The 71,270-nt window shown below is 46.2% G+C and overlaps 1 protein-coding gene across 4 annotated transcripts; it reads left to right on the forward strand.

Annotated features, from left to right (window-relative positions):
- The first annotated feature begins 13,519 nt into the window (after positions 1-13,519).
- LOC105466608 (dCMP deaminase) lies at positions 13,520-41,460 on the forward strand. Of its 4 annotated transcripts, none has more exons than XM_011715667.2 (6): positions 13,520-13,653; positions 15,280-15,394; positions 15,805-15,940; positions 36,928-37,044; positions 38,414-38,510; positions 40,096-41,460. In XM_011715667.2, the coding sequence occupies exons 1-6, from the start codon at positions 13,628-13,630 to the stop codon at positions 40,172-40,174; spliced, it is 570 nt and encodes a 189-aa protein (XP_011713969.1). In that variant the 5' UTR covers positions 13,520-13,627; the 3' UTR covers positions 40,175-41,460. The 4 variants fall into 4 exon arrangements, with proteins under 4 accessions (XP_011713969.1, XP_011713971.1, XP_011713972.1 ...); XM_011715669.2 differs by having other exon boundaries at positions 13,548-13,630; XM_011715670.3 differs by lacking the exon at positions 13,520-13,653 and adding an exon at positions 13,861-14,265.
- Positions 41,461-71,270: the final 29,810 nt, after the last annotated feature.

The following is a 71,270-nucleotide window of genomic DNA, read 5'->3' on the forward strand; positions in this document are numbered from 1 at the left end:
CAAGGCTTTTGAGGGAAACGATAGAATCCATTGCTCCCAAATAATTGTGTGCATGAGTTAAAGGCCCAGGACACAGACTTAGGAGAACTCCTTTGTATAGCAATTCACCCAGCAATTCAGTTTGACTTCTTCCTCTTCTTCCTTTTGATCATCCTAGTTTGTCCTATAACTCTTCTTTCCCTCGTGTTTCACTCTCATCTTTGAGTCATTATCTATGCTAGCTTCTTGTCCTGTAATTTATAAACTCTTCTCTTTTTTTGAGACAGTCTCACTCCATCACCCAGGCTGGAGTGCAGTGGTGTGATCACAGCTCACTGCAGCCTCAACCTTCCAGGCTCAGGTGATCTTCCCACCTCAGCCTCTCAGGCAGCTGGGATTACAGGCGCACACCACAACTCCCGGCTAATATTTCTGTCTTTTGTAGAGACAGGGTTTTGCCATGTTGTTCAGGCTGATCTTGAACTCCTGGGCTCAAGCAGGCCGCCTCTGCCTCCCAAAGTGCTGTGGTTTTTTGGTGTGTGTGTGTGTGTTTTGGGGTAGGATCTTGTTCTGTCACCCAGGTTGGAATTCAGTGACACCATTGTAGCTATCTACAGCCTTGAACTCCTGGATTCAAGTGATCCTCTGCATTAGCCTCTTGAGTAACTGGGACTACAGGCATGCACCATCATGCCCAGCAAGTTTTTATTTTATCTTACTTTATTTTATTTTGTTGAGATGGCATCGCACTATGTTGCCCAGGCTGGTCTTGAACTCCAGGCCTCAAGGAATCCTTCTGCCTCAGCCTCTCGAGTAACTGGGATTACAAATGTAAGCCACTGCACCTGCTTCTTCCTATGCTTATTAGCATACCTCTGTAATGCAGTCCTCAAGGCAACAGTAACTATGCTTAGGGCTTTGGTGGAACCATCCCTTTCCCCCTCAGTATGCGCCTCCCTTTGTGGGGACCCATTCATTCATCACCTTTTGGTGTGCTCTAAATGGTCTGTTCTTGTTCAGTGTCCAGAGCCTTCTGTCACTCCTGCTATGACAGGCACGAGGTAGCAACAGTGGGAAGCACAGGGCGGGGGAGCATCTGAGCTGGGGTCTCCATGCAGGTGTCTTGGCAGCACCTCAAACACCATCCTCCCCAAATAGAACTGTGGATTTCCTGTTGGCCATCACCTTCATAGCCCAGCCAGTTTTCCCTGTCTCAGAAAATGCTAACTCCACCACACCCAGCTGCTCAAGCCTGGACTCTGGGAGTCGCTCGTAATTCCTGACTCCTCCAATTTCTGTACCTGATTCTTTCGTTTTACCTATTAAAATGCGCCCATTGATCTCCCTCTCCACTGCCACCTAGTCCAAACCATCACACCTATCTTGTGGGACTCTGTAACAGCCCCTCGCCAGTACCTTCCACTCTGTCCTCCCTCCAGCAGCTAAGCTGCTTTTCACAAATGTGCATCAGATCATGCCACTCTGGTGTTTAAATGCCTGTGGTGGGTCCGTCCCGCATTCAGAAGAGCTCACTCTCGTTGCCATAGTCTGAGCACTACCCCTCTCCAACTCTGCGGTGTTTCTCCCCTTCTCATCCTCAGTTTCTGTCCTTCTGGCTACTTCTGTTCTGTTCCTGATGCCAATCAAACTCTCCGCACCCTTCGCGTCTTTACAAGGTGTTCCCTGGATAGATGGGAACTCTTCATTCTATTTCACAGCTCTTTTCACAAGCCATAAAAATGCATGAATTTGTTTTCTTGTCACCTATCTCTCTCCCTACTCCCAGCTGCACTAATCTCCTTTAGGGCAGAGACCCCGTCTGTCTTTCTTCATCAGTGTATACCATGGAATATTAGATGCTTAGCATGTATTTTTAGAGTGTGTAGTAGAATTATATTGTGGAATATTAATCTTTATATTTTTACTGCAGTCTGTAGCGCCCCCCAAACCCCCACACGAACATGCACCTTTGAAAAAATGCACACTGCCCTTTCATAGTGAAACCTGGCTCTCAACAATCCAGACTATCAGGGAGAGGCTGCTGGGGATGCAGATAGAAAGAAAAGTAGCTTTCAAGCTTTAGGAATCAAGATCCTGGCCTCAATGATAGATATGGAAGAATCCTCAAGAGTAAACTGACATTATCTTCTACCAAAAAAAAAAAAAAAAAGGAGGGGGTGGACCAGGAACTTTATGTTGAGGGCAGAGTTGAGAGCTGGAGGGTCAGTGAGTGAGCCGGGCTTGGTGAATACGTTTCCCACCCCTTCCACCATTCTGTGCGTAGAAGGGATCTGTGCTTTCTTCCTGGTGCGGTGCAGAAATGAGGGAGACTGCCCAGGACATAGCCAGTGTGGTGGGGTGGGGCGGGGCAGCAGCAGGGTACACAGGGCTGCCTGCTGCAGCCGCGCAGAGAAGGTCAGAGGAGACAGTGGCCAGCGGGGTGTGGAAGTGGCAGCCAGGCCCAAAGGGACCTCTAGTGGAATGAGGAAGACAGAGCCCCTGGAGGCCAACGGGACTCTCCAACTCAGTGGAGGCCGGCAGGGATGGATGCCCACAACGGGAGACAAGCAGGGGCCTTGTATCTGTGGGCAGATTGCAACCCAGGATGAAACTCCTTCCCTCCGAGGCTACAACGTTACCTTCAAACCTACACGTCAGAAGGGCATTTCCTTCCTTAGCAGAAGGAGGAGGGAGAGAAATGCTGAACTCACCGATCTCACACCTCAAGTGTCCACATTTTCTTTTCTTTTTTTTTTTTAACTTATAAAGAACAGAAATTTCTTTTCTGATGGTTCTAGAGACTGGAACATCCAAGAATAGGTTTGGTGTCTGGTGAGGGATGCTCTACACTTTCAAGATGATGACTTGATGCTACATATTTCAGAGGTGAGGAACGCTGTGTTCTCACGGGACAGCAGGGAAAAAGCCAAGGGACAAGTTCTCTCCATCAAGCCCTTTTATAGGGGCAATGAACCCCATTAGTGAGGGCTCTATCCTCCAGACCAAGTCTGCTTCTTTTGCTAAATAGCCTAAGAGCTCATTGTAGAAGCTGATCTACATTCTAGCAAAGTTAGGCGGGTGTGGTGGCTCATGCCTGTGGTCCCAGCACTTTGGGAGGCCAAGGTCGGTGGATCTCTGGAGCCTAGGAGTTCAAGACTAGCCTGGGCAACCTGGTGAAACCCTGTCTGTACTTAAAAAATACAAAAAATTAGCTGCGGATTGGGGATGCGGTCCCAGAAGCAATTCTTATTATATGTATTTCCCTATTGCTGATTGGATGTATGCCTGTGAGCTTTTAAATTTACGTTTCCATGAGTTTCTAATGGATTTCCTAAATGATAACAAGCTCTGTGAATTTGGGATCTGTGCCTTCCATCTGATTCAGAAATCTTCATAAAGTCCTAAATAGTCGTCGTCCTGGCACCACTGTACATACTCCTTAGTGCCAGATTGGTTCCCCCAGTGCTGTTTTCTTTCTTTCTTTGTCTTTGCTTGGCTCTTCCTAGAGAAGTACATATTAAATTTTTTCTCTTTTTTTTTTTTTGTTTTTTGTTTTTTTTGAGATGGAGTCTTGCTCTGTCGCCCAGGCTGGAGTGCAGTGGCGCAATCTCGGCTCACTGCAAGCTCCGCTGCCTCCCGGCTTCATGCCATTCTCCTGCTTCAGCCTCCCGAGAAGCTGGGACTACAGGTGCCCGCCACCACACCCAGCTAATTTGTTTGTATTTTTAGTAGAAACGGGGTTTCACCGTGTTTGCCAGGATGGTCTCGATCTCCTGACCTCGTGATCCGCCCACCTCGGCCTCCCAAAGTGCTGGGATTACAGGCGTGAACCACCGCGCCCGGCTAAATTTTCTTTTTCTAAAAACAATTTAAGAAAGCATTGCCATAGGGCGGACAGAGGAGGAGGTCCGATGTACTGGAAGCGGAGGTGCCACTGATGGTTCCCAGTTCAACCTGGGCCGCAGTCAGCTGCTTGGACTACCAAGGCCACCACGTACTGACCTGCAAACTGGGATTCTGGTTCCTCATCACAGGACTCAGCAAACTCGGCAACTAGCTGTTGCCTTGGCTGGCACAGGCTGCTGTGTTTGCACGGCCTCCCTGCCTGTGTTTGCATGGCCCTTGAGCAAAGGATGGTTTTCACATTGTTAAATGGTTGAAATGAAACCAAAAAAGGAACGATATTTTGAGGCATGTGAAAATTAGATGAGATTCACATTTCAGAGTCCATAAATAAAGTTTTATTGGCTATAGCCACTCTCATTTGTTTATGTCCTTCACAGCGCTTTACAACAGCAGAATTGAGTAGACGCACAGACACCGCAGAGGAGACCGTGTGATCCTCGAAGCCTAAAATCGTTACTCTCTGGTCCTTTACATGTAAAGTTTGTAAACCCCTTCCTGATCTGGGGGCCAAAAAATAAAAAAAAAAAGAGATAATGATTCCTACACCAGAAGGTTTTTGTGAGGATTGAATGAATACCAGTGATAAAATAAGAGACTGTACCTGGAATATGTGGGTGCTTGAGAAATGATTTCCTCCCACCAAGCTTAGCATCTGGTCCTTATCACATTCCCTAACCAGTTACATTTACAGCCAAGATGGCTTTGGAGCACAGCACAGAGCTTCTGCATGCCACACAGATGGACAGGATAACTGTACCTCACCATCTACTCAGAAATACCCCTCATGAATGAACCTCCTAGAAATCTGCAAGGATGAATTTAAACCTAAATGCTTCCCCATGAATCTGACAAACCTCTAATATCCGGTCTAGAAATCACACAGCTAAGTTTAATAATTTATACGTGTTTTACAGGTAGCAGCACAATAGTTAGGAAAGGCAAGTTGCTCATCAACTGTTCCCCCAGATCCAGGAGATGTAGATTGCAGTGAAAAGCGACTCTACCTTGCTTTCCAAGATTAATCTTAAAAAAAAAAAAAATTTGAATTTTCTAGAGATAGGGCCTCGCTGTGTTGCCCAGGCTGGTCTCGAACTCCTGGGCTCAAGCAATCGTCCCACTTCAGCCTCTGGAATACAGGCTCTGCAACAGCCCTTTAATTCTAAATCCTCTCTCCAAGTGACTCCCCTGCTTCAGATAATTTTATGTTCATATGGCCACTAGAGAGCACTTTGAGACTAACAAACTTTGCTCTGTGCGCCCAGGCCTCTGTTGCACCCTGGTCTCCTGAGGTGGAGGGGCTGTGCTCTGCTGCTGCGCCATCTAGCTACCAGCGGCGGCCTCCAAATGCCTATCAAGGCTGATGGATGCATTTTGTGAAGTTTAGTGACCTGTGGTAGTGATAATGAAGTATTCGGAAGCTCAGATAACATTTTATTCTGTCACTACGGTTTTCTGCCTTTAGTGACATCACCTAATTTGTACTGCTTTGCCGCGTGTTTCTCAGGCAAGCATTTCAGCCAGGGTCCCAGTTTCCTCACTGCTCCTACTCCCTTCTGTCAGATTGAATTTCTCTCAAAGAGAAAATATTGCTTGATATTGATTCCAGTGCACAAGATAATTTCAGGTTCTCACTCTACAGTTCATCCAGGTCCCTGTTTAAAATCTTGAAGAGGTTTTCCAAGGCTAAGAGGCACAGTTCAAAAGAACAGTTTTTAAATGTGTTTAAAAGACCCTTGGCTACATTTTCTGATGTTTCATCAGCAGTTCGCACTGATACACTTTCCATTGTTATTACAACTGAACCATATCATAGGGAGTTGTACCAGCAAGACCATCAAGTTTTCTAAAAAGCTATAAAGCGTTCATGTTTTCTGGCCTATTTCTTACTGTGCTCTTAAAAATGTTTAGTTTCTGCCGAGCCAAATGTGTACCTCCAAAGGCATACACAGTGAAAAACTCTTCAAGCATCTCAGTGACTGCTGTAATATCTGTATATACGGCCGGAGGATGATTCTGTTTGGATGGAGGAAGGGGCAGTTCTTTGTGGTGTGCACTGTGCATGAATCACACCGCCCTTTGGCGAGGCCCATCAGCACTGGGGTCTAGCTGTGGTTTTAGAAGGAGAATCCACTTCCCTGACCACTGCTTATGAGCACTCCCCAAAGCCACTCCATTCTGATATCATTGTTTGCATCAAGGAGAAATCAAAGGCATCAGTTCTAGTCCTGACTCCGATGGATGGAGGCATTTATAAGGATAGGTTTTCAGGGGATTTCTTTGATGTTTTAAAAAATCCAAAATAATTTCTCCCTCTTTTGAATGACACTTGACTTTCAGGTAAAGAATATGTCTGCATGTGAAATGTCAGTTCTGTCTAATAATAACCTGCTTAATGTGCCACTGAAATCTCTAATCGAATTTGCCACCATTTTTATAAAATGAAGTTCTTTTCCTCTGTCCTGGCGCCTGGCTCCTAGAAGCTGGTTAGAACAGTGTCGGACTGTTACAAACAAAACGGATGGCTTCATAAGGAAATTACACTCTACAATGCAAACTCGCTATGTCACCCTTTGCCGATACACGTCGTTTGTACTTTGCCATGAGAATAGCAAGGAAGTGAACAGGCTATCAACCAAGACTTTCAAGAAATACACTTCTCTAGGTTTCACAGGGAGCCATGAATATGAAAACTTAACGGAGTGGAAAGCAAGATAAGGAGTTTCCATGGGGGCATGTTCATTATTGAGTAGATATGGTTAGTTTTCAGCAGCCAGACTTAGTTTTTAGCTATCAGTCTCTAACCCAGACCAAGCCACCTTCTTCTGCAGTCCTGGAGGGTGTACCACATGCTCCCATTTCTTTATTTCATGTGATGCTTTTTTGTATGTGGGTAATAAGATAGTCAAACTTTATCTGAAAGGCAATGTTATCCCTGGAATTTCAACACGGGTCGAAGAGTACAAAGCAGAAAGATTATATATGTGTGCATGTATGCATGTTTCTTTGACTGAAATTCCATGGTTCTTGGGGGCTATGATTTTGTTAAGGACATATGAACATTTAATATTTAGTGGATGCAAATAAATGGCACTGACTCTGCCTTGTCTGGGCTTTGTTCTGGAAACCAATACAGATGGCGTCTTCTCCCGGAGCTAGTGCGGGGCTACGGTTAGGGCAACCTCTCATACTCAAGGCTGCGATGCTAGTAATTCTGCCCGAGCTTTCGCTCCACGTGCAGGCTCCCATTCCTTGCAGCGTGTATATCTCACACTCCTTCCAAAACAGAAACTGGGGTATAAACTGAATATTGTGCTAAGAGGAAGTAATAATGAAGGGAACAGGAATACCCCTGCCTTTATAACCTACCTCCTAGGTGGGAAGAAAGGGCTGTTTTAGGTAGAAGACACACACACACACACAATCATATTCTGCTTTGGGAAAGCTCTCTTTTATTGTTGTCTTACATTGTCACTTAACCCCTGAACGTTGGGTAACCTATTATGTAGTTTTATCTTCTCTCCAGCAAAGAGAGCTAGGGCGAAGACTGACTCGGCTTTCTTTATGCCCCTCGAAGGCTTGGCAGAGTGCCTTCCACAGAGAGCCTCAATAAACAGTTGCGTTTTGATTCATGGACTGCAAAGCTGGACATGAGCAGTGTGGCATGAGGAAATCTCACCAGAGCAGCCGTGTGAGTGGGAGAGAGCCAAGTCATCTTTCTGGGCCACTATTTCCTCATCTGTAAAAAGAAGGGGCTGGACTCAATGATTGCTAAGGTCACTTCCCAGCTCTGTAAATTCCATGCTTTTAAAAAATGCTCGGGCTGGGCGCAGTGGCTCAAGCCTGTAATCCCAGCACTTTGGGAGGCCGAGGCGGGCGGATCACGAGGTCAGGAGATCGAGACCATCCTGGCTGACACGGTGAAACCCCGTCTCTACTAAAAAATACAAAAAAAACTAGCCGGGCGAGGTGGCGGGCGCCTGTAGTCCCAGCTACTGGGGAGGCTGAGGCAGGAGAATGGCGTGAACCCGGGAGGCGGAGCCTGCAGTGAGCTGAGATCCGGCCACTGCACTCCAGCCTGGGCGGCAGAGCGAGACTCCGTCTCAGAAAAAAAAAAAAAATGCTCGGATCCCGAAAGAAGAACATCTTCTTGAGTTTGCAGACGAAAGAGCCCGGGGTGTATTTATGTTTGACCTCCTACCACATTCTGACTTTCTACTCTAATGAATCTGGGTTTATTCTTCACTGAAATGGCTCGGCTCCAGGAGCCCTTGGTGTGATTCTAACACTGTGTAGATATCGATTTTTCTTGCAGGTTAGTGGTTACTGTAACCACCAAACTATTAAATCTCTCTTGTTCTCTTAGGGATGATTTCACGAGGGCCGTTCCACTCCCTTTGGCTGATATTTAACTCAATCCAGGGCTAATTTGAAGATAGCATTACTAGGATCAAAGTAGCTTAAAATGCTTCATGGCTGAGAGCTCCCTACCTTGTATCATTTCAAGTTATCTATCAAACACTGCAGCAGACAGAGGTTTGTCAGAAATGGGGCCTTTGGAGAACTCTGGCTTTGGTACTGCCATGTGACTCTCCGTCAGCTCCTGAATCAGAGCTTTGAATTGCTTACTGTGAACAGCGTCAACAGTCATTCACATAGGATAGGCTTCCTCCCTTATTTTGTTTGCTCCTGACTGTAGAAGATGACTTCTTCCCTCATGGCATTAACAACAGATTGTTGTCGTCGTGGTAGGATCACAGGGGTTATCCTCAATATACACATACATGGTGTGCCACAATACTAAAATATTAATTTGATTCTCGCCTTCTCCTTTTAGAGCTTTACACCCAACGAGCTTTCCAGTTAGCTGAGGGAAGGCACAACACGTCAGGCAGGTTATGATGGCCATTAACTCCCAACTACAGTTTCACAGGGGCTTTCATTTACAATGGTTCTTAGGCATTCACCTTGCTATACCATAAAATACACACTGCAAAATGTGTGGTGATGCTGACATCAATAAAGAATTCTATATCCAGAACCATAGTACCTTGTTGATTACCCTTTAGGAGGTTCCTTGGTGACCCCAGAGTAGAGGGTGTAATTTAATGAAATCATTAACATTTCTACAAAGCCAACAATCTGATACATTCTCTTCAGGTAGGCACTTTCACAGAACTAGCGTAAGTGACTATTCCACATGAAGCATTATCTTTTCTTGTACAACATTGAAAGCTTACATGCTGCTTGACAAATTTGAATTTTAAAAAGTAAGAATGATTGGCACTTGGTAACTTACACAGAAATATAAAGTGGTACGAGAAAATTGCCCATTTCTTTTAGATTTACATTTTATATGTTTTTTTTTTCTTTTAAGAAGCAATAAGACATGTAATTTCCATCCACTTCAACCAGTTATGTATGAAAGAGGCTACAAGTTCAGCTCTGTAGAGGCAAAGGAAGTCATGGGGAGAGGCATCACGCCAGGAAAGAGGAGACCGCCTTCTCCTCCGCCTTCAGCTCTGCTGTACTAGAGATGGTCATTTTCAGGCCAAGCCCCAAATCCTAGGACTGAAATCCATGCCTCCTTAAAACGATACTGTTCACTCTTGGTTCCCTGACCCACCAGCCCCAGTGTCTCACTTATCAAATGTCTCTCCAGGTCTATGAATTGCAAGGAGAAAAAGGAGGTGGATAGGGAAGTAGAACCAGTGTTCATAGACAAAGACTTCTCTCTATGAGTTAGATGCTCCAAACAATTTGGCATAGAACAATGATTCTCTATTAACTCATTTTAGCCAACAAATATTTATTAATATAAAACAGCAAAACACCCTGCTCCGTGCATATGCCATGTTAACATTTCCTTATTGACCTTCATTGAAAAAAAAATTTTTTTTTTTTTTGAGATGGGGTCTCCCTCTGTCACTCAAGCTGGAGTGCAGTGGTGCAGTCATAGCTCACTACAGCCTCAACCTTCTCGGCTCGAGCAATCTTCCCTCCTCAGCCTCCTAAGCAGCTGGGACGACAGGCATGCACCACCATGCTTGGCTAATTTAAAACTTTTTTTTTTTTTTTTTTTTTTTTTTTTTTTGTAGAGACTGGGTCTTGCATAGCCCAGGCTGGTCTCAAATTCCTGGGCTCAAGCGATCCTCCCATCTTGGCCTCCCACTTTGCTGGGATTATAGGAGTGAGTTCATTACAATGAACCCGGCCCTTCATTGTAATTTTGAAGATGTATAATGACAAAGTAATTGGTGGCTTCAACTCATAACAACAATGCTATTTAGGGATCCTGATTTTTTTCTGATAGGAATGCTCTGTCATGTCAATTTGCAGAGTCTGTATGCCCTTCATGGAACACAAACAACTGACCTCATGCTCTAACATACATACGAAAATGTATATACAGGTTGAATATCCCTTCTCTAAAATGCTTAGGACCGGAAGTGTTTCAGGTTTCGGATTTTTTCAGATTTGGGAATATCTGCATACATATAATGAGATGTCTTGGGGATGGGACCCAAATGTAAACACAATATATATTTATGTTTAATATACACCTTATATGCATAGCCTGGAAGTAGTTTGACAGAATATTTTTAATAATTTTGTGCATCTATCACATGAGGTCAGGTGTGAATTTCCCATTTGTGGGAGTGTCAGCACTCAATAAGTTTCAGATCTTAGAGCATTCTGGATTTTGAATTTTCAGGTTAGGGATGCTCAACCTGTACTGTATTGATAAGACCACCTATTTATTTTTTTCTAGAATTTTCACTGTGACTTTTTTGTGGTTTAGCAGACTTACAGTCATCCCTTACTTAAGATTTACAGAGTTCTCTCTAGTTTGCACTTTAGCATGGAAATATAAACAATTATTTCTTTGAAAATCAGTCAAAGTGGCACTTTGCCTCTAAGTGCAGTTGTTGAGTTATGAAAAGAAGTTTTTGGTCCTGACTGACAATCACCAAATTACGAACAACAGGCAGTTTATAACAACATTTACTGTGTTCACTGGGCCAGCAATGAGGTTCGTTTTTTTCTGTATTTATTTGGGGAGAGGGGAATGTGAGGGCAATAACTGGCTTATAGTATCCATCATGGTATTTGCAGCACTTAGCACATAGTAGGGAATTAATAAAAAATGAATATTGTTGATTTTACAGAGACTCCAAGAATGGAAGTAGCTTCTCAAGGTTACTCAGGTTGTAAGAAGTGGGAGTAGGGTTCAAAGTCTGGTCTGACTCCAAGGCCTGTGCTCTTTCTCTCATGACAAACTTGATGGACAGATTGGTCACTTTCCTGACTCCTTGCCTCTGTTTCCCCAGTTACAAGTCACATCCTTACCTTGGCAGGCAGAGGAGGTGGAAGGAGGGGCAGGTAGTATCTTGGTAGGGCAGACATTTGCAAATGCCATCAACCCCTCTTCTGAGGTGGCCCTGGAAGAATCTTACCTTGACTTCTGTTTTTAATCGCGATCCTCCACCTAAGGCACACTGAAATATTAATATGTTCCAGGTTATGCTCTACACTAGACATAGATAACACGAAACCCCATAAACAAAAGGGCCAAGATAGTAGTCCTTAGGAATGTGTTGATTGTGTTCAACCTACGTGAGGCCCTCAAGGAAGGCCAATCTAGATAGGGCTGAACACATACCTAACCTCTGTATTTGTAGTAGGTGCAGAAAGATCCTCAATTTTAAACCCAAATACAAGATATCAGCAAGTGAGATTTAACACCTACAGTCACACTTGGAGTTACAAGGTGTTAATGAGAAAGACATAGGAAGGAGTATATTTTTCCCCCGTTGGCCACGTGGCTTCACTATTGGTGCAGAATATTTGAAACCTCAAGTTGTGAAACTCTGAACAAGGAGGGTTTCCTGTATTATGAATGATGTCATCTTTAAGACGAGGGACTTTCAGTGAAATGCAGGAACATTCAGGGTAATCTGTTTTCAGCAAGCAGGAGCTTGAATTTATGGCAGAGGGGAGTGTGTGAGTTGACCAAAATGGAGAATGATGAGAAGTAACTAAATTATGTATGACAGTCTTTACAGAGCAGAGGAAGGAAGAAAGCTTAATGATGTTGTGGTTGAAGGACCAGCAGCAATTGGTGATGTATGGGTTGTAGGCTGGTAAGAAGAGAAATGGATCTATGAAGACCCAAAGACTATAGATGAGTGTGCCAAAGACCAAGTAGTGGATTTGGGAGGGGGAGGGAAACCGGGGCTCAGGATATATGACACATTTTAGCAGCAACAAGACAGCCACGTAAAGTCAACTTGACATTAAAAATCATCATCTTAATCTATGTGGCTCTTTCAAGCCTGAGTCTTATCAGGGCAAAAAAAAAAAAAAAAAAAAAATCTATAGTTAACAATGAAGGATTTCTCCCTTTTGCTTTCCCGGCATCCACCAAGAGCAGTACATAATTTAATTATTGAATCTACAAGCTGGACCATGAGATGAAGAATGATGTGTCTGTTGTAGTGAGTAATTAGACAGAACCAACTGTTTACTCTCATCATTCTTCCTCCGTGAGGCTAAATTAATATAGTTAACAAGCTTTTGTATGGAACAGCAGTTCAAATCCGGGACGTGCAGATCAGAACTGATGATTATTACGGTAGCTGTTATTTATGGAGTGCTGACAGTACCCTCAAGTATGAGTGAAACAGAAAGGGGTTCTTCTGTCATTCTCTGTGCTAGAACCACTGTAAGGGGCTAGACGTCTGCGTAGGGTAACGAATTTCATGAAAATCAGATTTAGTTGCTTGGGGCATACGACTCCAGAAATGTCACTGATGGTCTTTCCCATTGCGCTGTTTTTCTGATTTGCCCTGTTTTGAAACAACTGCAACAAAATGTGCACAGTATCAGTGGGCAAGCATTACCAGGAGGTAACGTGCAGTTGGGGTGCATGTGTGGTGATACGGGTCGAGCAGGGGACGGCAGGCTTTAGCAAACACCTCAGGCCCTTCCGCACAGTTTGAGCAGAAACTGCAAGCCGGTCAGGCGCAGCTAAATGCAAATCCAGCTTCGAGGCACTGAGCCTCGAGGCACAGCACCCCCGCCGGACCCAGTTCCCTGCCCCATCCGGTGTGAAACTGACCCAGCCACCGGCCAAGGGTCCCCACGGGGGCGCTGCGAAACAGCGGGCTCACCCCTGAGACCCAAACCAGGTCTCCCCACCTCCCACCAGCTTCACGGCACTAGATTCTTGGGGTCGTCTTTTAATCACACAGAATCTCTATAGTCGTGACTCTAAGGAGCTGATGGAACACGGATGGTGGGGAAAACCTCACCACCACCACCACCACTAAACCGAGCAGCCCCGACGGTCGTGCAGTCAGGCCTGGATGCGCCCAACTCGCGGCCACCCTGCGCCACGCGTGACCCGGGCAGCGGGGCGACCTCGGGGCGGCCTGGCACCCGGGGAGTGGTTTGTGCTCGGGCTGTGAACACCGCCGGCCGGACCGCGGGCTGCATCACGGGGACTGCGAGGCGTACAGCGACGCCGAGCAGCGTGTTCGCGGCGTGCGACCCTCCCTCCCTCCCGTGAGAGCTCCGGGACCCTGGTCCCCGCCCGACAGCCGTTCTGCGAGCGCGCGGCGTCCGGGCCGCTGCCCTCTTCCGGCCCCGCGGCGGCCCCGCCTCCTCTCCCGACTTCCTTCCCTGAGCGCGGCGGCGGCGGCGGCGGGGACCAGCACCGGCCTGCGCGCGGAGCGGGCACCGGATGGTGGGCGGGGGGCAGCCGTGCGGGTACGCTGCCCGCGCGCCCCTAGCCACCGCCGCGTGGCACCGGCTGCCGGGCGGGGGCCTGGGCCGGGGCCGCGGACGCTGGGGGCGCCTCGGCCGCGCTCAGCCTTTAGATCGGAGAATGCGGGCGGGGTGGGAGCGCTCGGGGTCCCGGAAGTCACTCCAGGGTCGATTTCTCGGCGGGTGCGAGGGCGGCCCCCTCGGAGTGCCCCGGGGAGGTGGTGCTGGGCGTCTGTGGGAATGCCGGGTGTAGGCCCTGGATCAGAGCTGACGGGGTTGCGAGCGGCGTGGGGTGTGCCTGGGACGGTGACCGAATGTGTCTTCCTGAATCGTTGTCCTCAATCTCCAGTTCCCTCTGTTTCTACAGCTGGGCCTCAGTCCTCACAGGGCTCTAGTGGGCTTTCAGCCATGCCAGGGGAAGGCGCCCAGGGAATTAGCAGGACCCTTCCCTCTCCTCCCCCTCCCTCACCGCGCCATGTCTCCCCCTCCCTCCTATGTAGTAGGTACTTCTCTAGCACCCCACAGCGATGATGGATGCTGACCCTTACGCCAGGTGGGAAACCAGGCTGATCCAGCACCTGTCTTTTCCTGTTAGGGGGATTGCCAGGCTTCTCAGTGAGTGACCATGGTTCCCAGCACCGACTCTCCACTGCATCTAGTCGTAGGCACTGCCGCCCTGCACTGTAGCATGTGCCTAAGTAAAGTGTGGAGCCTGAAGCAGAAATTTTGGGAAATCCTCGCCTTCCTTTAGACCACATTCCTTGCCTTTCTTAAGATTTCTCCGTGTTGCCCACCCTGTTTTTGTGTTGTCTTCCTTCCTTGCCCTTGTTTCATTCCTTTTGAAAGCGACCACTCCCCTGAAGTTCTAGGACCCCCTTCCTGGGCTCTCCCTGTTGTAGACAGCCTGTGCTTGCCCCTTGTAAACTAAGTTCCAAAAACCTTGCTTTAGGAGTAGCACTTGACATTTTTCATAGTTTCTTCTCATGCAATTCATTACTCAGAGTTGATAACTTCTGTCCCATCTGGAGTAACAAAGGGAAAGGGAAGGGAAAAATTATCTGGTGAATATCAGAGTTGGGAAGGCTTCAGATGTTTTCTTTGAATCCATCTGGCGTGGATAATAATCCTGTGTGGTTTAGGATAAGTTACCTAAGTTCTCTGAGTCTCTGTAAGGTAGGATGGCATTGTCTACCTTAGCTAGGAGTAAGGCTCGACTGACATGATGTATATAAACTTTAACAATGTCTGGAATCTATAGATGATCCATAAATATTTCTTATTTCCACCCTCTTCCTGTGCTGACTCCGTTTTGTAAGGGAGACAGGTAAAGGACAGAACAATGTGTAGGCTGGCATAAAAAATCCTATGAGAAAGCAGTAAACAGATAAAATATTTGGGAATGTGAAGCTATAGGTGCCAAATTCAAACTTCTGAAATAGGAAATTTCTTAAGTTTTTACTTAGACCAGAGACTGTTTAGGGCCCATGTGTTGTGATTTGTGATTGATAAATGTAGCTCAAGTTGCCCATGTTTAGACATCTAAAGGTTCAGTGTGGTTGGGTTGAACTGGAAAACAGATTTACTAAAATGCTTCCTCTCAACTTCTGCTTTGTCACGCTTTTCTTCTAGACCCAACATGAGTGAAGTTTCCTGCAAGAAACGGGATGACTATTTGGAATGGCCTGAGTATTTTATGGCTGTGGCCTTCTTATCAGCACAGAGAAGCAAAGATCCAAATTCCCAGGTAAATGAATTTCCCAGGAGAATGCTTAGATACTCCCAGGCAGAGAGATTCCTGCACATGAGCAGAAAGGGGAGATTCAGTGGACACTTGTCAACTTGAAAGTGCAGGGTCGGTCTGCCTTTTGTGCTGCATTTCTACAAGCTTACTTCTTCCTGTGAGACAGAAAATTGTCACATGCCTTTGTTAACTGCCCCTCATGCCCCTTCTGGGACCCGGGGTGCACTTTCCTTGGCTTATGGGAGCTGCCACACACAAAAAAAAAAACAGGCAAGGAGATCGACAGCTCTCAGCCCCTGTAGCAGCTGTGCATCTGTTTTGAGTTCTGCAGTCCCTCTGGTTTTATTCCCTGCTTCCCCAGCAGCAGACCAGCCAGTTGCAGGCACCAAGCCTTTGGGCATGTTTCCTTCTAGGTCGGTGCCTGCATTGTGAATTCAGAAAACAAGATTGTCGGGATCGGGTACAATGGGATGCCAAATGGGTGCAGTGACGACCTATTGCCTTGGAGTAGGACGGCAGAGAATAAGCTGGACACCAAATACCCATACGGTAGGGCATGTTTTATGTCCCATTCTGCTTAGTGACATAGCCTGGCGAGTGCCTAATTCAGAAAGTTGGTCAGAAGGCATCATCTCCCTTTCGTCATCAACAGCTGGAAAGAAAAATATCCTACTGAACTACCCCCGTTTCCTGGCTTTGTCTCTTAAGTTCCAAAGAGAGCCACGGAGAGAAGCATGGTAGTGGTCACACAGGCTGGCCCTGAGATCCGGGGCTCTGCTGCCTGTGCTGAGCCTGGCAGGCTTCACTGGCAGCCTGCTGCCGTGCACAACACCAGAGCATTGATAGTTGGCTTCTCTGCAGAGGGTCACAGCTCCTTGCAGAGATAGCCGAGGGATGTGCGTAGTGTCTCTGCAGGTTCTTTTTTTACTACTCGGAAGCAGGGTCGGCTAACCAGGGGCTGGCTCGGGGTTTGGTTTGATGAGAAGCAGGCTTCATTCAGCCCACGTGCCTGATGAGAACATCTGGCTCAAGCTCATTGCTGGGAAGCGGGAAGCAAGCTGTGAACTAGACATCAGGAGATGGAGGATCCAGTTGCTTCCTCCAGTTACAGGGGATGCTGCAATTTCACAGTAGGCTGTGATCAGACCAAAAGCCAGAAGTGAGGCTGGGCGCGATGGCTCACGCCTGTAATCCCAGCACTTTGGGAGGTTGAGACGGGCAGATCACCTGAGGTCAGGACTTCGAGACCAGCCTGGCCAACATGGTGAAACCCCATCTCTACTAATGTTGACATTCTAACATAGCTACATCTACTAAAAATACAAAATTAACTGGGCATGGTAGCAGGTGCCTGTAATCCCTGCTACTCGGGAGGCTGACGTGGAGGTTGTAGTGAGCCAAGATTGCGCCACCGCACTCCAGCCTGGACGACAGAGCAAGACTCTATCTCAAAAAAAAAAAAAAAAAAAAAAAGGAAAAGAAAAGAAAAAGAAAAAGCTAGAAGTGTGGAACTGTAAACCTTTGGCTTGACTGTCTCTGGATTTTCACCTTGAAATTAGCGAAGGGTGCGTCTTAGAGTTTGTTGCCTGTCTGAGCCCCAGGGAAGACTCCTTCAGAGATGGCCTGGGAGGGTCCAGCCACAGCTTTACTTTTCCTTGTGTTCCTTGGAGAATATGCAACTAATGCTGGAAAAGAGGCAAATCATGCTGCGTATGCAGGTTGCTGATTTTTTGTAGGGTTAGGTCCTGTATTTTACGCCTGAAAATGAACAGACTGGCCCTGTTGGAAGTGAAAGTAGAGTAAGGCCATCCAAATGGGAAAGATTGTGCCTTCAGGCCGAGGCGTGATGTATGACCTTTCTTCTTTGTTGACTCTCCTGGTAGATTTTCCTCTGGGTTTTTCTCATGAAGAATTCCAAGTCTACATTTAGTCTAATTTATAAATTTTTGCTAATGTTCCTGAACCTCGATCATGTTAAATAAGCCCCATAAATTTCTTTCTAAATTGCCTAGGGGCAACTCCTCCATGTTTGAAAGAAAAAGGAAAGAGGTACCTGGAGGGAGAGGAGGAATTGAGGACTGCAAAGCAGTCTGGGTTTCCAGGGTGTGAAAAGTAGTTTAGGGATGAAGGGGACTGAATCGTCACATCCTTGATTTAACCTCACCCCTCCCTCGTAGGAGTGGGAAGAGAGGATCGGAGTTGGGGGAGGGTAAGACTGTCTTCTCAGCCCAGCTTCAGAGCTGGTGGTAGTGGATGACTAATTAGAAAAATGCACTGACTCAGAGAAACTTCTTGTCATCCTGATTTTGATTCTATAAGCTTTTGATGGTAAGAAAGAAGGGAAGTGATTAGTTGTTTTTAAGTCCATGCAAAGATAATTTTTCACAGTGTGGTTCAATGTCCCATATAAAAATGGTGAAAGTGGAGGGTCGATATGTTAAAGATCTGCATTGAAATGTGTGACGGCCACAGTCAATATTTCACCGAGTCTAGACAGTGAAATATTGGCCCTTGTGCTGGACTTCGATATGGAGGAATTCTGGGGGGATGGTAGTCTATCATACTCAAGCTGGTGCAAAAGATACCCGTGGTTGGACAGTGCAGAGGGGTCCTGAGTGGGCACTGAGCGGGCCTCCCAATGGGACCTGTGCCTTCTTCAGTCACTGAGAGCCCCCAGCAGATCTGTAAGCTGTGACCTGGAAGCCAAGGGCCGTGCAGTCCATTTGCAGCACCTGCCCCACACCCCAGACTTCCCAGCACTCCTGACTTCCGTGTAGCTGACTTTGTTGGTTATGAGACACTGCCTTTTGTCCAAATTGAGGAGAGTGCCTTTCAGAGCCCCTTTCTACAGGGAATTTTTTTAAAAACCTACATAGGTATTTGTCCAACTTCACTGATTGTTTTTTATTGAATAGCTGCTGAGCTTCTGGGCACTGGTTGTCTGTCTGCATTATTTTTTATTATCTGTATGATACCTCTAGGTTTTCAAAGCTCTTTGCCCTTACTTATCAATTATTCATTTATATGTAGCTATGGTAGAATGTCGACAATTTTCTTTCACGAGAGTAAGCTTGTAATTTGATGTACCATAAAAGTTGTAGAAGGCGTTAAATGGGTTTTTAAAGGCATTTAGTATTACTACCGCCATAATACAGTAAAGATGGGCTTTAAGTCTAAATGACAATGACTGTGTATAAACTATACTTGTTGTCTTCTCAAGGATTTTCAGGCCACAGAGAAGTAAATGTTTGGTTTGCCTGGGATGTCACAGAAATGTTTGCTGATAACTGACTCAAATGCAAAGGCTTTTTTTTTTTTTTTGCTTTTAAGATTTTCAAGATTAATTTAAAAAACAAGGGGATCCTGCCTTGAGTTGGATAGCTCACCCCGTTCTTTCCTCATCTGCCTTAATGGCGACTGAGCTGCTGTAGCAGGAAGGATAACTTCATGGGTGATGTGTTACTCCCTGTAAAGGAGCTTTAGAGATTATCTCGAGTTCTAGACAATGATTTTTAACTCTTTTGAATGTACCGGACCCTCTTTTAAATGCCAAAACACTTCCAGGACCCCTGCACAATGCTAAATTCTTAGTATCTTTTGAGTAAGAAACTCCACAATGGCAAAAACTACTTTGTATCATTAACATTTTATGTTAATCTGAACTTTATTAATTGGATAGCATTTATGTATGTTTGGGGAAAGTTTATGTATGTCCTGGACATGGGATTTATCCAGCTGTGGATATGCTTGGACCCCTTGCAATACCTCAGTAGTGTCTCTGGGTTCTGTGCCCACAGGATCTAAGCCTCCTCCTTTCTTGTAAGTAATTTCTATAATGTCACACATGGAGGGTGACATCTCCTAATTCCAAGGTCAGCGCTCTTCCTGCTACCTCCCTATGTCTCCTGTGGGGCACAGGAATTCAGCTGTACTGAAATGCCAATCATCGTCTCATTTTTTTTGCAGTTGATCAGACTGAGGCTCCCATAAAATAACTCCTCAGAGATCAGGAGCTCGGGGAGGGGTGGCCTGTGCCTGGCATCATGCAGAAAGCCAGCATGGCTCACTGGAACATTTCTTCAAAGGGGAGTGCAGTGGACTGAATGTGTCTCCCCATAAATTCACATGTTGAAACCCTAATTCCAATATGCTGATATTCGGAGGTGGGGCCTGGGGGACGTAATTAGGCCATGAGGGTGGAGCTCTCCTGAATGGGATTAGTGCCCTTCTAAAAGGGACCCCAGAGAGCTCAGTTACTCTCTTTCCATGTGCAAGGATAGGAGGAGAAGATGACTGTTTGCAACCCTGAAAGAGGACCTTGCCGGAACCTAACCATGCTGGTATCCTGACTTCCAGCCTCCAGAACCGTGAGAAATAAATGTCCATTATTTCTCAGCCACGCAGTCTATGGGACTTTATTATAGCAGCCCAAGGGACTGTGACAGGGAATTGAGAATTGTGTAAATTTGAGTTTACCAAATAACATACAACTTAATACTGCTTTATTAATTCCGTAAGTCGGAAGTCGTTAGTCCTGATTGACGCCTTGTGGGGAGGAGGGAAACACACACTACTTGTAACATAATAGGAAGATGGAGCTTTTCCTGGGTTGTGTCTCTGGAGAGGTATTTTTAAAGGGTGTTTTTGTTCTTCCAGCCTTGGGATCAAAACTTCATAAAACTATTTTATTATAATGTAGTATTAATGTGGAAAATGAAAATTCCTTCTGCTAAAGAAGCTTTTTATTCCATCCTTCTCCTGAAAAATCCAAAAGATAATATGATGTCAGTAACATTAAGTGGCAGGAAGAAGGCAATGTTATTATACTAAGAATCTTTTCAGATGAATGACAATTAAAAAACCAGGAAGCAGCAGATTTATCTAATTTACCAGATTAAAAAACTTGGGAAGATTTTTATTTTCTTGAGGGGATGGGTGTTGCTAAACCCGTGATGAAGTATTCATTTGACATTTTTCGTTCCTTTTTCTTTGTGGAATTCATTACAGTGAAGCACATTTAATCAAAATACCAATTTTATCAAATGGAGGTAGAATACTCTTGGTGATTCAGATATCACTCTTTCCTTGGGTTTTCATAACCAATTTTGATGATATAGTTTACAAATTAGAGAGTTGGAGAATTCACTTGTTCCTGTTAAACTAATGGGAATTTTTAGTAATGCTTGCCACACGTATCCAGCTGCCCAGCACTTGTGGCCTTGCTGATTTCTGCTGGCGAAGGACTCTGGGTTTTGGTGAGTGCCTCTGTGCTTGGCCTCCTACCCTGCCCAATGGACCAGGGAGCCAGGATTGCTTGGCCTGCTGCATCTCACTGCACCAGGGAGGGAACCACAGAGTCTCCATGTCCCCAAGAGTGGGGGGTGGCCTCAGTCTGAGCGCATTGGGCAGAAATGGAGATGTGGGGCTGTTACCCTAGTCAGTTCCTGTGTCTACAGGGATACCCTAAAAAGGATGTAATGCTGGGAAGGCAAATGCTGAAAAACCTGGAATTAATTAAGGCGAAAGAGTTCAGCAGAGCATCTTAAACACCTTTGCCGGTGTGGGGCAGTGCTTCTTTAAATTCTCTATTTAAATTTCATCTTTATTTTTCAGACTTAGCATATTGTTAAGCATGCATAGATGTCACTTTTGTGATTACTTAGCCATTTACTTTACCCCCTTGAACACTGACATTTTCCTGACTGCCATGCATGTGATATATTTCTTTGGCATCCAAAAGGTTAGTGTTGAGAAACTAATTTATCAAGAAGTTAGGAGGCTGATCCTTCTTAAGCTGTGACTTCCTCACAACTTGTAAGAGCTTCTTAGTAATTAAGATCAAATTTGTTAACTTTCAGTCCTGAAATTGAATGCCCCTCTGGTTTTGTCAGTCAGCCCGTGAATTTGATAACTCGCCGTTTCTTTTCCTGCAGAATTTAATTTCACTTAGAGCTTCCTGCTGCTCCTCCCCTGCCTGGCCATCTAGTAGTTGTGGCCCGACAGCAGGTCTAATTAGGGACTTTTATACAAAACAACTGTTAAAATCAATGGAAAACCTTTGAACAATTGCATAGGAAAGAAATTAAGTAGATTATTTTTACGAATTAAGGGCAAACTCAGGTGTGACTGTGTGGGGTTTTAGATAAACAGAGGAACACACCGGTGTATATATGAGACTTCTGCCACCCCCTAAAATCAACCAGCTCCATGTAAGCATGTTTTACTTTAAGATATAATTGTTTATGAACAGTTTTCAGAAAGGAATAAATAATGATATTTTAATATAATTTATTTTGATATTTATGTATTTTTATAGTTACAGAATTAATTATTTTTAAAGTGCTAGAGTTTACTATTTCATTGTGAATACCTACAAAAGACATATAGTAACAAAATAACTCCTCGTTCTGAAGAGCACATGTTAGGAAAAGCTGAAGTGTTTGGGGATTGGACCTACCCATGAAAATACACATCTCTGTCTCCTTTCTATAAAAAGTGATTTTTGAGTCCGTTCACCTTATACAAGTTTGAAATAAAACTTAATGTAAGGTAGTGGTTCCAAGGTTTCCAGAAGTAGGCTGAAGTTTATCTTTGTACTATAATCTCTCAAGATAAAAGGTTTGTTGAAAAATTAGTAGCCTTGATAAAATGTCAGGGGCACATGCAAACTAATTTAGAAAACAGCTGTATTAAGTATTTGAGCACATTAATGATCTGAATGCAAATGGATATTCCTTCTTTATTGCTGCTTTTTTTTTCTTTTTTTTTTTTTTTTGGGACAGAGTCTCGCCCTGTCACCCAGGCTGGAGTGCAGTGGCACGATCTTGGCTCACGGCAGCCTCCGCCTCCAGGTTTCAAACGATTCTTCTGCTTCAGCCTCCGAGTGCCTGTGATTACAGGCGCCGCCACCACACATGGCTAATTTTTGTAGTTTTAGTAGAGACGGGGTTTCACCATGTTGGCCAACCTGACCTCAGGTGATCTACCCGCCCCGGCCTCCCAAAGTGCTGGGATTCCAGGCTTGAGTCACTGCACCTGGCCACTTCTTTATTACTTTAAGTTTGCTATGTCTTTGCTTAGAAGCACAGGGATCGCTGTTCAGTATGGTTACCTGAGAATGATTACTTGCATAGTCTTGATTCTGGTGATCTGTTCTATATCAGTTGTGCTGATTTTGACTGATCTTCTCTGAAATTGGCCTAAATGACTAAAGCTTTATTGTATTTTGAGTTATTTTCATCCAGAATCTCCCTTCAGAAGCTTTGTTAATATTAGCTATATTAAAGTAGAATATGAATATATTGTTTGCTCCCAGAAATACACAATAAAACCTAGTTCTTAGAGATTTTTGCAAATGTTTGTATTGCTTTTTACTTTTACTTTCTGAAGACTTTTTAAAATCTGGATAGGGATATGCATGTCTGTAATACACACGTAAGTTGAGTAAAGCCCCATAGTGCTTAAAACAACAATTGGCACATTCACACAGAAGAATCCTGGAGCCGCCCTGAGGAGCCAAAGGGTTCCGGGTTTGCTATGTTTGTGCCCAGTGACTGTGGGTTGTTAGAGGCATCACCTGACATTTATTTCTCAATGTCTCTATGAAGTAAATTATCACTGGAGACCCTTCCAGTTCTCTTATTCCAAGGAAAAATGTAAGTATGAGAGCTTCGATGGCATTAGATTAGTATCTTTTTCTCAGCTTACGGAGTTCTGAAAGTGTTCTCGGTCAAAGCAGAGCTGTAAAAAGCTGTTGGAGGCAATGCCACAGGAGAATGTGCGTGTGTACTTATGGATAAATTAATAGAAACAGGCTCCTTTCCCTCCCCCCTCTAACGATTAGAGTCTGGTGCAGTTCTAAGATGAATGTAAACCATATGGAGATAGGATGCATGAATAGGAGGGGACAGTCAGACTGTAGGTTACTCCACAGACATGCAGATTAAAAGACATTGGATGAGAAGAGTTTGGATAACAGCAATAAAGAAAAAGATCCTAGCCAAGTATGGAGTGCACACCTGTAATCCCAGCACGTTGGGAAGCTGAGGCAGGTGGATTGTTTGAGCTCAAGACTTCAAGACAAGCCTGGGTAACATGGTGAAACCCCGTCTCTACAGAAAATACAAAAATTAGCCAGGTGTTGTGGTGTGCAGCTATAGCCCCAGCTACTCCAGGGAGGCTGAGGTGAGAGGATCGCTTGAGCCTGGGAGGCCAAGGCAGCAGTGAGCCAAGATTGCACCACTGAACTCCAGCCCAGGCGACAGAGTGAGAGACCCTGTCTCAGAAAAATTAAGAAAAAGATCCTATGTCTAAGTGAAAAAAAGTGTATGATTACATAGGACACGCTTAAAACTCTTTGGAGACAAGAGGTTAAGACCAAATAGAAAGAAAGGACTTTAGAAATTCTTTAGAGAACAAGTCAGCATGACAATATTTATTCAAACGAGATACTTGTGTGGCATTGGGAAATCCCTGTGATAAATGCAGGATACTGGTGAAAGCAAGAGCGTTGCAATGCAAGGGAATGGACGCTCCCCTCTGCTGACACTGTCTGAAGGGTCAGTGCCAACCAATTAGTGGAGGTGTAAATTTTCTCTGTGCTTCTTTCAAATGATAGATGCCATAGTAAATTTAAAATATTGAATATGATAACTGAGCATGAATTTTTTAATTCTGCAATTAAAAGACTTTGTTCAAAATGCCATTAATTTTGAGTTTAGGTGAATAAAGGGAAGGAGAATTCTTCTGTCGTTTTTCCTTCTACATGTGAGTTATCACTTTTTAGGAATTAAAATAAGTACTAACAAGTCACCTATTCTCTTACCAGTTTCAGTTGTCTGCCAGTGATGGGGATGTTCTCTGGAGTCATCTTCCTTTCTTTTTAAAATTGTAACTCTGTTTTATAATGCGCTGGAGTTTTTCCGACACCGTCACATGTAGTCGTTCGTTCACTGAGCGGACGCTTCTGGGGCATTTATTATGTGTTTCACATGCCAGGCACTCAGCAGAGGGCGACAGAATGCCACGGGAGGGACTCTGTTTCTGAAGAGTTTGCAGACTAATTGTGGAGGAGGTAGACATTAATGAAATAAACAGATATGATTGAATATTTCTTTCTGAGGTAGTCACTTTTGTTCTTTTTTAATGAGACAGGGACCAGACACTGAACCTGCCAGCCCTTGATCTTGGACTTCCCAGCCTCCAGAGCTGTGAGAAATACATTTCTGATGTTTAGAAGCTACACATTTATGATATTTGTTAGAGCAGCCCAAAGAAACTAGGACAGGTTTTGTGTATGAACTGGATTGTTCTGGGGCAAGAGTGGAAACAGGGACTCGCCAGCCGGGAGGTGACGCAGTGGACGATGCGAGGGCCTTGGAGGGGGTGGGTGCTGGGGCGGGAGAGGCTTGGCTGGAGATAGGGTATATTTTAGGGGCAGCATCAGGAAGATGGCATGATAAAGGGTGGAAGAGGCAGACTGACTGCCCCCAAACAGTTCTGGCTGCAGCGGCTAGACAGGCATACTGAGGAGGAGAAGCAAGATTTTGGAATGATCAAGGAAGATTCAGACACCTGAAGGCTGAGGTGCCCATGAGAGCTCCCTGCAAAGGGTCGGGTGGTCAGGTGGGTGTATGAGGTGGGGATTAGTCCAGACTGGCTGTATCAGGTATGTCTGTGTCAGTGTCAGGTATGTCAGTGTCAGCGACCTGGGTGGCTGATCAAGGGAGCATGTGCAGAGGAAGGAGGAGTAGCTGTGGCTGAGCCCTGAGGGCTCCAGCGCTTAAGGTGGTTGGAGAAAGACGGGCCCATGAGAAGGAGCACACAGAGCAGTGTTTTAAGAAGGAAGGCCTCACTTTGGGAGGCTGAGGCAGGCGGATCATGAGGTCAAGAGATCGAGACCATCCTGGCCAACATGGTGAAACCCCGTCTTTACTAAAAATACAAAAATTAGCTGGGTGTGGTGGCGCGCGCCAGTAGTCCCAGCTAGTCAGGAGGCTGAGGCAGGAGAATTGCTTGAACCCAGGAGGCAGAGGTTGCAGTGAGCTGAGATCGTGCCATCGCACTCCAGCCTGGCAACAGAGTGAGACTTTGTCTTAAAAAAAAAAAAAAAAAAAAAGAGGGCCTGTCAGCTGTGTCAGAGGCTGCCAAGAGGCCTAAGATTAAAACCTGTCCATGGGGTTCAGCAATGTGGAGATCAGAGGTGATACTGCCAAGTACAGTTTCAGCCAAGTACAGTTTCAGAGGAGCAATAGGGTTGGAAGCCACGTTGGAGCCACTTGAAGGAGAACAGAGGGTGAGATGATGGGGACAGCTTTATTTAGATCGGGCTTTGGGATGTGTGGCCGAGAAGAGAGCAGAGCAGTGGGGTGGCAGCTGGAATGGAGATGAGGCCACGTGAAGGATTGCATTGTTTGTAGGATGGGAAAATCTGGTTTTGGCTTTGGATTTTGCTTTTCTGCAGCAGACGTTTGTTTGCTGATGGGAATAGTCCAAGACAGAGAGAGTGAGATAGAGATATCTGGAACAGAGGCAAGGTGTTCAAGGCTGTGAGGATCGGTCTCTCAGACACCCTGGTTGGTAATAAGAGGAAGGACTGAGGGGGGCGGTGGGAGGACAGCAGACACAGGGTCCTGGAGGGAAGGCAGGGTGTGATCAGTTGCAGCATTCTGGTGAAGGAGGAAGGAAGCAACACCACCGGTTGAGAGAGCTGGGAGTTGGAGCTTGGACGCTGGGAGGAGAGAAGAGGTGATTGTGTGGGGTGGGAGAGGAATGTCCTGGGAATGTAAGGCAGTGTTAGGAGCTCACATCTTATTTGAGAATCCTGAGTTGGGCTGTTGCTCCCCGTTTTCTACCTGCCAACACAGGGTCAGTGCGCTGCCTGAGGCAGGCCAGGGAGAGCTGGAATTAATTAGAACATATCCCGACTCCTCTTCCAGTGCCCAGTGCTCAGGCCCGGTTCCCCTCTAAACACTATTAACACACAAAGGAGGCTTTTAAGCTCCATAATGCATATTTGCATCACAGTACTATCAACGCTGATTAGTGCTCTGTTTCTCTTGGTGCTATTCTCACGCATTTTAGGCATCACGCGTGCATTTCACATGAACAGTGGGAAGGGAGTTGGCATGGCCTAGCATGGATGCAGAACAGCTATTTCCACATCCTCCTCCTCCTGACCTGATTGTGTGCCCTTAGCACATAGGGAGGCAGCGTAATTAGAGTTCTGGGGGCTTTATTACCAATAATGGCCGTACCGCAGTCAGAAATCTCTTTAGCCCTGAGCACTACCATTGGGGCTAAGTGGCTCCCCTGGGTGCCATGAGTTGTCACCTGCAGCTTTAGCAAGAGGCAGTGAGGAGGGGGGCAGGGATGGGGAGCAGAGTGGGAGAGAGGGAAAAAGAAGTGGGTATTCTCGCAGGCAGGCTGGGTTGGGCAGGCCAGGACAGCCTGGTCTCAGGTGGGCACAGGTGGGAGAGCGTGGGAAGCACTCACATGTAGCAAGTAGCTCGTCTGTGCCGTGCTCTTGCCAGACGTTAGTCTTTGTAAGCGTTCCTGGAGAGGGATTTGTCTTTCTATTTCTCAGGTCCGGAGGCTGAGGCTGAAGAAGATGCTTGACTGCTAGGTTGGGGGCAGTGTGTGAGGACATGGTAGGGAGGAAGCAGAGGAGACAGGCAGAACCAGGGGTCTCCAAGAGTGCATTGTCGCAGGAGCGGAGACAGAAGTTCTTGCCTCCGCCTTCAGGACCCTGGGCCGTGCGCGGGGAGATGGATGGCGTGGGTGTGGAGGCTTCCCTCAGCCTGCAGCATGGGGCTGCCTTTTAAGTGAGTGACCCACCACTTTCTCCCCAGACCTTGGTAGAATTCCTTTTCACTGTCATTTTCTTCCAGCAGAGACCTCCTCTCTGGACACAGGTGGAAACAGAACAGACCCCACACATTTTCCAGGCATGTGGCAGGTTTCTTCACATCACCCCTGTTTCTCGTCTTTATTTTCACACACAGACTTACACTGTCATGCCTCTCAGGTGGAATCATGTGTCCCTCCGTGGCGGGAGGGCTCAGTTACCTTATCTTCTGAGTAGAAAGGCCACACTGTGCCTGGGGCTGGGCTGGGGGCAAGGGTGTCTCGATTCCAAGGACAGGTAGGCTGTGGGGTGCAGCGGGATTGGGGCGGCAGAAGCGCTGTCACTTGCTGTCTCTGATCAGGAAGACCCCGTTCCTGCCAGCCAGTCTCTTTCTCAGGAAACGGGTCCAGTTCTGAGTACTGGTGACAAAGGCCCAGTTTGCAGAGTTCTTGGGCGTTCACACAGCATTTTCCTACGGTGTCCCTCACTTGCTGTTCGTGTGACCCTGTGAGATGGGAAGGGGTGGCTATTGTTATTCCTCTTTATAGCTGAGAGAGGCTGGAACTTGAACAAGGTATTACCTTTGTGTAGGCACATCCTAGGATTTAAATCCCTTTGTTCTGAAAAGACATTTGTAATCCTAATACATTTTTCTACAGAAACATGTTACTTGAAGATTCAGTTCCCCTTGCACCTGCGAGCAGTGCCTGGAACCCCCGTTTCCCGGATTTTCTCAGCACGCCTTCAGCAGTCCTGCTGTGTTGCTTTAGCTTGCACTTGGGCCGCTGCTGATTTCCATGCTGGGGCATCTGCAGCCCAGCTGGTGTGAGCTCTGCAGGGACCAGACCCACCTCCATCCTGCAGCCTTCACCCAGCCCTGTTAGCTCTCCACCCGGCATGGGTCAGTGTGCAGACAGAACTTACCAGAACATACCTGGGAAACAGCGAGAGTTTTAAACTGTTTTCTCTTCTTGCTCCAGCCCTGTTACTAAGGGCTGCTTCCCTGGGTAGGGGACAGGACTCTGTCTGAGCAGGCTTAGAGGGACACAGGCTTCGGAGCAGTCCAGCAGGCTGGAAGGAGGAAGACAGGGCCTGAGCCAGGAGAGGGGTGAGGAACAGAGAAGCTTCCCTTGTGTAACTGTCTTAGAGAAGTGATATCTGTTGATTTCTATATGGTGCTCCCTTCCCCAGTTCCACCTTTATTTCAAATCATTTGAAAACCCTGATAATGAGCCAGATTGCTACTTTACTAATAGGAACTTCATGCAGGAGAGATAAGATAGAGGGGTGACATTATTTGGGACCAAACTCTAGAAATCTTTGCTTTAGATTTTGTGGAAGCCATAATTGGGAACACTTTATAGGCTTTTGGGAGAGTGTATTTGGTGGGGGTGGGTGGGGGGCTTAATTGTCGCAGCTATTCTGTTGTTAAATTATTGACGTGAAGGATAGGTACTCCGGAGGCTGGCAGTGACATATGAGGCCCTGTCAGGATATCTTTCAATAATTAAGAAACAAGTAGTTGAAATTCCATTTTAATACCAGAAGCTGTGAAGCAGTTCCATAGATGGATCAGTTAGAGGAGCAAGTGTGTACCCTGTCCCTCAGCGGAAGTTTCCATCAGGCCCCTGTGGGCAGCGGGGACCGGGGCAGTGGTGCCAGTGCTCCCAGAGACAGTGTGTCCAGGTTTAGCAACTCTGATAACTGTAGGTCCCCGGAAGTAAAAACACTTAGGCCCTAACTTCAGGAAGTAATGACAAAAAGCTTTGTCATCAGAATGGAAGTAGAAGATCCTGTAAATTACTATTGAGTTATTTTTTTTAATGCACAGGTCAACCTTGAACTTGGGTATGCCATTTCATGTCACTTGTTAATTGCAGGGTAGGAACCCAGTAGAAATAATAGAGGGTGATGCTTCCCACCTTTTCATTCCAGAAGGCCGTGAGCAGACGCTTCTTGGCTTGAGTCCTGACCCTTGTCTTGTCAGTGAACAGAACTGTCCGTGCTCTGAACGGCTCAGCTTGGGGTGGTGGCAGAAGGCATTGCAGGCCTGTTCTCAGTGGCAGCAGGCGCTCCATGCCTGGCCTTCTGACCCTGACCCTAGCAGGAGCCGCCACACCAGGCTGCCACCTGTTCAGGTCAGCCTTGGCAGAACAGCCCTCAGGTCTAAGGACATCGTTTTCTTTAAGGAAAATCCTGTGTCACTAAAAATGAGTTGTGAACTAGATCAGAATCTTCATTTTCCTGACTCCAAATTTTCTCCGGCCCCAGTAGTTTCTGTCACGTCTCCATAGCAGATGAAGATCAGTTGAGGGTAGAATAACACTATCACTGCTAAATTATTTGGGCAGCAATTAGAATTTGTTTAGCATTATTTAGGGTTTTTAAACAAACCTATCTGAGTAACCTTATAATACTACTGTCTAAAATAGATATTGTATTAGTCTTATATCAGATGAGGTGAAAGTCAAATCTATAAAACACTGAACTCTTAAATCTAACCAAGGATGGAATATATCCTGTTAATTTGTCAAACTTCTAGAGAACCGCCTACATGAGACAGTAAGGATTAATCAAGCCCTAGTAAGAGAGAATTTGAAAAATACAGTTTTCTAATTATACAGTCTCTTCTCCATGGTCCAAGGTTAATGCAGTTCTGAATTCTGACAGTTAGTAATAGAAAAGAAAAAAAAAAAAAAAACCAAAGCATATGAATTCTCTTATAATTACCTGAAACAGAGAGTCTCTTCTGGCAATCAAAGACCTTCTAAGCATTAATATGATATTTTCAACATTTGATTCTTTTCCTTTTAAACAAGGTTGGGAATAACTGGAGAGTTGTATGTCACTCTGTGCTTATCAAATATATATGTAGTGTTTGCAGATTTAATTTACTTATTGCTTAGGTGTAAATGTGTAATTCTAGGTTGAACATTTTATCTTTCTTTTCTTTTATTTTCTTTCTTTTTTTTTCTTTTCTTTTCTTTTTTTTTTTTTTTTTTTTTTTTTTTTTTTTTTTTTTTTTTTACAATTTAGACTAACTTATGAATACTTCCTAGATACTGTATCTTTGAAATACTTGGTTCTTACTCCTACTACTAATATAAAAACTAACAATTACTTCTTGGTTAGTTTTTGCTCTTGGATATATTTGTAGCTCTTGCTGCAGTTCATCCAGGCAACACAACCAAAATGTTCACTCTAGGGAAAGGTAAATTTATTCCTTCGTTTATTGCTGTCAAATATCTGTGGTATGTTTATTGTACACGTTGAGCATGCCAAATCCAAAAATCCAAAATCTGAAACTTTTTTTTATTTTTCTGAGACAGGGTCTTGCTCTGTTGCCTAGGCTGGAGTACAGTGGCGCAAACACAGCTCACTGCAGCCTTGACCTCCTGGGTTCAAGTGGTCCTCCTGCCTCAGCCTCCCAAGTAGCTGGGACTACAGGTGCATGCCACCATACCTGGCTAAGTTTTTTTATTTTTAGTAGAGATGAGCTGTCACTATGTTGCCTAAGCTGTTCTTGAACTCTTGAGCTCAAACGATCTCCCCGACTTGGCCTCCCAAAGTGCTGGAATTACAGGCATGAGCTACTGTACCTGGCCCAAAATCTGAAATCTTTTGCACACCAGCATGATACCCGAAGGAAATGCTCATGGAGCACTCTGGATTTCAAATGTTTGGATTTGGGGTGCTTACCTGATAAGTGTAATGCAAATATTTTAAAATCTGAAATCTGAAACAATTCTGCTCCTAAGCATTTTGGATAAGAGGTAATTAACCCATAGAGGAAAGGTACATGGAAGCCCCCGACCACCCAAAAGAAAAGGCCTGGAGAGAAGATGGGCAATTATGGCTAGACTTCAGATTTCAGGGTTTTACAGGTGGATCTGGTGTCTGAGACTCTATGAACAGATGGATTCTTAATCAGTGACTGGCCGGGCGTGATGGCTCACACCTGTAATCCCAGTACTTTTGGAGGCCGAGGCAGGTGGATCGCCTGAGGTCAGGAGTTCCAGACCAGCCTGGCCAACATAGCAAAACCCTGTCTCTACTAAAAATACAAGAATTAGCTGGGCATGGTGGCAGGTGCCTGTAATCCCAATTACTTAGGAGGCTGAGGCAGGAGAATCATTTGCTTGAAACTGGTAGGCGGAGGTTGCAGTGAGCTGAGATCGTGTCATTGCACTGCAGCCTGGACAAGAAGAGCAAAACTCAAAATTCAAAAATAAAAAGTCAGTGACTATGGGAGAAAAATAAAAAACCAGTATTTTACTTTGGGAAGTGCCCACAAAGGCAGGAAAAATAAAAGGACCTACAGAAAAGTAAAGTTGAACACAAGTGTGTGGTAGTCCTGAGAGGTTTTAGAGTACAGAGGAGTCCAAAGAGAGCAGATGAATCCAAAGGTTCCAGCCCAGAAGAGATCTTGGGTTTTCATGATGACAAGACCCTCAAGTGGCCTGTGGAGCTGGCTCCCATGAGGTCATCAGACCCAGCTGCGCACATTGCTTCCCAGGTCAGCTGGGCGCACTGCTTCCCAGGTCACCTGTGTGCATTGCTTCCCAGGTCAACTGGGCACATTGCTTCCCGAGTCCACGTCATGCTGGGAGTGGGAGATTGGCTGTGTGGAAAAATGTCTACACCACGGAAATTGGCAGATACGTGGTGACCCAGCAAACACAGTTGACACCTGAAACATAATTTTTAGGAATAGTATTTAATGTTGTGTGTGGGATCCATTCTGATCTCTATCCTTCCCTTCTTACCTGTTTCATTAAAACAGAAGAAAAAGCTGGTGTCACTCACTGAACTGATTTCATGACCTGCAGTTTGAAAAACATTGTTTTAGAGAAAACCGGAGATTATGTATGCTTTACAGAGTCAGAAGACTATTATTATTATTATTATTTGAGATGGAGTTTCACTGTGTCACCCAGGCTGGAGTGCAGTGGCACGATCTCGGCTCACTGCAACCTCTGCCCCTCCGGGTTTAAGCAGTTCTCTGCCTCAGCCTCTGGAGTAGCTGGGATTATAGGTGCCCGCCACCACACCCAGCTAATTTTTTTGTATTTTTAGTAGAGATGGGGTTTCACCATCTTGGCCAGGCTGGTCTTGAACTCCTGACCTCGTGATCCACCCGCCTCAGCCTCCCAAAGTGCTGGGATTACAGGCGTGAGCCACCGTGCCCGGCCAGAAGACAGTTATTTGAAAAATAAATTGTAGTAACAGTTGTAGATAGGATGATTTCATCTTGAAAGGAGGAAAAGAAGAGTCCTACAAGGCTGACAAGATGACCTCTCTAGACTAAGGACTAAGGATACCTGCTTTCAGGAGAAGAAAAACGAGCAGAGAGAAGCGGGAGCCGTCAGAGATGGAGAGAGGGAGGGGCTGGGAGCACGGCCTTGTGTTTGCCTGGGGAGAGGAGGCCGTGTTTGATAGTGAAAGCTGGTTTTAGAGAAAGTCACCTGTTCTGGAGGATTGAGGAATGAAACTGGAAACCTTAGGAGAAAAGCACAAACATTGGTTGTACTTGGTATTTTTTAAATTGCTTTTATTTAGTTAGCTGGAAATGCACTTTCCCAGATCCACTGTCACTCCTGCAAATTACAAGAGTGCTCAGCCACCCTGTGGAAGGTCATCCAGCTTCCAAGCAGCAAATTGGACCTTGATCCCTCGTGCCGCCCCTTGCTGCAGAGCTCTTTGTCACACTTGCCGGCAGAGGTGGGGAGTCCAGAGGGGAGGATGCTTGGCCTGTGGCGGTCTGGCCAGCCAGGGCAGGCGCGAGCTCGTCACAGGCCAGGCAGGCATCCAGTGCTCTTTGTGGCCTGAAGTGGATTTGGCAGGTGCCTGTTATTTGATCAGTGTCAATGGCCAGTGGACACAAGTAAATGAGTTCCCAAACTTGACTCTGACCCACCTGCTTTAAACAAATTGGAGGAAGTCATCAAGTTCGTTTCCCCAGTTTCCTCTCTGAGGACAGTCTGGAGGCCGAGGCCTGGCTGAGTCCAGTCTCCTCAGGTGGAACAGGCCCAAAAGGAAGTGCAGGGCGGCCTGGGGGACAGCGAGGGTCAGAGTTTCAGGGCTGTGGAGATCCTGGAGCTGAGAGACGAGTGTCAGCCACAAAGGTGAAGCTGGATTTCAGGACCACAGCAGGCAGCAGCTGGGAGCTGAGAAGTTGGCAGGGCTGGGTTGCAGCCTCAGGTGCTCCTCTGGGCTGGGGCTTCTCCCCTCAGCCCCGCAGGTGCAGGCCGGGCAAGCTGGTGCTATCAGACGGGGCTGAGGGGGTCTGGGGAAGTGGGCAAGAACCAGCAAGAGAGACCAGGGTGGGGTTGATCTTACACCCTCCGCTGAACGCTTGAGTTTCCTGTTTGTCAGTGTCCAGTCTTGTGTATGTGGGATTTTGGGTTGTTCCTTTTAGAGGCTCATGTGTGCCCGACACACTATTGTTCATATTGCCCAGTAGCTTTATATCTATATAAACATATATATATGGGTGTTAAATATTTATCGAATGAATAAAGGAGGAAATGCAGATTCCAATTATTGATGGTGACATCAAAAGTCCTCTTAAATTCAAATATCAGAAATATGCTCTCCCATCTAATAAATAATTTTTGATGGTGCTGTTATTAATTTTCAGATATAATATATATGGTTTTAATATTTATTTTTAATATTAATCAGATATATATTATATACGTATTTTTAACAAGAAGCTTTACATTCTTCATCTTGTGATTTTTCGGTTAAAAGAAAGGAAGTCTGCTTATAACCTTGTGCATTATTTCTATGAATTTCTATGAAAGGGATGTCAGATGCTGCCCAAGAGAATCTGTTTCATATGGTAATTTTCACTAATGAATCCAGACCTGTACTGTTACATTTTGCCCCAAACTGCCTGGGATGAAGTAGAGGAAGCGCTTTGCAGTCGGCGTGACGGTTCTTAAAGGATGCTCTCACAGTGTTTCATAACAGATGCAGAGGCTCTGTAGTTCTGAATATTAATACCAGCGCCATCAAAATTATTTATTAGATAGGAGAGCATATTTCTGATATTTGAATTTAAGAGGACTTTGAGTACTTCCCAACGTCACCATCAATAATTGGAATCTGCATTTCCTCCTTTATTCATTCGATAAATATTTAACACCCATTATGTTCATGGCATCACATTAGACTCTGGGGGAGTTACAAAGAACCTAGACTGGGCTCTGCCCTCAAGGGGGAAATAAAAGAAACAATTACATGTAATCGTTTTTAACACCAAGCAGCGTGAAACCCAGTTCTGGAGTATCCTGGTCACGAGGGGAGAAGGGGTCACGGGAGCCCCTCCAAGGCCAGCGCCCATGTGGCCACGCCTTGCACCTTCCCAAGCATGGGCCCTCGCACCCTTCTCTTGTCTTTCCTTGTCCTCCCATGCCGTCAGGGTTTATGAGACCTGCGAGTCTCGGGGCATGGCTCTGGTCACTCTGGCCAGCGAGGATTATTCTCTGATGGGCTGTGGTCAATGAAGCACAGCTTATCTGCCTCTTTCGATTTTCCTGCAATACCAGCAGAGACTGCTCAGTTTTAGGCATGACTGAGACCTCCTAAAACATGGAATTTGTAGACAAAAATGAATACTTCCTAACATTTCCTGAGAGAGCTTTTGGTGAGCCTTACGCCTGCAACATTGCGTTGCTGCTGGGGGACCCAGGCACACAGAGGTGGCTGCAGCTGCACGCGAACACGGGGGGCTGGCTGGGGAGGGTGGCCAGGCCTTCATCTCTCTGACCCAGAGTAGGTGCTCAGTAAGTGATCAGCGATGAGGCAAGTGAGTCAGGACTGAAATGTATGAGCACCATAAATTTAGGCCACTGTTCATTTAAAGCCTCAAAACTCGTGGAAGAAAGTGTTACGTGTGGAAGGTTGGCGGGCTGCAGAGGGTAGGGGAGACCTTGAAGATCCCCATATTTATATTCTAGGTGGTTTGTGTGATGTGGGCCATGGCCAGGTGTCATTCATTAACTCATTTGACACATACTTGTTTTAGCACTTGTGTGCGTAGCATGTGTTGGGATGCCAGGGGAGCCAGAAGGCAGTGCTTCCTTCCGGAACTTGTCTGTGCGTTGGAATCACCCGGGGAATCGCTTACAAATTCAAGCCCAGGCCACAGCGCAGGCCATGACACTCTGCAGGCATGGGGCACAGATCTCTGTATTTTGGAAGTGCCTAAGGGTGTTCTGGTATCAGAGGGGTTTGCAAGTCACTGCCGTTAGGAGTTTATCATAGAGTTTTAGATAACACCCAGGAAAATTCAGTCACGATACAAGACGGCCATCCAGAAACCGCCTGGGCAGGATGAGAGAGTCAAACCCAGGTCTGTGCTGTGGGCACCACTCATTCCCACTTAAGGAGGACGTCCCCTGTGGATTAGGGAGTGGGAACATCTAGGCAAACTGGACCTGGGGTGTGCATTAGCTTTGCCAGGTTCAAGAGAGGGAGGAAGGGGATCCTCTTGACTCTGAACTCAGGCAGGTCCGGATGTGACCTGGGATCACAGGTGGAATGGACTGGTCTGTCAAGAACTCAACTAGTCATTGCCATTGCAGTGGATGAATGTTTTTCTTATAAAAAACTGGGCTGGGCATGGTGGTCCACACCGGTAATCCCACAGCTTTGGGAGGCCAAGATGGGAAGATCACTTAAGGCCAGGATTTCAAGACCAGCCTGGGCAACACAGTGAGACTCCATTTCTACAAAAGATACAAAAAGTTAGCTGGGCTTGGTGGCATGTCTGTAGTCCCAGCTACTTGGGAGGCTGAGTTGGGAGGATCACTTGAGCCCAGGAGTTCGAGGCTGCAGTGAGCTATGATCATGCCACTGCACTCTGGGCGACAGGACGAGACCCTGTCTGGCTGCTGGCGTTTCTCCTTGTGCTTTTGTGGGCTGAGCACGATGTGGTGAAGCAGATCTCTCAGGATGGACACGCTCAGCTTCGTCACTTGTTGATTCTCTTGCTCTTAAAATCCCCTAGCCCTCTTAACGGCCACAGTGAACCTCCCCGTGTGAGCAAGTCAGCACGCCCGTGAGCCAGCTCAGGTGGGCACTTTCATGCCCCAGGGTCTGGTGGAGCCGTGAAGTGGAGCTGCGCTTAGGGTGGGGAAGGCGCGTGACCTCGCGGTCCTGGCCGCTCTAGGTGCCTTCAGGCCTCACTGCTCATCAACAGCCAGGCCACGTGGGCCTCATTTGGTATTCTTAGTACTTGCCATTTCTTTTTTTTTTCTTTTTTTTTTTTTTTGAGACGGAGTCTCGCTCTGTCGCCCAGGCTGGAGTGCAGTGGCGCGATCTCGGCTCACTGCAAGCTCCGCCTCCCGGGTTCACGCCATTCTCCTGCCTCAGCCTCCCGAGTAGCTGGGACTACAGGCGCCCACAACCGCGCCCGGCTAATTTTTTGTATTTTTAGTAGAGACGGGGTTTCACCGTGGTCTCGATCTCCTGACCTTGTGATCCGCCCGCCTCGGCCTCCCAAAGTGCTGGGATTACAGGCGTGAGCCACCGCGCCCGGCTAGTACTTGCCATTTCTAATCAATTGTTTTACTTGAGTCTGTTATATGTTATTTCAGAGCGGGGAATGGAATGTGTTAACACTTAGTAAATTCTTCATCAGCTGCAACCAAAGTTTTTCTTTCTTTCCCTTTCAAACCCACAGTGTGCCATGCCGAGCTGAATGCCATCATGAACAAAAATTCGACCGATGTGAAAGGCTGTAGTATGTATGTCGCCTTGTTCCCTTGTAATGAATGTGCTAAGCTCATCATCCAGGCAGGTAGGAAGTGAGTCTTTTCATTTGTCACATCTGCATTGCTGCCTGCTCACCAGTAGCTCACTGCTGATGTGTTTGATCTTAAATTGCCATTGTTTCTATCTAAATTAATTGCACTATCAACTTTGCAAGATATTTCCCGTGTTTTGTTTTTGAATGGTGCCAGGTATTCTAAGACTAATTGCATCCTCTGTGATTCTTAGCATGTTTTTAATTTAGTTTGCAACTTCTTAAACTGCAAGCTGCCAAAAAACAACACAGGCATTGCATATAATTACTGTCAATTTACTGTTCTCTGACATATTGTGCGTAGATTGGGGGGAGGGAGAGAAATGAACTTCTGTCAGAAACAAGGTCAGCTGGGAGTCTGTATGAAGTTTTAATTTGTATTTAATACATGGTAGATATTTGAGGATCTCAACATACCTTGGCATATAAATGTCGTAAGACCCAAATGGCACTACTTTCAGGTTTTCTTATGTTACAGTTTCCATAAATCTACACCATTGTATTCTGAATATTTCACTTTTTTCAAACTGTCACATCTGAGATTCAGCTACACTTTGTCTCCATAAATCTCTCGGCTGGAGATTTAAAGACTGATCATGTTTAGCGAGATGTGTGGTTTAAAGGGGCTGTTTATCACCAGCCCCGTGGATCTCAGAGCAGAAGCGGTCTGCTGGTCCCGAGGAGTCGCGTGGGCTCCCTCGCTCTCGCTGTCGCTGTCGCCGTTCCAGGGAAGCTCTCCTCGCGGTGCTCAGGTGTGGAGGCGGCAGCAGGCCTGTGGGCCGGGCAGTGTGGGCCCCACGCCGCAGCCTCCTCTCCCTTCAGAGGCTGGTGGAGCAGCGGCCTTCAGCGCGGGGCCCTTGGGATTTCTGGCTCCCAAGTTAGCGCTGCCTGCTGAGATCAGGACAAGAAAACAGATCTGCCCTCTGTAGAGCTGGTTCGAAGTGGTCTGCAAAGCCATGCTGGGAAGCACCGTGGTGCCCACCTCTGAATGTGCCAGCAGCCCCCACTCCCTCCATTAGTCCTCCCACTAGTAAGAGAAGCTACCTCGTGAATAAAGATGATTTGATTACCTGTAGTAATGGAAATTGGTTAATCGGATCAAGGCTTGACTACTTGACATGTTTTCCCTTTGCATTTGTTTTAAAAAAAAATCCATGAAGACTGGAGGGAAGATTAGATATAATCCGCCCTCTGCTGTGTTAGAAAGAGGGAGATATGTGTTTCGGTGACTGGACACTGTCTGCAAGCATACTCAGAAAAGGTCATTAATCACAGACACTAAAAGCGCTCCAGCCGCTTCCGCCTGTCTTTTGCAGCATCTGTATGTGCGTTTACTAAGGGAGCTCCCATTGTTACCTTACAGGTATAAAAGAAGTTATTTTCATGTCTGATAAATACCATGATAGTGACGAGGCAACAGCTGCGAGGCTCTTGTTTGATATGGCTGGGGTGACATTCCGGTAAGCAGGGAGAACGCAGGGCAGGGGGTGGTGAAGGCTGATGAAGAGCCGTATTTGACCTTGTCTCCTCCTTGTGATGCCTGACTTCCACACTTGGAGGTGTCTTTAGAAATGCAAGGGCATAAGAATTTAAAGACTCTTATAGGGGTAGATATTTAAGAGCAGTGACAGGAAGATCTGAAGACTGTTTAATGATTGTACTTTAATTTCAGGAACTTTCCAGGAGTTAGACTAATTATTCAAGTGAGAAGTGTAAACATTCACAAGTTTTTTAATGGGAACGCCAAACCTTGGTAAATTTTGCAAATGTAACAACTTTGGCATAGAAAATTTAGGATGGAAGTAGCCTGCCAGATTGAAAGATTGGGGATTCTTTTTTTTCTTTTTTTTTTTGAGACCGAGTCTCTGCCACCAGGCTAGAGTGCGGCGGTGTGATCCTGGCTCACTGCAACATCCACTTCCCAGATTCAAGCAATTCTCCTGCCTCAGCCTCCCCTGCCACACCCAGCTAATTTTTTTGTATTTTCAGTAGAGACAGGGTTTTACCATGTTGGCCAGGATGGTCTTGATCTGTTGATCTCATGAGCTACCCCCCTTGGCCTCCCAAAGTGCTGGGATTACAAGTGTGAGCCACCTGGGAATTCTTTTTACAGCAACATTTTGCATTGAGATTTGAAGTCTTACGGTTTTTATGATTGTCTTTGCTAAGAAAAGGTTGTGAGGTATATTTTACTTGCAAGTAAGCTCAGCCACCTTTAATTCATGGCAGAAAATTCGGTTGGGACTCTATAGCTTTCCAGCGCTTCATGGTACTGGCGTTCAGCAGCGGTGGGACCGTTGTCATAGGTGACGTGCCTGGCCCCCTGTGCTGGTCATTAGGAATATGGCTCAGCGTATCTCATGAACTCAACTGTGGTGCTTTCTGAGACTTTAAATTCAAATTATTTACTTACTTTCTTGTTCAGTGATTCTTAAAAGAATTTGTTTTTTTCCCAAATATTTTCTTTTTAATTGTTGTAGAAGTAATGAGGAATGAGTGAAAAGTTAATGAGCAAAAAAAAAAAGAAAAAGAAAAAGTTGGTTTATTTTATGTTTGCATTATTAGAACGTAATTTGAAAAATTACTCCTCACTAAAGGTAGTTGTTTTTTGCTATGTATAAGTGGCAAAAGAAAATTTACTTTTTTTTTTTTTTTTTTGCATTAGAGCAACTCCAACTTGGCTGCCAAAATTTTCTAGAAAAGAAGATAAATCTGATGGGAAAACTAGTAATCAGATACCATGTTGTGCAGCTAACTTGTTAGAAATCCTTTGACTCCCCACTAATTCATGAACTCAGATAGCTGGAAACCATACAAACCACACTACCCCACGCATCTTTTTTTGTCTTAGTCTTTTCTGGTCCGTGTTTCTCTCTCTAGGCTGCACTATAATTGGCTCCTGTAGAGATAAAGTAGCAAGTGAATCCCAGGACATTTTTTTCTCTGCACAGAAAATACGAGTTAAGCCAAAGTAAACAAATTGCAGTAACTACTCACCAGATAATAACTGTATTTTGTTTTTGTTTTTGTTTTTTTTATTTTTAGGAAATTCACACCGAAGTGCAGCAAGATTGTCATTGACTTTGATTCAATTAACAGCAGACCGAGTCAAAAGCTTCAGTGAGTTACATCTCATTAAATCGCCAGGAGATTGGGATTATCCTCTTCTAAGAAGCTGCTAATGCCTTTCATCTTGAAGTTACACATAACTTTTTACTAGCCAGTATGGCAAAAGTAGACATCTAAAGAATATAAAGCCTCAAATATTCCTTACTGCCTCTCCTGTCACATGGAATCTACATCTGTTTGAACTATTGATTTAGGGTTTAAAATAGGGGAGCCTGTGGTGGCCTGGTGCACAGGGCTAGAACAAGGGCGCTTCCCCTTCCTGTGTCCCGGCTGGCTGGGATGCTTGTGGCTCTTCAGAGGAGCATCAGCTGTCTGTCATCCGCTGCAATCCGGCAGCCTCTCTTCACTGCTACATGTGCTGGAAGGACAAATAAATAATTGTTGTTGTGTTCTTAGCGGGGACGAGCAGACACACTGATCTGAACATCTGGCCCAAGTGAAGCATGGCATATAGTGCCCTTGGAAGAAAATGAGGCCTCAAATGACAGTAGCATTGAAGTCTTTGCTGCGGAGTTGAGGGAAACCCCCAGCCACCCTCCTGGAATCTGAGATAGGGCGGCACATCTGTCCTGACAGACAAGGGAGCGTAACTGAACCAGGAAGACTGCCTCCGTCCCTGCTCTCCCGCCGCGCCCAGGGTGGTGCATGTTATCCCTCTGGGGGTGGGGCCCCCTGCCGTTTTGGCTCAGTTTGGGTTTGTTGGTCACATGGAGCTCTTCCATTTCATTTAGCTGAATAATGAGTTGTTCCTAGAGGAGACAGCCTATCTCTCCTTGTTACCCCCAAAGCCCATGCCCTGCCGTGGTGGCAGCTGGGGCTGTGGATGGGAGGGGTCCCGGGTGTGGACGTGTTGCCCCCTCCTCCGCATGCCAGCGTGGTTCATTGACAAGCCCCTCTGCAACTGGAGAGAACATTAATTCCTGTCCCGGAAGTGGATTGTGAGAAATGCCGCCCACGTGGAGACAGTTTATTGCAGCACTATTGGTGTTCAGAGCTCCTCTGTGCCCTGGCTCCATGCCTTCATCTACACAAACATCACCTTCCTAATCACCGCGGGGCGGGGAGCATGTGGCTGTGCCCCTTTAATCTCATTTAATTTTTATTAAACATGCTCATTACCTGTGTTGAGAAAAGGCTTTCTTTATCCTGAAGATTATTACCTTTTTAAAGTGCTCTTATATTTTCATGAGTTTTTATTTTGTCTCTGAGATTTTGTATTCCACATTCTAGGGTATTCTGTAATTTGGCTCCTTACCAATATTAAAATCTTATTAAAATCTACCTTGCCAGAGCATGTACGTTTTTATGTTACTATAATTATATGCTTAACTCTCCGCCCCTGTCCTTTCTGTATTGTCTCTGAAGCACATTACATATGTTTTAATGCTCAAAGAATAATCTGAGATGCCCGAGCTGTGTGCGCTCCCCAGGGTTGATGGCTGGGGCTGCTTTATGGACCAGATTTATGTAAGACGCTAAGGCAGCCGCTGGTCCTACCCTCCTTCCTGTGTACCCTGCCCTGGTCCCAGGTGTGGCCATCTGGTAGGGCCCAGGCCTCTGCCCCACCAGAAGGCTTCAGTCCCAAGTTCTGCCCTTTGCTGACTTCTCACCTTATCCTCTTTCCAATCTCTCTTCTAAATTTCCTTCTCTTTTCTCCTTCAAACTCCTCGCCCTCTGTTTGCTCCAAAATACATAAAACAAAAGGTATGTGGAAGAAAGAATCAGTAGACTGAAAGGTAGAAAATAAGAGATTTCCATATTGCTGCGAGTCACAAGACTTGTGAGTCCTGTTAGCATGGAGTGTGTCATTTTCGTCACATCACATTATAAATATGTCTAGGGGCTGATAAGCCAGTAGCGCATCTAATTTATTTAATTTTGATACTATCTTATATTTTGTCGGTTGTTACATTCAGTTTCAGTGAAAAAGAAAATTGACTTCTTTCTTTTTCTCTCTTTGAGGGGAGGCTGGCGGGAAGGGTCTTTGATAAAAGGGAAGTCCAGGTATTCAGGACAGTGGTGGGTGTTTATTTGGGGGCACACGCTGTCGCTGGGGGTTTGTGACGCTTCCACCTATGAACCGACCCTGGTTTCCTCGTGACTGGAGTGTGATTATGTCTTCGATTCTAGGATCACGATAAGAATAGTAGAATTGTCCTATCCAGAGAATTCTGCAGATATTCATGTTCCAGTTAATAGAGGTTTGCTTTGAACTGGTGCCTTCGGGAGAGGCTTTCCAGAAGGAAGGAGTTTTGTGCAGTCTTTTGCCTCGCAGGCATTACTAGATAATTGTGGTGAAGGGAGACTGTATCTGAGCCAATGTTGCTGCTTGTCATGGCTAATAAATGACAATAAGGAAACCATCTTTCACTGAAACGTCGGTAGAAGGACTACATTTAAAAGGCAAAATTTGTGAGTGAAATGATAGGAACTCCATTTCCCTGACACGTTTTCTGCTTTCTTCCCTTTTACTCTTTTAGCAATCTGTCCTTAAAGACTTCTGAAGCCTAACAAGACCCAGCAGTGAAAGTGAGCTAATGTATTAGCCATCTTTTCCTAAATTAAAAATGAAGCAAAGTAAGAGAACAAGCATACAAACTGAGCTCATGAATAAAAATGTAGGCTTGCAAGCCCAGTGAGCTGACGTTCCTGTGGCCCCGGTGTAATTTTTGATCTTCCAATGTCTGTGTCTACCTGAGGATTAAAAATATTTAGGTTGTTGCAAAAGGGCCTGACGAATGCAGGGAAGGAGTTTTCTCATTGGCGAGGCTGACAAGAAGTTTTAATATTTATAGTTCACTTTTCTTGTTGTTGTTAAAGCCACTCTAAAAATTGTGGTTTCTACAAATCATTAGTCAGGAGGCCTGTCTAAGCCTCCAGGGAGGGACCAGAACTCAAGGTTGGGGTGCTTTGCAAGCTCTCTTGCCAGGGAACCGTGATAACCAGAGTTATGGATTACCGGCTGCAGAGGTGCCGGCAAAATAACCCTGGGCCCAGGAGTCGCATTTAGAGCAGGGTGCCCCAGAATTCTTCTGGAGATGCCTTTAGCTAGCTCGACTTTTATTTCAGAACTGTTGGAAATCTAAAGCCATTTCATTGTGAGGGTATATGAATCTCAAATAGTTACTGAGTACCTACCATGTATTGGGTTCTCTGATGGCTCCTGGGTGAGGGTTAGAACAGACTGGATAGCTAGATATTAGACAAGTTCTTAGATGAAGACCCAATTTGCCACCTACATCCCTGAGCCATGCAGGTGCCACCTGCACTTTATTTCCTCTGTAATTGGGTTGTCTATTATTTTGCATCTGTACCCATTGGAGGAAGACCCTGGGGAGAGGGCAGGGACCAGACACGAAGAGTCTGCAGGAGCTGGGTTCTTACCCTGATTCCAAGGCCGAAGACTTTAAAAAATTCTACAAGTCCTGGCCGGGTGCGGTGGCTCAAGCCTGTAATCCCAGCAGGCTTGTAATCCCGTGGCCTTTGGCAGGCCGAGGCAGGCAGATCACCTGAGGTCGGGAGTTCGCGACCAGCCTGACCAACATGGAGAAAGCCCATCTCTACTAAAAACACAAAATCAGCCAGGTGTGGTGGTGCACGCCTGTAATCCCAGCTACTCAGGAGGCTGAGGCGGGAGAATCACTTGAACCCGGGAGGTGGAGATTGCAGTGAGCTGAGATCGCACCATTGCACTCCAGCCTGGGCAACAGGAGCGAAACTCCGTCTCAGAAAAAAAAAAAAAAAAAATCCTACAAGTCCTTCATTAAATTAAAATGAGTTCAGTATTTCCCAAGAAAATCAGGGGAAGGGTTCTCTGTTAATGAAAGAAAAGCGTAGCATCTGCTTACTGCTCAGGCATGGAAAGGTGTTGCCCTTATTTTTGGTAGCCAACTGCCAAATCTCTTCTCTGGAGCCCCAGTCCACAACTTTGCTTGGCTGCTGCCATTCTTAGCCATTTTTCAGGTCAGTGGTATGAATTACACGCGTGTTGTGCTGCCATCACCACCATCTGTCTCCAGAGCTCTGCATCTTGCAAAACTGAAACTCCATACCCATTATACAGTAACTCGGTCTTCCCCCTCCCCAGAACTGACATCCACCATTCTACTTTCTGTATGAATTTCACCACTCTCAGTACCTCATATAAGTGGAATCGTACAGAATTTTCTCTTTTTGATTGGCTACTTAGCATCATGTCTTCAAGGTGCATCCAGGTTGTAGCCTGTGTCAGGATTTCCTTCCATCTGAAGGCTGAAGAATCGCCCATCGTGTTCACACACCACCTTTAATTTAGCCATTCATGCGCCAATGGACAGCTGGGCCACTCCCATCTTCTGCTGCCATCCTTTCCCGAATGTGCAGTGCATCTCTCTAACCTAGTAGTTTCCAAATGACCAATAATATCATGCGTGGGTTAAACATCAATTCAAAATACAAGACAGACCAAATGATTTTAATGTAAGATAATAAATATTCATTAATATGGTTTCAGATTTCACATTGCAACTAGCTTTTCAGAAACTTTCATATATCAAATTGTGGTGCGGTACCAAAGACTATCCACAATTTTCTGAAAATGCAAAAATGACCCACGCATGATATTATTGGTCATTTGGAAACTACTAGTTCACTGAATTATGCAGATCTTTCAAGTATCGACACATTTCACTATACCATCTAATCTAGCCCCGTCTGCCTCAGCCACCCAGTGGCCTTCCTCCCTGTACCAGTTACCTACCTTGAAGGATTTTTCTATTTTAAAAATCAACATTTTTTTTCTTTCTTTTTTTTGAAACAGGGTCTCACTCTGTCACTCAGGCTAGAGTGCAGTGGCGTGATCATATCTCACTGCAGCCTCAACCTCCTGGGCTCAAATGATCCTCCCACCTCAGCCTCCCAAGTAGCTGGAACCACAGACATGCATCCCCACACTAATTCCCTGGCTAATTGTTATTTATTTTATATTTTTTGTAGAGATGGAGTCTCACTATGTTGCCCAGGCTGGTCTCAAACTCCTGGGCCCACGCGATCCTCCTGCTTTGGCCTCCCAAAGTGCTGGGATTGTAGGCATGAGCCACCTTTCATGGCCTAAACCCAGCATTTCTAAGAGCCTCTTCCTGTGCTTCCTTTGACCATCCCCAGGTTTCCATGCATCTTTCAGGACTCAGTTGGATCCTGCCTTCTCTATAAAGTCTCCCCAGACCTTCCTGAGCTTGAAGTGACTTTTTCTTCTTTGAAATCCTGCAGCAGTTATTGTCAGCAACCATCTTTCTGGCAATGAATCATGTACTGTTTTATGAGATCTCTTCTGTCTAGAACTGTTATTGAAACATTTCGTTTAACTTTTCATATGTATCTTGTCCTGCTCTAATGAAGTCATAAACTCCACAGAGCGCATGTGGCATCCTGTGTATCTTGGTGCCTGGCTACCATTTCTCTCCACGTCTGCACAGGACCCTTTGCAGAGGGGCTTCATACGCATTTTTAATATTTCCACTTAAAAGTTATGAACTTGATTGCACTTTAATTCAGTGAGGTAGCTGAGCAGGAGCCAACTTCCTAAAGTATTTTTTCCATGCTGATTTCTTTGTGAATGGCTTGAAAAAAATTGCCATCTGGAATGTAAGAGAAAGAAATCTTCCTGTTAGCAGCCAGGGCTAATGGGCACATTTATCTTTGAGAGAGACAGGAGATTACTATTTAAATGTCTTATTTTTAACTTCTGCGTTTCAGTTAAAGCATTCCTATATATAGTTTTGAATGAGGAATTTGACAATAACGGACAGTTGGCAGAAAACCCAGAGATGATGCTTCCACTGAACCCCATCTGATTAGAGGATTTCTTGACCTTTCCAGGCCTTAAATCACTATTGAATGCTTTCTGTTGTAGGAGTTCTTTATGTTAACTGTTGTTAATGAAAGCTGTTAGAAACTTAAACATGCCATTTGGTCCAGGTTTTAAATGGACATTCTGTTCTGGAATTGCTTCCTCTGCAGGGGTGGGCATGGTGTGCAGCCTTTTGATTTATTCTGCCTTTCCCCAGTCTCCGAATAAATAGGCATCAGTAATGCATGTAAGTAACAGGCCCCTGACTTTCAGTGACTAATCAAGTAACATATTTTTCCTCACATAGTAAATACGGTGGTAAGCATTTGCGGGAGTTGTGTCAGCTGCTCCATGATGTCTGCAAAGATCTAGGCTTTTTTCTTTATTTCTATCTTTTATGTCTTCAGGCTTGTTTTGTCAAACAGCTTCAGGCATCCCATTCACACTAAATGCAAGGAGATGGATGGTGGAGTGGGGATGAGGCTTCTCCGCTCTTGGCTATCCCTTTGATCAGGAAAGCAGAAACTTTCTCAGAAGCCCCAGCAAATATTCTCTTCCATCCCTTTGGCCACAACCGGTCACATGGCCACCCCTAGCTGCAAGGGAGGCTGACAGGGTCCTTGGCATTCCACATTCAATAGAGGAGGCTGCAGGGGAGAAGGAGGCCAGTAACTGCTGTCATTCATGCTGTTGGCCACAACATACCCCTTGCTTGGAAAATTGTATAACAGTTTAATTGTGTAATTTCTACTCAGTGGCTCTTCACATCCTCAGTGTTAAAGTCATTGTTGAGTTGAAAAATGATACTTGCTTCATAGGAATTTTGTGCCTTCACATTGACTTTCAAACTCCTGTGCAGGAAATCTTAGTTTCTTAGCTGGTAACAGCTATAAAAGAGTAATATATATATACATACACACACACACACACACACACACACACACACACACACACACACACACACATATGCATACCATTTGAGGGTCAGTTACAACATGGTCTCTGGCCCCTAAATACTCAGCGTTTGTTTCCTAAGAAGAGGGACATTTTCATATCCAGTGTAGTTAAGTATAGTTATTGACAATAATATGTTTAACATTGTTAGAATATTTCAATTTATTATTCCTACCCCAATTTTGTCAGTTGATCCAATACATTTCTTTTTGGTGTTTTCCGTATGGAATACAGTCTAGAGTTTGGTATTGCATTTTGTTATCATGTCTCGTTAGCCCCTTTAATCTGGAACATTCCCTGTGGTACTGCTTCTTCTGGAGCCTCTTTCTCCTGCTGCCTCATGCTAACATTTTTTTTAAACATTTTGGTCTCAGGGCCCCTTTACACTCTTAAAAATTACTGAGGACCCCAAAGAAACTTTAGTTTCATGGGTGCTATTTATCAATATTTACATTAGAAATTAAAACTGAGAAATTTAAAAAGTATTTTAATTCACTTAAAATACCAATAGTAAACCCTTTACGTGTTAACATAAATAACATACTTTTATGAAAAAATAACTATTTTCCAGAACAACAAAAAAATGTTTAATGAAAAAAGCAGCATCGTGTTATATTTTTGCAACTGATTTTCATGTCTGGCCTAATAGAAAACAGCTGGATTCTGATTTCTGTGTGTTTTCTATCTGTTGCAGTAAGTTGTTTTGGCTGAAATATGTGGAGAAAATCCAGCCAAATCCAGATATGTAGTTGGAAAGGGGAGGCATATTTTAATATCATTTTCAGAAAATTGTGGCTAGTCTTTGGTACCACACCACAATTTGATATATGAAAGTTTCTGAAAAGCTAGTTGCAATGTGAAATCTGAAATCATATTAATGAATATTTCATATTGTCTTACATTAAAATCATTTGGTCTATCTTGCATTTTGAATTGATGTTTAACCCACACATGATATTATTGGTCATTTGGAAACTACTAGTTCATTGAATTATGCAGATCTTTCAAGTATTGACACATTTCATTATACAACATCCCCAAATCACTTTTGTAAACATCACCACTAATTTGAGAAAAATCTCTTTAAGTACTGGGAAGCTCTCAAGTTCACAGCGACCGATAACAAGTTTTCCAAAATTCCGATTTATCTTGAAAGCTTGAATTTATCATTTGATCACTTAATTTCCCTCAAAGTGATAGATAGGCTTACTTTCTTCATTTTCAAGAAAATGTCTATCATGTCCCCGAATCTGAGTATCCACAGTCACTCTTTCTTTGAAGCAAAAATGGCATCCCACTTGGGAGGCTGAGGCAGGAGAATGGCGGGAACCTGGGAGGCGGAGCTTGCAGTGAGCCAAGATCACACCACTGCACTCCAGCCTGGGCCACAGAGCGAGACTCCGTCTCAAAAAAAAAAAAAAAAAAAAATGGCATCCCATGAACAAAGGGGCTAGTTGAGCTTGCAACTCAAACACTCGCGTGGCACTCTTCCTGAGAACAACGTGCAGAAGTGCTTCATGCACGCTTCCCATCTCACCCAGGGAGTGTGAAAAAGATGACTCGTCAACATGGAGGTTCCCTACACGTAATACTTTTTCCCGCTGGCATTGTTGAGGACATCTTAAGTGAAATGGTCTTTTTACTTTTCTGCCTTTGTTTTCTTCCCTGAGTATGTGGTGGTGGAGAGCATGTGGGCGCCACTGCCTCTGATTCCTTTGCCCTCACTTTAACTCACCATTGCTTTGGTTGCATAGTGCAAATGTCCACACAGTGAAAGAAGGCAAAAAACATCCTAGTACTATAATGAAGATCGTTTTGATAGTGTAGACCCCATGAAAGAATCTGCAGGCTCATGCTTTGAGGTGCCAGCTGCCTTAGATGACAGTATGGTTCCAGCCCGAAAGGCACTTTGGAAGTGTCTGTTTGCTGTTGACTTTGCCCCTTTCTTTCTTTCTCTCTCTCTCTCCCTCCCTCCCTCCCTTCCTTCCTTTCTTTCTTTACTTTCTTTCTTTCTATTTTTGACAGAGCTTCACTCTTGTCGCCCAGGCTGGAGTGCAGTGGCACGATCTCGACTCCCCGCAACCTCCACTTCCCAGGTTCAAGCGATTCTCCTGCCTCAGGCTCCCGAGTAGCTGGGATTACAGGTGCCCGCCACCAAGACTTTACCCCTTCCTGTGTCTGCATGTCTTGGCCCGGATAACATCACTTGAGGAGGGAAAAATTAGATTTTTTTTTCTTAAAGAATTGATCCTTTTCTTTTTGCCTGTATTTTTATCTCCTATAATATAGTGAATATGCAAGGTATGATTAATATCATCGCTTTAAGAGAAGAAAAAAAACAGACAAACTCTTGATATATACCAGACTATCTTGGTTTGCTGCGGCTGATCAAATGAAACAGTCTGTTATGGTTTTACGAATTAGAATTATCACAGACTCTCTTCTAATTTAAGGCCCCTGTGTTAAAATGTTAATAAGAGATGGTGAATTGAGTCAGGTCGCAACAGTACATTTCACGAGGATGAAAAATTCAGCCAAGGCCTCTCTGCAGTCCAGGCAGACTGAGTTCTGCCTGGTGCGCTCTGAGTTCTGATTAAACTGTGTCCCCATATCAGGGGCTTCCTGTTTCTTGCATCCTTTACGCTGAGAGGGGACAATAGTTCTTTCTAAGCTTAGCTGAGGCTGATCGGCCATCTTCGCGGTAGAGCTTTTAATTACCTGCGGCAGCCCTGGAAGGGGTGATGAGCAACAGAGCAATCAACACGTGAGCAGCACATGTTGGCGCTGATTAGCGCGGCTGGTTAGAGCCAGGACTAATGAGGCCGAGGTCACAGACTCGGCCCTGCCACCCAGGTAGCCCGGCCACGCTCCAAACGGCCGCTCCGCCCGGTCTGCTGCCTCACAGATGCTCGCTGCCGTCTGGAAAGGGGCCAGGGAGGCTCGAGCCAGCAGCCAGCACAGGCTCTTTGTGTTTAAAACCAAACAAAATAAAAACAGGTTCTCTAATGTACCACCCCCTGTGATCCTCTCTAGGAATATCAGACTTAATGATTTAAATTTAATTTGTTAGCCATTTGGTGGTTAATTTTTTTTTATAAAAAACCTAATGATTTATTAGCATTCTTATAATAAGCAACACTTAATATCTATTCACGAGAGTTCAAATGGATCAACTATTTAATTTCTTAATAACATGAATCAGAAAAGTATTACTTAGAAGAAACTCCATACTGTGAGCATGTTCTCTGCGTGTTTTCTGACCTTGGTTCTCCTGTATTATTAGAGCCAGGAATGGAGGGAAATGAAGCTGATTTCGGCCTTTCCCCCGCAGCTCTGCCTTCCAAGAGGGAGAGGCTGAGGGGAGGGCATGGTGGACTTCTCATTTAATTTCCCAAATATCACAGACTTGTAACGACTCTATGCTCCTCTCCTTTCCACCGTTTCCCTGGTGCCGTTGACAGAAACAGGCTGGCCCCAGGTCACACCCAGGACACACAGAGAAAGGCACACACTGGCATGAGAAAAGTGCCGGATAAAAATATGCGTATAAATACGTCCAGCCCTTCGCTGACTCTGAACATCAGTGCTCATGGGCACATTTTGATTAAGCAGCTGCTACCGTCTTTAAAGGGGTGGGAGCAGGGAGGAGAGGGTTCTGAAAGGCGTACGAGAGTCACAGGAAAAATGGGTGAGGAGCAGCATGGCCACACGTGCCTCCCCACACACAAAAAAGTGAGGCTCTTTCCCAAACAGCAGTAGCAGATGGATCGAGAAGCATCACGGCCAAGCATCGCTGAGTCACGGTGAACGCGCCCAGAAGAGAGGGTGGAGTGTGCCCCTCCTGCCCCAAAGCACCTTTGGCTAAACATTGTCTGTTGGGTGGTGACTGGGGAGGAGCAGAGTGAACAGTCACTAAAAGCTAAGTCCAAGCAGCACACGCTGAGGCCTGGGCGCGGGCTCCAGGCTTGCTGGGTTTGCAGCCCCAGACGCGGGTCTCAAAGCCAGCACAGATCACAAGAGCAAGTCCAGCAGCTTCACCAGGGAAGAGCAAAACGCTGCCTTGGAAACGCATTTTAACTGATGAAAGGATTCTTTGTTTTAGCCACTGATGGTAGTGCAAGCGAACTTCAGGGCACTCGAGGTGCTTTGGCCCAATTAGGAAGTCAGCCGGAGCCTCCCATCGCAGGCAGCCACGGCACCTGCTGTCTGATGCGTTGCCAACTTGCTTTAGTGCGATCACTCTCCTGCACCGGGATGTTTCAATTTAGACTCCTGCTCTGTCAGGACTCTGAAGACGCTCATTGTCTGGGAGTAGGCTTCCTGCCTGCTACCTCTCTCCTCCTGCCTCTCCTCTCTTGGACACAGCCGTGACATTGCTCACCGGCCAAGTGAGTTGTTAGTGTCCCTCGGCTGCAGCTTGGCAGGTTTCCACTCTCAGAGGAGCAGCAGCAGGGTTTGCAGGCGAAGACTCTGGACTCTTTCAATGCAAGCCTGGCACCTTGGCACTGGGAGCGCTGGAGTTCTTTGTGAGTCGTCTGTGTGGCCGGCATGGCACAGTCGTTGCTGGAGAATATTAGAGTTTAGAATCGTATCTCCAATATTGCTTTGTGGATAAAGACATGCAGTTAGGACTTAGGGAGGCTTGCACAACTTTAGAGGTAGAACTGGGCTAAGAACTCAGGTTCCCCAGCTTGGAGGCCGGTGCCCATACCAGGACACTGGGCCAAGTGACATGGGGTCTTGGGATGGCTCATGAAGCTGGGTGCTAAGGCAGGTAAATGGGAGCCATAGTCTGTGGCCCTCCACCATGCTGGCTTTCCAGCCGCCCTGCTCCTGCCTTCCTACTCCTGATGCCCTGACCTTGCTGGCCTGTTTTCCTTCTTGAACGTTCCTTTCTGGATTGGCAGCTGCGCTTGCTATTTCTCCTTCCCAGGTGAGAATTCTCTCCGCCAGCTCTTCCCAATGTTTCCTCCTTCTTGTCTCCAGCACTTCTGATCAGACCCCACTCCTCAGAGGGGCCCGCCCTGGCCCACCCTGTCTACCTGCACCCCCAAGACCCCCACCTCCCAGTTACCATCAGGTCACCCAGTTTCTTTCTTTACATAACTCTTTTGTCTATTTGTCTTTTTGTTTTCTGTTTGTGCCCCCCAAAACAGCAGGGGCCAAGCCTGTTTTATTCCTGCTGACTCCCTAGTGCCTAGAACAGTGCCTGGCCCAGAAGTTTTGTTTTTGTTTGTTTGTTTGTTTGTTTGTTTTCTGAGATGGAGTCTTGCTCTGTTGCACAGGCTGGAGTGCAGTGGTGTGATCCCAGCTCACTGCAACCTCCACCTCCCGCATTCAAGCAATTCTCCTGCCTCAGCCTCCCAAGTAGCTGGGACTACAGGTGCGTGCCACTACGCCCAGCTAATTTTTGTATTTTTAGTAGAGATGGGGTTTCACCATGTTGGCCAGGCTGGTCTCAAACTCCTGAGCTCGTGATCTGCCTGCCTTGGGCTCCCGAGTGTTTTTAAATAAGTAGGTATTAAGTGACTGATTGAGTAAAGGGATACACTGGGTCTATGGAAGTCTTGATCCAAAAACTCTCCATTGTCCAGTCAGACTCCCTTTTCCATCTCCAGGGCAGACCAGGGTGTGGTATAAACTGACTCCACTTCTTGTGTGTAATACAGTGTGCTTCCTAGAGAGGGCGTCTGTCATTCCCCCCCAGGGGCTGCTTGGCATCTGTGTGGCAGGAGCCATGCTCTTCCCTGCTGGGAGCACCATCCCGCGGTAATCTTTGTGCAGGATGCTGTTATGAGAAAGACTTGGGACTTTGTCCCCACTCTGCGCCCGCACACCCCAAACTGGGAAGGTGCTGAGAGACCAAAGATTGGCTCAGACAAGTCCAGCTTGGCCAGTAGATGACCCTATTGAGGGCCCTCCTGGGTGCCGGCAGTTCAGCTCTAGACGTTCGCACTGCTGCCATCACTAAGCGAAGTCTGTGGCTCCTGGCCTGCGGTGTGTGATGAGACTGCCTTCCTGGGAGGTTCCCAGATACTCTCAGGGACACATGCTCCTCGCTGGGCCCCCGGCCTTGTCTCCCTGCCCGGCCTTCAGGGTTCAGGCAGTGGACATCCACCCTACGTGACCTGGTGGAACACCTGTCACAGCACAGACGCCCCTGCAGCTGGGCCACGCAATAGCCCTCGGGCCTTCCTGTCTCAGAGCAGGGCTGACCGCAGCCAGGCCCATTGCAGCGGAGGCGGACTGTGAAAAGCTAGACGCTGGGCTTGGATCCTCTCCCGGGTGGGGCAGGCACTGGGCACCCAGGTCAGCTCCGGTTCCTGAGAGATGGCAGCCCTGGAGTCAGAATCAAGGTGTTAATAATAGCGGAAATGATGGTGGGGAGGGGGCCGAGGCAGTAACATAGGAACTCTCTCTACTTTCCAGTCAATTTTTCCATAAAACTAAAACTGCTCTAAAAAAGGAGTCTGTTAACTTTTTAAACTCTCAAAAAGAATGTGGCCGGTGCCACAATGAACAATTTGAGTGAGAAACGACTCAACGAGGTCAGAGGCATCAGAGAGGAAGAACACGGCAGCCTGTGTTTTTTTGCTGCTCTTTATCATTAGAAAGAACACTTTACAACAGGCTTCGTGTGAGGACAAATGCTCCACGCTTTTGCCCGCTGGCAGCAGTCGTGAATTATGAGATTTCTGAGGGGCACAGGACTGCAGCGATCTAAACAAGGCAACAAAAATCAGCCAAGTGCTTATCAGGATCCCCTACAAATTCTATTGACTTTTTTGGATCTGTTTGTCCCTGGGTGTGAAATAGAGAAAAGTCGGGTGAGTCTACCTTGCTAGTATATTTAAAAGAGGATCTTGGAGAATTTGAAAGAAAATGTGGAAGAGGAAATGACAGTGCTTGGCGAAAGTCAGCAGAAGGGCTTGATAATGGAACAGACTAAGGGTGGTGGATAGTTTTAAGGTTGAGAGAGAAATGGAAAAAAAAGGGAGATATTCTTGGGGGCTTGAAGCAAGAAGCAGCAGCCAAAAGCAGTGCTGATCAGTATGTACAGGGAGCTTGGTGCTGAGGGCAGGGATTCCTATGAGAAAAAATCCAGTGGTCAATCTTTTGGGGAGGAGCTGATGGGATGAGGGGGCAGACGGACTGACCTGAGTGCTGCTGCACCGTCTCACCATCTCCTTTGTAAACAGATGCTCTGCACTCATGCTCAGAGCAGCATTATTCACAGCAGCCAGGAGGGGGATGTCGCCAAGGTGTTCCATGGTGGACGAATGGATAAGGAAAATGCAAACACACAGTGGAATCTTACTCAGCCTTGAAAAGGATGGAAAGTCCATCCAACACATGCTACTGCATGGACGAACTTTGGGTGTGTGCTAAGTGAAAGGAGACGGTCACAAAAGGACAAATACCAGATGATCCCACCTGTGCGAGATGATGAGCGTGTCAAATTCATAGAGACAGAAAGTAGGATGATGAGTGTGGGGCCTGGGAGAGGGGAAAATGGGAGTTGTTTAATAGGTACAGACTTTTGGTTTTGCGAGATGAAAAGTTCCGGAGGTTGGTTGCACAGCGATGTGCATATACTTAACACTGCTTAACCATACACTTAAAAATGGTTAAGATGGTAAATTTTATGTTATGTATTTTTTGTTTTGTGTTTTTGAGATGGAGTCTCTCTCTGTTGCCCAGGCTGGAGTGCAATGGCATGATCTCAGCTCACTGCAACCTCTGCCTCCCGGGTTCAAGCCATTCTCCTGCCCCAGCCTCCTGAGTAGCTGGGACTACAACCCTGCGCCACCATGTCGGGCTAATTATTTGTATTTTTAGTAGAGATGGGATTTCCTCATGTTGGCCAGGCTGGTCTGGAACTCCTGACCTCAAGTGATCCACCCGCCTCGGCCTCTCAAAGTGCTGGGATTGCAGACATGAGCCACTGTGCCTGGCCTTGTTATGTGTGTGGTTGTTTTTGTTTTGTTTTTGTTTTTGTTTTCTTACCACACACACACATACAAAACAGCCGCCCTGGCCTCTAGAGTAGTGAATTTTCACCAGGAGCCACCAAAGAGGTGAATTTTCTCATCATTTTTGGCTCAGTTCTGAAGTTCCCTACCTGACTTTGACCCCCACCTCACTCTGAATCTACAGTCACTCTCTTCTCTGTCATCCTGTTGCAGTCTGCTCAGCTGCCCATAACTAAATCCCAGGGACTGGGCGGCTTAAACAATAGGCCTTTACTTCTCACTGTTCTGGAGGCTGGGAAGTCTGAGATCAGGTGCTGGCATGGCCAGGTTCCAGTGAGGGCTCTCTTCCTGGCTTGTGGACGGCCGCCTTCTCACTGTGAGCTCACTTGGCAGGGAGAGGGGCTGGGAGCAAGCACTCCAATCTCTTCTTAGAAAGCTACTAATCCCATCGTGAGGGTGACACCCTCATGACTGCATCCAAACCTAATTACCTATAAAGGCCCTACCTCCAAAACCCCTCACGCGGGGGGTTAAACTTTTGACATACAAATGTGGGAGAGGGACACAGCTCAGTCCCTAGCACATCTTTCCCCCAACCCCAGAATTCTAAGGAGCACACATTCTTTCAGCTCCGCCCATTGTAGCTTCCATTCCTCCTCCTCTGTCTGAGCATCCTGGACTGTCTCGGGAACACCTGTCCTGTTTCCACCAGCTCCCTGGGATCTGCAGTGCAGACACCCTCTGAGAATGCCCACTCAGGTCTCCTGGGTCTTTTACCCAGGGCCTGGCCAGATGTCTTGCTCTCATGTCGTAAATATGATTGCAATGTGGCTGTGCTTGGAACCCCAGCCCACTCTGGACCCGGAGCTCCAGAGACTCTGAGGCAGAGCTGCGTTTCTATTATCACTTAGTAATTGGAGTTTTGCAGGCTTGGGATTACTGCTAATGGAAAGCAAATGGGCCAAGAATCCAGAAATAAGCACTTGAACAGCCAGCAGCACTCAGTAAAGCAAAGAGGCTATTATGCCACTTTATGTGGATAGAGATCATCATTTGTAGAAAGATTTGCAAAAATCTTTCCAGCTCATGGAAACAATGCCCACCAGGCCTTCTGGTGGCCCTGCCCTCCCTGCCTTGTGCAGCTAAGTGACTGCCCAGGTAGGCAGCCTCACCTGCAGCACAAATTACCACCCGAAGCCAGCCTCTCCCGCTTGGCAGGAACAAGGTTTGATCTTGCCTTCACTGCCCGCTTTCTTGCTGGTACACAAAGCTCAGAGAAGCTCTTGGAACCAAAAGCACTCCCACACACCCTGCCTCAGGCTTCCTCGGCCTTCTCACCGGCCCCAGGCCAGAGAACAGGCAGTGACAGGGCTGCCATACACTGCTGTGACGGAAAGCTCGGAACAGCGGCTCTTGACTCAAGGAGAGAGAAGTGGCTGTAAAGAGTGACGTTTCCTGGGGTTTGCTGACCCCTGGTCTCGGGTTAGTCTTGCCCTTTCTCCTCCGTAGGGTCGTGTCACCATCATACATTTACATGAGGGGCCTTTTCTCCATAGATCACGTCACCCCCTTCCCAGTGGCTAAAAGGCGATTTAATATGCAGAAGCTCTGCTAGAACAGCGTTAGGTTATGACATGAGGAAATGGAAAAAAAAACATCTAAGCCCAAACTCTGCCCTTCAGCCGTCCTCCTGAGACAGTGTGCTGCCGTCGGCCAAGGACAGAGGAGGCGTGCTGGGGTTCTTGGGCTCAGCAAACAACAGGAAAACTGAGGCAACTTCAGCTGCTTGCAAGAAAGACTCCAGATTCACATGAGTTCCTATGTTCAAGCTGGCTGAGGGGCTCAAGGGACTCACGGCGTCCCTCCCTCACTCTGGCAGATGCTGGGAGGCTTCCAGACAGCCCTGGAGGTGGGAGGAGAGGGAGAGGTGTGGAAACTCTCTTACCTTAGCCCCTCGGAAAGGTGCCTCCACTCATCGGTGACTCCCTCACTTAGCCATTAAATGTCACTACAGCCCGTTCGCACAGGGGAGAGAATCTACATCTAGCAGTAAAAAAAGGTGATGAAATGAAAGAAGTTGTGAAATGACATTTTTTTTCCAGCAGGTTTGTCATATCTCCTGCATGGAGGAAAATTGCTTTCTGTAAATCTTGGTCCAACAGAACAAAACACCTATTTCTTTCCAGTTGGGGGGACAGCCATTCTCATCGGTATAATGAAGGTATTGTAAGCTGTGACTTTTACAAAGTCTGAGGGAAACCAATCTGCAATCTTGACAGATATGATCTTTCCAGATGCACTGTTCGTTTATGGCAGCAAGAGAGCTCAATTAATTTATGAGGGAGGACAGCAGGATGTGACCCCTTGTGCGTCGTCTAGGTGGAACTGTCCCTGTCTGAATTTATGTTCTGGTAATTTAAAAAGATTTATATTAAGCTTTTCTTTCATTTTGAGAGTAGATTAAAATTCTAATGGAAACCATTTGTATGCATTTGTTGAATTGAATAGTATTTATGGCTGTGTAAAAAAAATGCTGCAAAATTCTGCCGATAATAAAGTCAGTGAAGCAAGAATAAGTGTAAAAACAGGAAGGAAATACGCGATAGAAACCATACTGTATTATACAAGTATAATGAGGGAGGCGAGCCGAGCAGAACGGGGCAGGGATTAGGCCCCCGGATGGGAGAGTTTTCCTTATTTAGTGTAAGGCTTTTATAGCCCTTTTATGACTTAAAACAAAATTTAAATTTCGAAACAGGCCAGGTCAGTCTGCACAGACCCCGCGGCCGCATCACTGTCTCCCATCGCTCTTGAACTCCTGCCGGTGTCCAGGACAAACAGGCAGGAAAGAAAATCCAAGCAGCCTCTTAGAGAAAAAATGCTGATGGCAGGAAAAGAAGACCCATGAACCAGGAGGCAGGGGTCAGCGAGCAAGGCGAAAATCTGCGTCCGGGAGTGCGGCGCAGGTGGAAGAGAGGCAGCAAAACCAGGGAAGTCGCCGTGCTCGGGGCCGGCCAGTGTGTCCCTGGCATCCCCAGTCATTGCCGTGGCCACCTGACCAGTGCCTGTACAGAAGCTGCCCCGTCTCCTCCTCGGTGAAGGCCAAGTTGCATATGCCGCGGCCCTGTCGGGGACCTTTCTGCGGGCTGGGGAAGGAGAGACAACGGCCTGACAATCTGCAGGCACAGCCATCTGAGGGGACAGAGTCCACAAACAGCCACCAGAGAAAGCTCCTCACTGCCACCTTTGCAGAGGGAGAGAAGCAGAAAGCATTCTGGAGGCCCTTATCATGTCGGAAGGGCAGAGACGTTTGGCATTCTGTCAAGGTCCATCTTAGAGTTGAGAGAGACTTTCACCAGAAAACTCACATGCTCTCAGAACTGGCAGCCGTGATGGCATCTCGCAGTCAGGCAACGCCAAGCGTGATGGTGAACAGCGCTGAGAGAGGAGAAAATGGAAATTTCCCGAGAGCCCGCTGCTCCGCTCCTGTGGTGGTCCTTTTCCCCCTCGTTGTAAGCATGTTCTTTACCAGAGCTGCGTGGATGCGGTATAATGCCTTACGATGCATTAGAGCAGAATCATGCATTAGCAAATTTCACAGATGCAAAGTGGGATTTCTGTCAACGGAAGCCTGCATGGAAAATACGGAACAGCTTAAGAAAGTACTGTCTTCTCTCAAAATTGTACCAGAGCCTGAAATGCAGGGGTTCCGGCCTAGGCGTTTTCCGAGGCAAATCACATCACCACACGGCCCAACATACAGGCTGCTTCTTGCCCCGTGAGCCTTACTGGCCTCAGAACCCAGCCGCTTCTATTCTGTTTCTTCATGTCCTGTCTGTGAGGCCATGAAATGGGTCTGTCTGGTCAACTGTGTACTCCTGGCTTCTAGCACAGTTCCTGGTACACAGTAGGCACCCAATACATATTTGTTGAGCCAAGTAAATATGTCCTAGGCCCTGTGGAAGGTATGATCAGAGGAAGACAAGGTCCCTGCCACAAAGGCACTGAGGGCCCAAGCTGGGGAGGGTAGTGCCGACATCAAGTAGGCCTTCAGCTCTGGCCCCAGCTTCATTTTAAGTGACTAGGAACAAATTCTCAAAACTTCTTTTCCATCAACTCTTCTTCACCCCCAATATCACAACACAACTGTGTCCTTTGATGGAGTTCCTGCGATAAGACAAGCACTAGAAGTTTACCATATTTGTATCCTTATTGGATTTCCAAATTAATCCTAGAAAGCAAGTGACATGATTATTGTTAGTAGAGACAGGGTTTCACTTTGTTGGCCAGGCTAGTCTTGAACTTCTGACCTCAAGTGATCCACCCACCTCAGCCTCCCAAAGTGCTGGGATTAGGAAAATGAATACTTTCACTAGCACAATCACAGGAATGTCAAAGGAGGTAGACTCCACACTCTGACGTCTCTTTATCAGTGAGGCCTTTTGTGACTCCCTCACTTGAAGAGCAAACTCACTTCCCTTCTGCCAAAGCTCTCAACATATACGACGTCCCACGTGGGGTAGGCTGAATCGTGGCCCTTAAAGTATGTCCATGTTCCAATCCTTGGAACACGTGAATATATTATCTTATGTGGCAAAATGGACTTTGCAGTCATGATTAAGTTAAGGATCTTGAGACTTCAGGAAAATTATCTTGGATCATCCAGGTAGGCCTGACATAATCACAAAAGCCGTTACACGAGAGAGGCAGGAGGCCAGAGAGGAGAGAGCTACGCTGTGGAGCTGCTTTGCAGATGGAGGAAGGGGCCACTAAGACCTGAGAAAGTCAAGGAGACGGTTTCTGCCCTGGAGCCTCCAGAAGGAACCAGCCCTGCTCACACGTCATTTCAGTCCTGCAAGACTTGTTTGGGCTTCTACATCTAGAACTGGGAGAGAATGAATTCGTGATGTTTTAGGCCACTGTGGTAATGTGTTACAGCAGAAATAGGAAACTAACACAACACATCTCTACTTGTGTATATGTTTGTTATCCGTCTTCCTCTGCTGGAACATGAACTCCACGACAAGCGGAGACAAAGCCAGGGACTTTGTCTATCATGTTGACTGTGGCATCCTTAGTGCTCAGAACAGAGCCTGGTGGCAGGAGGGGTGCACAGTAAATATTTGTTGAATGAGCAAAGACAGAGAGGGCAGTCGCAGGAAGGGGGACTACCACGTGGCTAAGGGCCCTGAGGCGTGAAAGATCTGAGAGGCTGGTGGACGTGGCTGCTTTGTGAGCTGAACTGGGGAAGTGGTGGGGAGGTGGGAGATGTCGGGGTGCTGATGCTGAGGCGGATTATACTTTATTCTGCAAATGAAGAACTATTGATGGGTTTCATGTAGAGTAGAGGAATGATCATATTTCCTGATTGCTTTTTTTTTTTTTTTTTTTTTTTTGAGACAGAGTCTCTCTCTGTTCCCCAGGCTGGAGTGCAGTGGTGCGATCTCAGCTCACTGCAACCTCCGCCTCCCGGATTCAAGCGATTCTCCTGCCTCAGCCTCCTGAATATCTGGGATTACAGGCATCTGCCACCACGCCCAGCTAATTTTTGTATTTTTAATAGAGATGGGGCTTTCACCATGTTGGTCAGGCTGCTCTTGAACTCCTGACCTCGTGATCCACCCACCTCGACCTCCCAAAGTGTTGGGATTACAGGCGTGAGCCACTGCACCTGGCTTCCTGATTGCTTTTAAGTAGCTTTTTAAAATAATTTTTCTCTTTATTATTAAACGTTAGAAATATATGGAAACATGGGCAAAAAAGTAAAGTCACTCAAATCTCATTCCTAGAGTTAGTCACTATTAATATTTCGGTGTATGTGTATTTCTCCCTTCAACATTCAGATTCTACTTCATATACTTTTTTGAAACTGGCTTTTTTCTCTTAATGTGAATTTCTCCATGTCATTAAATATTCTCCTAAAAACATGGTCTTTAGTAACTATATTGTATTCTATCATACAACCACAACTAAGTTCATTTAATCAATTCCCTCTAACTGGACAATATTTTTATTCCCCCAGTATTTTGTGATTTTTAAGTAGTAATAATAGCACCTGGCGTATACTAGACATTCCATATTTGTTGAATGAATGCATGTTTCGGAGAACGTTTTAGACATAAACCTTTGTGTGTATGTCTAATTGCTTCTTCAGGAAAAAAATTCTTGCAAGTGAAAATGTTGGGTCAAAGGCTGTATTTTTTTTAATGGCTCTTGGTACATATGGCCAAATTGCCTTTCCAAAAGGTTATAAAAATTATAACTCCACCCACAGTATATGGGTGCATAATTTCGCTGCCCCAAGGGTGGTATTGTAATTTTTCAAACCAGTATTTGCATTTTAGAAAAGTTTCCATGGGGACATGAAGGTAGTAGTTAGCGGGTCTTGTGAAGTCCAGGCAAACAATAGTAAGAACCTGAACTGTAGCAATGGAGGTTGTGTTAGAAAGAAGACAGATCCAAGCTGTGCGGGGTGTGACATCCTCAGGACTTGAATGCAAAACATTGAGAGAGGTGTTGGAATGACCAACTCCGGCTTAATTAAGCAGAACTTTGTTGTGAGCTCATGGGGCAACCACAGAGTCGAAGCCAAGGCGTCAGGCTCCAGAAACACTGAGGCAGCATCCTTTGGGATCCAAGAGGCAGAAAGGAATGGATGGTATCTTCTCAGGACCCCACCCCCAGAATGAGACTGTTTTTGTGTCACATTGCTTAAGGTTCAAATTTCAGAGAGAGGGGCAAGTCTGGCCTACTGTGGGTCCAGTGTCCCTCCTGTGGCCAGAGGCAGGGGGCACCCTGATGGACGGTCCTTCCAAGAAGAGGGAGGGGTCTGCACTCTTTCCAGCAGAAAACCATCTAAATAAATACCAGGTATGCAAAAATCTATGGCGGACTTCTCCAAAAGGCAGTGCTTCCCACATTTAACAGTTCCTACTCATATTCAGCCTTTCCTTGAACACAGGGATAACTCCTTCCTAAAAAAAAAAGAGGAAATGGGAGGGAGACAGAAATGTCTTCTGACCTTGCTGGGATCCTGGCTCAAATTCCCTGTAACCCCGTGCCCTTTGGCTTCCTGGACCTTGGAGTGGCAGTCAGCTAGCCGACCACCAACATCTGGGCTTCCTTTCTCATGCCATGAGGTTGCTCCTGGGAGCACCTGCCCCTCCAGAGGCGATGTTTCCCAGCCCCACATGCACTGGTTTGGGACCACGTTCCTACCAATGGAAAAAGCTGAGCCAGGGTGTTCTAGAAGCAGATGTCCCTGGACCTGGAATTACCAAAGAGGGAAAGCTGCGTGCCAACCAGGAGCACCCTCATTGCACTGTGATGTGAGTGAGAAATAAACTTTGAGTATGTTGTACCATTGAAATGTTGGGGTTTATTTGTCACTGTGGCTAATTAATAACCTTCTAAACACCTCTAGATGCTTGTTTAATAAAGGTCTGAGAAGAATTAAATGAGCCATGGGTAAAAAGGACCCTACAGGATTCCAGAGTAACGTAATTCCTTAAAATGTAGGAAATAGCTCAGCAATTCCAGTCTTAGGTCTATATCCAAAAGAAATGAAAACACGTGGCCACGCAAAAGCTTGCGCATGAATGTTCGCAGCAGCATCTTATGTAACAGCCAGCGGGTGGATACCCAAATGCCCATCAACTGATGAACGGATAAGTAAAACGTATATCCATACAATACTGTTTGGCAATAAAAAGAATGAAGTACTGATACAGACGATACTATGTAAACTTAACATCATGTGAAGTGAAAGAGTCCAGTTACCATGTATTATATGATTTCATTTATATGAAATGTCCCAAATAGGCAAATCTATAGACTCAGAAATAACTTAGTGGCTGCCTGGAGGTGGGAGTGTGAGGGGGTAAGTTGCGAGGAGATGGGCAGTAAATGCTAATGCGTATGAAATTTCTTTTTGGGGTGACAAAACTGTTCCAAAATTCATGGTGGTGATGGTTGCACCACTCTGTGAATATATTAAAAGCATTGAATTATACACTTCAAATAGGTGAATTGTATGGTATGTGAGCTAGATCTCAATAAAACTGTTATTATTTCTTAAAAACAGAAACAAAAAATAGCAACAAAATGAGATAATGATGAAAAGGAACACGATAGACCATCTTCACTCCTTCTAGCAACCCAGTCTCTCACAGGGCAAAGGAGAAGCAAAGTGACAGCTTCCAGATGAAATCAGAGACATCTCCCAGCCCTAGACAAATAAACGCAGTACTCGCTTCACAGAGAGGGGTGAAGACTCTGGATTCCACACGATAACAAAGCTTTATTTCGAAATAAAGTAAGAATATGGAGATCAAAGGACAGCTGACCAAGGGCCAGTCCCAAAAATGTTCAGAGAGGCTGTAGATCTTTGCTGGCAAAAGTATTAAAAGTAAAACAACCAAACCAAAGGCACGTCACAAGAAGCTGAAATGTCGAAAAACGAGCTCATCGGCACCAAGAGAACAGAAAGGCGATCTGTGCTGGCTCAGAGACACGGGTTGGAGCAGTGGAGCCGAGTGAACCCAGTGCCCTTGAGGGGCCCGGAATCAAAAACCACTCTGAAAAGCATAGTGTGCTCCCCAAGAGGAGGTGTGAGTCAGATTTGTGAAAATTATTTTTATTTGAATGGAAAAAGAAAAATCAAAAAGACACCAAAGGGCCTTTTACATATTTTACCACAAATTCATAATTTTATAGGACAATAAGAAAACTGAATTAAGGCCAGGCGTGGTGGCTCACACTTGTAATCCTAGCGCTTGGGAGGCCTAGGTGGGAGGATCACTTGAGCTCAGGAGTTCAAGACCAGCCTGGGAAACATAGTGAGACCCCATCTCTACAAAAATATTTAAAAATTAGCCTGGCGTGTGGTGCGCACCTGTAGTCCCAGCTACTTGGGAAGCTGAGGCAGGAGGATCACTTGAGCTTCCAGTTATGCCACTGTACTCCAGCCTGGGCAACAGAGCAAGACCCTGTAGCTTAACAAAAATAAAAGAAAGAAAATAACTTATAATGACTGAGTAAAAACTTATTGTTGCTTGCTAATGGAGATAAAAAGCTGGCAAAATGTTGGTGCCTTAGATTTGGGGGAACTTTGCTCGCCCCCAGTCGACAGATCTGGGACCTCTGAACCCCTTGATTGTACAGTGCCTGGGAGCTCTCAGCCTCTCTCTCCCTCCCCAAAGCTCAGGGACCCTGGTTTCTGAAGCCCAGACAAGAGCCCCTGCTTAAGACAGGCTTAGTGAATAGACTTTCTGCTTTGTGGTGTTAGCAAATATTTAGATGCTCAGTAAGGTCTGGCTGATTCTAGACAAGAAAACCTAGAAGATTTCCAGCAAAAAGCCTAGAAGATTTCTGGCAGAAGAGACAGGCAGGCAGCATTTCAGGTTCAACCAAAGTCAGAAAGAGAGGAAGAAAGGCTAGCTTTGCTCCTGACGAGCACACAATTTTATTAGTTCTGCCGGTTTTTTTTTTCTCTTGAGAAGACACTTCTCACCGCCTTCCTTGGTGAGGAGTCCCTCTGTTTTATGATGAAGGAAGCGAAGAGCACCATGCGGGTGGGCTTTTCTATCCTCGTGCACTCTGGCAGGTCAGACATGATTTTATAGATGAGGGGACTGGGGCTCGGAAATGTTTATTAACTCTCCCTGGGCCCCCATAGTGAGCCAGCGCCGGGGTCTGACTTCCAAGTTCATTGTCTTTGCATTGCTCCCTAGGGCTTCCTGAGAAAAACAGCTTCTCCTTGTTCCCTTGACCCCTCCCAAAGAAATGCGTTTTCCTTGTTTCCTCAAGCAGGGAAACGATAGGGATAAAATTAGCATGACTGTGTTTTAGTAGATAATTCATGCTGCTGGTCTCACTGAATCATGTTGATAGGTCCAGGCTTTCTGACTTCCAGAGACTTTTGTTTGGGGCTCATTGGCCAGTGCAAGTTGAGGATAGAGTTGGGGTCAGTTCTCTCTGGTTATTCCAGATGCCAAACTGGGCAAAAGCTGAAGGGAGGCTATGCAGCGGGATTCAAACTCACATGTGCCACCCAAGGTCCTTGCTGAGATGCAACACCTTGTGGTACTTGAGATGTGGGGAGAAACCTGGGGCATCGCAACTGCTTTTCTCCAGGGGCTTTTCTAGGACTTGAATCACGGGTTAGAAGAAGCTGGAGAGCGAGCGGCATGCCTGGGTTTGAGGCCGGTGCATTTGCTGAACACGGGAAATGCTGCTCCCTTCACGGAGACCCAGAGTGTAGCCGCAGGTCTCTCAGAGAGCGCGTGCTGCACCCAGCTTATCTCAGGCCGCTTATCCAGTGTGGGCGGCGAGTTTTCACTCCCTGTAGACGCTGCAGCCTGCTAGCACTGTAAACAGATAGAAAGTTTCTGGAGTATCGATTTAAAGCAGGGATTCTCAAAAAAGTTTTTTCACCATGGACCCCTTTGGCAGTGTGGACACTTTTTTAGAACAGTGTTTTTAAGTGCATAGTATTTTATTAAATACCAGCCAGGCATGGTGGCTCACACCTGTAATACCAGCACTTTGGGAGGCCGAGGTGGGACAATCAGTTGAGTCCAGAAGTTCAAGACCAGCCTGGACACAGCAAGACCCTTGTCTCAAAAAAAAGAAAGAAGGAAAGAGAAAGAAAGAAAGGAAGAAAGAAAGGAAGAAAGGAAGGAAGGAAGGAAGGAAGGAAGGAAGGAAGGAAGGAAGGAAGGAAGAAAGAAAGAAAGAAAGAAAGAAAGAAAGAAAGAAAGAAAGAAAGAAAGAAAGAAAGAAAGAGAAAAGAAGAAAGAAAGAAAATTTGGCTGGGTGTGGTGGCTCACACCTGTAATTCCAGCACTTTGGGAGGCCGAGATGGGCAGGTCATGAGGTCAAGAGATCAAGACCACCCTGCTAACATGGTGAAACCCCATCTCTACTAAAAATACAAAAAAAAATAGCCAGGCGTGGTGGCTGGCACCTGTGGTCCCAGCTACTTGGGAGGTTAAGGCAGGAGAATAGCGTGAACTCGGGAGGCGGAGCTTATAGTGAGCCGAGATCACGTCACTGCACTCCAGCCTGGGTGACAGAGCAAGACTCCGTCTCAAAAAAAAAAAAAAAGGAAAATTAGCTGAACATGGTAATGTAGGCCTATAGTCCAAGCTACTCGGGAGGCTGAGGAGGGAGGATCCCTTGAGCCCAGGAGTTTGAGGTTACAGTGAGCTATGATGACATCATTGCAATCTAGCCTGGGCGACTGAGGGAAACCCTGTCTCTTAAAAAAAAATACAGAGGATGACAATGAAAACCAATGCACAATTATCAATATCTTTAAAAACCCACTTGTGATAGAGTATATATGTGCTTTTTATTAATATGTTACATAACAAGCTCTCATGCAGGTTTAATAACTACCATAACTTTGAAGTAGTGATAAGGGTAAATAATATTTCAAGATATTTACAGCAGCTGGTAATGGAATATGAAAATATCTGTGATTTCTACTGGGAACAACCCACAGGAACTGCTAATACTACTGTGGTTCAGTGGCCACATTTATAATTAAAGGAAATGCTAAGTTTCAGCTAGAGGTTAGTGAAAATAAGAGGTAATTGTTTTTCTACCCAAGTCTAGGATCCCCCTGAATTCACAGATTCCTGAATTCCTGTAAAAAGAAAGCCTAGCTTTCTTCTCACAAGATGCATTTTAGAGAAATAACTAACTTCTTGTTGTTCTTGTTGTTTTACGTTTCTTCGTTCTTTTAATTTCCCACTTACTTTGATTTCTGTTGTTCATTCTTGCTGCAGTCCCCAAATGCTTTTCTCAGTCTTTCTAGAGTCTCTCCTTTCCTTTTAAAAAAGATTTTCACTTCTCTCTGTTCTGTAGACTCAACAACAAATCCAAAGAAATACCTTTAAAATATTGAACAGGCAGAAAACGGAGGTCTGGTGGGGGAGCAAATGTGCGAGTCCCACAATCTCTGTAAGGAGGGGCACTTCGAATCTGAGGTCTGTCCCTCATCCATCCTCCTGGGCTTTTCAGCTCTGCACTGCTCCTCCTCAGGAGACAGCAGGAGGCTGGGCTCCTCCCCAGTCTGGTACCCCTTGCCTGTGAATTCATGCAGTGGCCCCAACCTATTTTCCTGTAGAGACCCTACAATAATTTTTGAAAAACTATGTATCACTTCATACATTTTTAGGTAAATAGCTCCAATTTTTTGTTACACGTTTAAATCATGTTAAAAGATTTCCTTTCTTGCATATGATATTTTGTCTGTCTCCTTTATTTTATTTTATTTTTTTGAGTCAGGGTCTCGCTCTGTTGCCCAGGCTGGAGTGCAGTGGCGTGATTTCGGCTCACTGCAGCCTCTGCCTCCTGGGTACAAGCGATTCTCCCGCCTCAGCCTCCCAAGTAGCTGGGACTACAGGCACCCGCTACTATACCTGGCTAAATTTTGTAGTTTTAGTACAGACGGTGTCTCACCTGTTGGCCAGGCTAGTCTTGAACTTCTGATCTCAAGTGATCCACCCGCCTCAGCCTCCCAGAATGTTGGGATTACAGGCGTGAGCCACTGTGCTGGGCCCCAAGAGTCTTTCTGAAGCTCTCTTTGCCTTGACCCCAGAGAGTCCTCAAGAATAGTGTGTTCAGGAGTTGTCTCTTTGTTGGTGTCCTAGAAGTGTTTGCACCCCGAGGCAACTCAGGATGGTGAGAGGAAGGCTTTCTTCCGCTCAGAGAGAAGACTGTTGTGGAAGGGGGTGGGGAGGAAACAGCCCTGCAGAATGCTGGCACATTCTTGGCAGATCAAGTTCTAAACTTTCTAAAAGTTGAGAACCTGGAAATTGATTTATGGATTCCTTTAAAGCAGCCCGTATCCACTAAAAAGCCTTTGTGGGCTTGAGTTTCATTGAGGACCCATGAAATTAGGGAAGGGGCTTATTCCCTTTGGGTGAACCTCTTCATATTAGGTCAATCGTGACCCAAGCATTGTGTACGTCTTCCATCTCCAGGACCCGCCGTGTGTTACACCCTGTGCCGTCTGGTGAGGGAAACACAGCCTCAGTCCCTGCCCTCTCTGCAGAGCCCCGGAGAAGGGACAGTGCTGTGCAGGGGACGTGGGGGCACGGCCAGGAGGAAGTCAGCTCAGGCTGGCGGTGGGGTGTGGTCGAGGTAGAGGGAGGACTTCACGGAGAGGGCGTCCTCTCTGAGGCCTGGAGGAGGCAGGAATGAGCAAAGAAGAAGGCGGGTGGTGACTGCCAGAGGAGAACAGGGAAGGGCTCTGCAGCCTGGAGGCTGGAGGGGAAACTTGCCCAAATCCATCAATCCAGACAAAGAGCAGGAAACCATAAGGCAGTTTAGTCAATTGCCTGCATTGCGAAGAAACAGAAATATGAAGGCCACACACTAAAATTAGTGACTAGTCTTGAATTATGATCCAGAAATCTTAGCTGAAGGCCAGGGCAGTGACTCCTCTTCACCAGGGGTGCTGTTTATTCCAGCATGCTTCCACTTCAAGGCATTTAACCACTGTTGATTAATTAAGCTTCCAAAGACGCATGAGTACGTGGTGGAATCATCTCCAGTTCAGAGAGGGGGAAGTTAGGGTTCAGCAATGCAGTCTGCTCAGACGCGCTCCCACGCTGGGGTCAGGCAGCCTAGGACGCTGCCTCTCGGTGGGCATCAGTGACTGCACCTCTGCGCTCCTCTCAGGTGCTGCTAACATTACCAGGTGTGAGTGCAGCCACTTCTATGGAGACAGGAAACGGTCTTGGCCAGGTGCTGCCACCGCGGAGCGGGGCCAGCCACCTGCCCATCAGCGGTGCAGCCTGGCACCTTTGTTCTCACATTTGCTTTTCTTCCCTGAACTTGGCACAGCAAAGCCAGTCCCAGGAGGAGAACTCCTTCTCAAGAGGAGGTTAAGTGTTTTGGCTTTAGTTTCCAATATGACTTGCTGACTTTTTTTCCACTTCACAGAGATAAGTGAAAATCCTACAGGTAGGATTCGCTCTTGCCAAAAGGAGCAGTGTGCTCAGGCCTGGCAGAGGAGGCGGGCAGAGAGTGGGCCAGTGGCCAGTGATAGCCCGGGAGGCCATCGGTCAAGGACACAGGTGCCCAGGGAAGGCTGGGGGCGGCGGGAAACGCTGCCCAGTGACCTGGAGGGCTGTGTGTGAGTGGAGGGTCTCCAGAGCCCCGGCAGCAGCAGTGGCTTTTGCCATTTTATCTACTGCAGGCGTCAGCTGGCGCGCAGCAGGGCTCCACTTTAATTTCTGGTTTGCTGGAGCCTTTTGGAGGAAGGCATGAGCTGAGAACTACCCAACTCCTGGTGTCTGTGCTAACTCGAGTGTGACAGTCAGAGCCACGCTCTGCCAGGACTCCGTCATTGGCATGGGGGCCTCGTGAGGAGGCGTCCTGTTAGCCAGAAAGGTGTATTTTTCTCCACTTAGCTTCCAAGTTGTGGGGAAGCAGGTCTGTCTTCTGGGGACCATCCTGGCCCAGGCGGGCCCCCTACAGGGCCCAAGTGCGACTGCAGACAGGCTGCAGGAGGTGTGAGCTCCCCGTGGGGCTGGGAGAGGAATGGCAGGCTCCCTCTTGCTTGCTTGCTTCTGGCTAATCACTGTGATGAGCTTGCAAATGGCTCTTTACACAGCGGCTCCCAGGAGACAGGCAGGTTCTGGGATAAAATGTGATGCCAAGCTCCCTTCATTCCATTCTCCCGGCTAATTTTCAAAGCCTTGACAAAAACATCCCATAGCACCTCATGCAAAGTAGGTGCTCCATAAGTATTCAGTGAACCACCGAGCAAATTAAAATAAATGACATGGTGGCATCAACATACTGATCTTGGACCTGATGTCCCAGAAAATAAGGGCCGTGGCTTTCGAATCTGCCTTGCGGAAAATTAGAAAAATTTTCTAATATTTTTGGTGCTGATGATGGTGATGAATCCCGTGCCCGAGTCCTGTGATCTGTAGAGTGGAATAGTGGAATCGTGAAGCTTGAAAAGTGAGAGTGATGTGTATTCATCAGGAAAAGTGGGACAGAAAGTTTGAAATCATAGCATCCTGGGAAACACCTGGCCGTGCTTCCAGGGGAGTCTTTGATGTTCTTCCTGCAAAAAAACTCACCAGTACAATAGATCCCTGGGCCTGGGAGGCCCCCCAGAGAGCACAGGAGCTTGGTTCTCTGTTCCAATGGATCCCTTTCTATCAAAAAAGTTAGTAGGAGCATGTGTTTGTTACCTAGGGCTCCCTAACAAAGCACTGCAAACTGGGTGCCTTCTACAACAGAAATGTAAGGCCCCCAGTTTTGGAGCCTGCAGGTCTGGGACAAGGTGTGGCCTGGCTTGGCTCCTCCTGGGCTATGAGAGAGCCTGCGCGGTGCCTCTCCCCAGGCTTCTGGAGATGCCCTGGTAATCTTTGGTGTTCCTTGGCTTGGAGAAGCCTCACCCCAATCACTGTCTTTTTCTGTAGATAGTGCTCTTCCTACATGTCTCTCTGGGTCCAAAGTTCTTTTTTGTTGTTGTTGTTGTTGTTGTTGTTTTTGAGACGGAGTCTGGCTCTGTCGCCCAGGCTGGAGCGCAGTGGCGCGATCTCGGCTCACTGCAAGCTCCGCCTCCCGGGTTCCCGCCATTCTCCTGCCTCAGCCTCCCGAGTAGCTGGGAGTACAGGCGCCGCCACCTCGCCCGGCTAATTTTTTGTATTTTTAGTAGAGACGGGGTTTCACAGTGTTAGCCAGGATGGTCTCGATCTCCTGACCTCGTGATCCACCCGCCTCAGCCTCCCAAAGTGCTGGGATTACAGGCGTGAGCCACCGCGCCCGGCCCAAATTTCTTTTTTTAAAGAGAACACCGTCATACGGGATTAGGGTCCCCCCGCCGCCCTCCGCTCCAGTATGATCTCATCTCAGCTTAACTAATTACACCTGCAACAACCCTATGTCCAAATAGGGGCACATTCTGAAGGACTGGGGTTAGGATTTCAACATATGCATTTTGAGGGGACACGGGCCTGTAACAGAGAATTTCCACAGCTTTGAGAAGGAGAGGGAGATCATCTGCTGGGCGATTGCATGTGAGAGGTGATGAGGGAAAAGGAGGGAGACGGGAAACGAAGGACAAGAGCAGTTGTGGGGAGTCTCGGTGGGCAGGAAGGAGCAAGAGCTGCAGCATCCGACAGCGGGGTGTTTTGTTTTGTTTTGTTTCTTTGAGACGGAGTCTTGCTCTGTCGCCCAGGCTGGGGTGCAGTGGCGAGATCTCAGCCCACTGCAAGCTCCGCCTCCTGGGTTCATGCCATTCTCCTGCCTCAGCCTACCAAGTGGCTGGGACTACAGGCATGTGCTACCACGCCTGGCTAATT

The sequence above is a fragment of the Macaca nemestrina genome, chromosome 3, assembly GCF_043159975.1.
Source record: "Macaca nemestrina isolate mMacNem1 chromosome 3, mMacNem.hap1, whole genome shotgun sequence".
In the NCBI taxonomy this organism is placed as follows: Eukaryota; Metazoa; Chordata; class Mammalia; order Primates; family Cercopithecidae; genus Macaca; species Macaca nemestrina.

Excerpts from the sequence above, each read along its gene's own strand:
- LOC105466608 (XM_011715667.2), top strand. The coding sequence starts at position 13,628 with ATGGTGGGCGGGGGGCAGCCGTGCGG. Across the intron at positions 13,654-15,279 it reads GGCGGGGGGCAGCCGTGCGG|ACCCAACATGAGTGAAGTTT; the intron begins GTACGCTGCCCG and ends CTTTTCTTCTAG. Across the intron at positions 38,511-40,095 it reads ATGGCTGGGGTGACATTCCG|GAAATTCACACCGAAGTGCA; the intron begins GTAAGCAGGGAG and ends TTTTATTTTTAG.